Below are 65,696 nucleotides of genomic sequence, written 5' to 3' on the forward strand. Positions count from 1 at the left end.
AGCACCCAATATGACTGTTATTTATTTATATATCATCTTGTTCTTGAGGAATTCTGCGTCGTTCTTTTGGGAAGACCGGATTATAGTCCATGACAGAGCTATTAGAATGCTGTGGTGCAGAAAGGGGACGCTCTCTGCAGACGCTTAGGCTGCGAGCTGTCAGAGCAATCAGAGGCCCTTGTTAGGATCCCCTGCAGGATAGAGATGGCTCCGTGCGGAGAGGTGCTGCCACCACACCTGGATTCCTGAATCTCATCCCAGGAGTTCACATGGTGAAGAACCAACTTCTGCCATTTGTCCTGACTTCTTCATATGTGCTATATGGAATTCACTTGTGCCTATATAGAAATAAATGTAGCTGAGTGGTGGTGGCTCATGCCTTTAATATCTGGCTGATCTCTGCGAGTTCAAGGCCAGCCTGATCTACGTGAGCTAGTTCCAGGACAGCTAGGGCTGTAACACAGAAGCCCTGTCTCAAAAAAAACAATAAATAAATAAGATAAATGAAATAAATATATATATGTAAAAAAATTTTAAAAGGCACTTTATATGCCAAAATCAAGAGTTTACATTTTCATAGTTAGGGGGCAGCTGAGGCTGGGCTAGAGAACCACGGGCAGCGCTGACAGCTGGCCATGGGTAAAGGCTCGGAAAGCCTGTGAAGGGCTGTACTTTGTTGCCCCCAGGATGCGTGTCTTAAGCGATAATTTCCACTAGAGTGGATCTCCCCATGCATAGGTCTGCAGGTGTGGCCTCGCTCCCACAGACCTGTGACTGCAGATCCTTATTTTGGTTGGTAGGATTTTTCCAGAAGACCAGAATTTCTTCAGCCCCGGGGAGTCTGTGTGGCTAGGGCTAGGGCGTGTACCACTAGACTGTCTAGTGTTTCAACCTCCTCAGACTCACAGAGGGGGCACCTCGCCCGGGTGCGCAGAGACCAGGGCACAGGCCAGTGTCCTGGAATTATCTTTGTCTCACTTTTGAAATGCCTTCATCCTTACCCTCTGGCCAGGAGAGAGAGAGGGAGGGAGGGAGGGAGGGAGGGAGGGAGGGAGGGAGGGAGGGAGGGAGGGAGGGAGGGAGGGAGGGGAGAGGAGAGAGAGGTACCATGACTTTTGTTTGTCTAAACTAGTTGAAACTTTTTTTAGAATTAGTAAGGAATATGGACTCTATGCTTTATTTAAGATAGCTACAGGAGATTTTACATTTAGATTTGACAATTGGCCAAAGGGCAATAAAGATGGATAGTTCATATGACTAGATTTTTTTAGGAAGCCTAGACTAGAATATAGCACAGCACAGACAAGTAAAGAGTTGTAGACAGCAGAATAGCCAACACTGTGGAAATGGTTAAAGAAATGATAGTTAGCCGGGCGATGGAGGCGGAGGCAGGCGGATCTCTGTGAGTTCGAGACCAGCCTGGTCTGCAAGAGCTAGTTCCAGGACAGGAACCAAAAGCTACGGAGAAACCCTGTCTCGAAAATTTAAAAAAAAAAGAGAAAAGAAAAGAAATGATAGTTATTTTTACATGCAGCCGATAAAATGATAGTTGTGATGACCTAGAAAGATCATGATTAAAAATACACTAGGGGCTGAGAGTAGTGACACACCTGTAATCCCAGCACTCTGGGAAACAGGCAGATCTTCTCTGAGTTTCAGGACACCCAGGATTACATACTGAGCCATGATCTCTAACAAACAAAAATCAACAAACAAAGCAATCTACTAGGATTGGGCATAGTATGCATGCTGGATTTTCCAGCATTGAGAGAAGCTGAGGCAGGAGGATCACAAGTTTGGAACCAGCATGGGCTATGTGATGAGACACTAGTTATGGGGAATGAAAAGGGGCTGGGGTTTGTCACTCAGCTGGTAGACTACTTGCTTAGCATCTACAAAGTCCTGGGCTCAATCCCCAGTATCAAGTGTAATCTTGGGATTATGGAGGCAGGAGGATGAGAAAGTCATAGACCAGGGTGGCCTACGTGAAACCCTATCTCCAAAAACAAGACAGAATGAACAATCTAGAAGGTCGAAGTTTTTTAGTCCTTCCTACCTCTCTGCCAAAGTGTGATAAGAAATTAATTAATAAAGAAATAAATTAAAAAAAAAAGTGTGATAAGAAAGCAGTTTCAGTAAATTCAGCGTATTTAGAGGAGCCGTTCACATTAACTTGCAGCCCCAACAAACTGAAATGCTACTTTTGGTAAAGACTTTAGAAATTGAAAAACAAATTCTCTTGCTAGAAGCTACACTAAGTTCTGTTCTCTCCTGTTCCAGGGCATCTGTTATGCACCTTAAGCCATACTGGAAACTCCAGAAAAGAGAGCACCCTCTCGATGTCATCAAGGACCCCCTGAGAAGAGCTGCGAGCCACCAAAATGCTGTCAGTGATGAGAAAGACAAAGCTAACTACATGAAACCAGCTGTCTTTCCTTCAGCCTCCCCTGTCAAAGCAACATCTAGAAAACCTTTTGGGATCCTTTCTCCAAATGTTCTGTGCAGTATGAGTGGGAAGAGTCCTGTGGAGAACAGCTTGAATGTGAAAGCCAAAAAGAATGTGCCGTCTGCAACAGTACACCAGAGTGAAGAAGAGGGGCTGCCTGGGAGCTGGGCTATTGTCAAACCTGGAAACACAAAGGAGAAAATTGCATTCTTTGCAGCCCACCAGTGTAGCAATAGGATAGGATCTATGAAAATAAAAAGCTCCTGGGATATCGATGGGAGAGCCACTAAAAGAAGGAAAAAATCAGGAGATCTTAAGAAAGCCAAGGTGCAGTTAGAAAGGATGAGAGAGATCAACAGCCAGTGCTGCCAGCCCGAGCCATTTGCCTGTGGCATCGAGCACTGCTCTGTGCATTATGTGGGTGACAGTGGGGATGGTGTCTACAGTGGGAGGCCTCTGTCGGTGATACAGATGGTTGCCTTCCTTGAGCAGAGAGCCAGTGCTCTGCTAGCTAGCTGTGCAAAGAACTGCACAAATTCTCCTGCCATTGTGAAGATTACTGGCCAGTCCCGAGGTTTGCCTCCTGCACCTGAGCCCTTCTCTGCTCCGGGAACTTGTGAAGAACCCACGGAAAGAGGAAATCCTGAGGCTGGCAGATCACAGAGTGAACCAGTCCGTGTCCTTGACATGGTAGCCAGGCTAGAGTCTGAGTGCCTGAAGCACCAGGGCCAGAGAGAACCTGGGACTCTGTCACGGAATAACAGCTTCCGTCGAAATGTAGGCAGGGTGCTGCTCACTAACGGTGCTCAGGCCAATGACAAGGACGACAAAAGCACCACAGATGCACCTGACACCCAGGCTCACCCCATGCAGTTGGTGTCTGTGGGTGAAGGACCCTCCACAGCTGACCACTGTTCTGTGGGTGACCAGGCCTGGGATGGAATGTCTCAGGGCTGTCCCTCATTGCCAGCAGTTGTGAGCTTCCAGACGGACAGTACAGAATTCGAACCAGGTCAGCAAACAGCTGTGAGAAACTGCAGCCGGCATGACATAGAAATGACTGGCGCACTTGATGAGCCGCCCTTCCCTTCTCACACCTGCCTCCAAGCCGCCGAGGTGCCCTCAGATGCCGTCCGCTGTCACACCTGCCTCCAAGCCGCCGAGGTGCCCTCAGATGCCGTCCGCTGTATGAGCCGAGCCCTGGGACCACTCACAAAGCCCAGTCCTGCCCAGAGAAAGGAAACTGTGTGCATGAGCATCACCGTGTGCACAGTGGAGACAGCCCAGCCTTCTGCTGTAGACGCCCGTGAAGAGCCTCTCCCGGGGATGCTGTTTTTCCTGTCACCTGGACGGGACCAGCCAGAGTGCTCCCAGTTGAAAGAACACACAGCACAAGAGGCTTCAGAGGCCAATAACCCTCAAGATGCTGCTGAGGGCAACAGCGTATGTGAAGAGAAGGATGCTTCTGTGGAGCCATTTGTCCGAGCAGCCTCTACGGGGGAAAGTACATTTCCAGTGCTAGAGGCATCCAGTTGGAAGAAGCAGGTGTCTCAGGACTTCCTGGAGACCAGGTTTAAAATCCAGCAGCTTCTGGAGCCACAGCAGTACATGGTGTGCCTGCCTCACCACATCATGGTGAAAATCTTCAGGCTACTCCCTACCAGAAGTCTTGCAGTTCTTAAATGTACCTGCCGCTATTTCAAGTTCATCATCGAATACTACAACATCAGGCCAGCAGATTCTCGGTGGGTTCGAGACCCACGCTATAGAGAAGACCCTTGCAAACAGTGCAAGAAAAAGTATGTGAAAGGGGATGTGTCCCTGTGCCGTTGGCACCCCAAACCCTACTGCCAGGCCCTGCCTTACGGACCTGGGTACTGGATGTGCTGCCACCGCTCCCAGAAGGCCTTTCCTGGCTGTAAGCTGGGCCTTCATGACAATCACTGGCTGCCTGCCTGCCACAGCTTTAACCGGGCAATCCATAAGAAATCAAGAGGGAGCGAAACGGAAGAGGAGTGCTGAAGTCCACGCCAGAGGCAGGGACTGTGAAACACCTGGTCAGCCCCTAGGCATGCGACCTCACCCTCGCCCTTTGAGAGTCTCTGCTCAGATCAGACTGCCGTGGCTCAGGCAGTTTTTAACTCTGAATTTACCAACGTACATGAGATTCGTTCCATGGTTTTGTATAGTAGTGCCTCGCATTAACCCTTTCAGCTGTGCAGAACTGCCTGTTTTCCTCCACCAAGGACATTCCGAGGTCACCAAGCAGTCTGCACCAGGGTCCTGAGTGTTCCAGTACCGACTGTATTTGAAGTGAGTGGAGAAGAAAGCAAACCTCGGAGAATTCTGCCTAACCCCGAAAACTGGGCACCTTCCCCTCTACCTTGTATGCTTGATCCTGTGAGAATGAGGCCTGCGGATGGAGTCTGTGCCCTGTGCTGTTTACAGTGTATATATGGTTGTGTTTGCATGGGGCTGTGGAAGTGCACATTAAACCTGAGCGCCTTTACCTGGGATGAGTGCTTTGGCCCCTCTGTAAATGACAGATTCAACCCAATATTGTATATTACGGACAGTTGACCACAGAATAAGACAGTGTCATATAATAGTCAGATCAAAACATTGTCCATCCTCTTGTCTGGTTTCAATTCTTTTTCTTGAAACTTCAATAAAAATGCACACTTTAAATGGGGTCTGAGTTTACAGAGATTTGGGGGGTATAAGATATAATCTCTTTAGATTTTATGTGTGAATGTGAGTGGTGTTGGACCCCCTGAAACTGTGCTGGGAACCAAACCTGGGTCCTCTGCAAGAGCAAAAAAGTTATTTTAACTGCCGAGGCATTGCAGGCCAAAGATTTATTTTCTGTGTGCCTGTGCTTGCTTTGAGTGCGAGCACCCTCGGAGGACAGAGGTGGCAGGCCCTCCACCGTGGAGGACAGAGGTGGCAGGCCCTCCACTGTGGAGCTTGACTCACAGGCAGTGTGACTCACCCAGTGAACCGAACCCACTTCTGCCGAAGTCATCTCTCCATCTCTGGCATGGGAGGTTTTTAAAGGTTCTTAGGAATTGAGTTGTAATTTAAAAAACAAACTTTGATGTATGCTTCCCAGGTGCCTGAAGAGGCCTAGAGAGGGCATCAGACCCAAGAACTGGAGTTAGAATGGGTTTTGAGCCCTTGTGCCGTTGCTAAGAATCCGGGTCCTCTGGAAGAACAGCCAGTGTTCCTGGTGCAATCTCTCCAGCCCTGTTAAGGACTTTCTAAAGTTTTGTTTTGAAGCCATTTGTGGTGGCTTATGCCAGAAATCACAGAACTCTGGGGGCAAGGCAAGCATTGCTGAGCTTAAAGCGTCGCTGGGTTAAAAATTTCAATCACACCCTAAAAAAATTTTTCAAAGGGAGATAGCACCAAAAGTTGGTGCTATAAAAAAAATAATCCAAAAGCTAGGTCAGTCTGAAATTAAGCACACACGTTCAGGACGCACGCCCAGGGTCACACACCTTGTTATTGTAGCTGTAAGCAGGGAGGACAGATGACAAATGTGGGCGAGCAATGGGAAGGAGAGAGCAGTGGTTCTCTTTTAAGGAGGATACAAACTTGGCCAGGACTCGCAGGGAGCAGAGGTCAGGACGACAGCTAGGTAGAGCTGGCTTGACCTATATTGAGCAAAGTGGCTTCCAAACTGGAATTTAGTTGTTTTGAGTTTTGATTTTAAAGTGTGTGTGTGTACATGCATGAGTAAGCCAGGTGTCAGGTCCGCTGCACATGGGATTACAAGTTATGATGTGAGTCTTGGGAGCCAGACTTGGGTCAGCTCCTAACAGCTGAACCATCTCTCTGGTTTGGGTTTTCTTTTATTCTCAACCATCACTGCTGAGGGCAGGCTGAAACTGCAGTGACCCTGCCAGGGAGGCCACCCCTGACAAAGGCCATGCTCTGATGGCCTGCAGACTCAGGCTGAGAACAGCTCGTCTTCAAGACATCTGCTGTTGATTTGTGCGGACTGGCAGTCAGCATCCAGGAAGTTTGTGCTGTCAGATCCCTCCTAAGGTGAGGTTAAAGGAGAAACCCACAGGACGGAAACTGTGGCGTGCCTCATGCACTGTGCTCAACTGTTGCTGGCCATGGTTCTCCCATGGGTGCACAGGATAAATAACTGGGTTTTCATGAGTCAGCATTCCTGACCTGGTTATCACATGCTAGACAGCTGTGTGGGGCTGGGCTGGCTGAGCCGGGCCACAGGATGGCCCCATGCCACTTGGCATTACCTAAGAAATAGATGGCCCGATTTGACTGTGGCAGGACAGGGTTCCCGGTGCTAAATAGAGGCTTGCTGGTTGGATCAGAAAGCACCCATGCTGGTCCCTACTGCCAGATGTAATGCTGTTTTTTGAGAAAGACTGTGTGGCCCCCTAGTGTCGAATGTAGAAATAGCCCATTCTTTGATTTTGGTTTTAAGATTTTACATGAAGATGTTTTTGCCTGCATGTATGTGTGCCGCATGCATGCAGTCCTGTGGAAGCCGAAACGGCATCATTCCCCTACAACTGGAGTTGCAGTTGAGCTCTGTCCTGTAGGTGCTGGGAACCGAACCACAGTGCTCTGGAAGAGCCGCCAGTGTTAAGCATGTCTCTGAAGCCCCCTGGAGAACATAGTGCTCCCTTCCTGTATCGCTAAAGGACCGTGACAAACATTCCAGGGCCCTCCCCTCCCTAGCAGCCAAAGAACACCTGCAATTTCAGCTCCTCCAGCTTCACCTACTCATGCTTGCAAAAATCAAAACAAGGCCCTTGAACATTTTCACCTTGAAATGATAAGCACATGGGAACAAGGTTCTCAAGTGACCACTGGGGGGAAGTGGCATATGGCCAAATTTACTCTTGAAAATGTGGTGCCTACCACTTAGTCAAAGGCAGCTATTACCAGTACATAGCATGTCATGTCAGCCAGGTAAGGCTAGCTGATGTGGCTGTGCTGAGCAGTATGCAGACACAGGACTCGGGAAGAGGCAAACAGCACGGGTGTTCAATCGGCTGTGCCTTTCAGTGACCTCCCTCCCTCCCTCTTCTGCACACACTGAACCACAAAATCAAAGCACCAAGTCTAAGACCTGATAATGGGCTCCATTGTGGAGTATGTTCATGGTTTGGTTTTGTTTTTTTAATCAGTGGCCAGATACAATCAGAAAAGTGGAAAGTTGCATTTAATCCAATTTGTCCCTGCTACATTGTGGTATCACATGACCCGTCTGCATAGCTGTGTTTGGTAGGAGTCAAGCCAAGCTTGGCTTGCCCAACCTTTCTTATCCTGGGACCAAGCTGCTGGTCTTCGCTGTCCTTCATCTCCAGTCCTTCATCTCCAGTGGCTGCAAGGAGTATAGTCGCTGGCTCACTTTGCCTTATTTTCCCTCCCAGACAGGAGGCTGGCTGTCCCGGGGTTCACACTGGGACCTGTGGCATGACTTTTTCCATGGCCAGCAGTCTTGGCCCTGGCCTTCTTGAACCTGCTAAGCGGACTCTGAAGAACAAATGACTACAGAGAAAATGAGCAAGTTCATGTACTTATAAGGGTGTGATTATAGGAGTGTGCCATCCCCAATATTTGCCAAGCCCAGGGCAAAGACAGAAAACCCACCTTCATCCCATCCTCCACTTTCCCACCTCTGCCCCCTTGCTGTCCCCTGCACAGACGCACACCTTCACACAGCAGGGCTTGTTGAGACTCACTAGGAGCCCTGGCTATCCTGGGAGCTTACTATGTAGACCTGGTGTCTTAGGGTTTCTATTGTGGTGAAGAGACACCATGACCACAGGAACTCTTAAAGGAAAAACATCTAATTAGGGTGGCTGACATTTTCAGAGGTTCAGTCCAGTACCACCATGGTGACAGTGACATGCAGAAAGATGGCGCTGGAGAAGTAGCTGCATGTCCTACACCATGTTTGTAGGCAACAGGAATCGGTCTGTCCCAATGGGAGTAGCTTGAGCATGTGAGATCTCAAAGCCAACCTCCATAGTAACACACTTCCTCTAGCATGGCCACACCTAATTGTGGCACTCCCTTTGGGGATCATTTTCTTCAAGCCATCACACCAGACTAACTTCCAACTCAAGAAACACCTACCTCTGCCTCCCACCTAACCAAACACTTAAAGGCTCTTCTCTCTGTGGAGGACAAAGCTCAAGGTTCACCCTTAAACTATAGAATCAACTTCTGGAAGTGGGAGTCCAAGGTGGCGGCTTCGCCTATAGTGAGGTCTGAGCGCTCATTGGGCCTGGGAAGGACGGGATGAAACAGGAAGGCATCAAAAGTTGATGCAGCCCACTGAGCAGGAAGTAGTGAATCTGGAGGGGCAATGGGAGATAACCCAAGAAAGCCCTGTGTAGAATACATGAAGCAAGAATGCAGTCACTGTGTCAGACTTTCCCCATGTACAGCCCCCAAAGGCTGCTTCAGAATATCCCCCCTCTGTGCTTGGAAACCTATTGCCTAAGTCTTCAGGCTCTTCCAGAGGCCCTTAGTACTCAGATATTCCAATTTCAGATTGATTAATTAATTAGTGAGACCATGAGCAAATCTCTACATAAGTTCTATTATTGCTGGTGGCACTTGGGAGGCAGAGGCAGGCGGATCTCTGAGTTCAAGGCCAGCCTGGTCTACAGAGTGAGTTCTATCACAGCCAGGGCTGCTATATAGAGAACCCTGCTATATAGAAAAAAAAAATTCTATTATTTCCCCTTGACTGTGTAGCTCTACTCCAATGATCTTAGTACTAAGAGGTGTAGAAAGGTTGTGATTTAACAGGAACGAGTGCCCAGATGCAGAATTTCTAGCAAGTTCCCAAGCTGATACTGATTTTGCAGTTATAGGCTCACACCAGTAGAAAGCGAGCAATGTTGGAGCAAGCCTCTTGGGCATGCCCAGTGCAGCGGAAGCTTGCAGCTCTTGGGGTCAGCGGGGGCACCCACAGACAGCCTACTTCCCTGTCAATGCTAGACCTCCTCCTGCTCGGCTGCTGCTCAGATCGTCTGCCTGTCACTGCTGCGGCCTTCTGGCTACTGCTGCCAAACCATCTAGCAACTATCCAAACTGAGAGCTATGCATGTATTTGTTTATACCCTCAGAAATGTCTTCAGAATTTTTAAAGTTAGGAAAATGCACTAGTAAACAAGTGTAGGAAAGTATTTCCCTCAACATCTGGGTGGCCTTGGAAGTCAGTAAATGCTAAAACACATACTCAAAGGTGAGGGTACAGGGTAATGGTGTGGGTTCTGGGGTATCCAGAGTCTTCACCCAGGAGCTCTCTCTCAAGTGGCCCACCCATTCTCACCACTGACCTTGATCCCCCAATCAATTTCTTGGCTTTTGAAAAAAGATTTCTAGCTTGGGAACAGATACCTTTAGTCCCAGCACTCACGAGGCAGGGGCAAGTAGATCTCTGTGAGTCTAACATTAGCCTGGACAACAGAGCAAGTTTCAGGCCAGACAGAGCTTCATAGAAAAAAAAAATCTGTTAAGACTTCTTTGTCTCAAGAAAAAAAAAATCTGTTAAGACTTCTTTGTGTGAATGAATGCTTTGCCTGCATATAAGTATTTACAGCACATGCAGCCCATGAAACCCAGAGGCGTTGGGTGCCCTGGAATAACCGTGTGGGTGCTGGGAATTGAATCAAGGTCCTCTGCAAGAGCAGCCAGCACTCTTAACCTCTAAGGCATCTCTCCAGCCTCAATCTCTTACATTTTAAGTACATTACTTTCCATCAGACCCCTCTCACATCCCAGTCCCTTGTACTCGCAGCCAAGTCTGCAGCCCTGAGTCTAACCCCTGGACACGGAGAATGAGAACTCACACTAGTTCTAACCCCTGGACACGGGGAATGAGAACTCACACGAGTTCTAACCCCTGGACAGGGAAATGAGAACTCACACGAGTTCTAACCCCTGGACACGGAGAATGAGAAGACAAGTTCTCATTTGGCATCCACGTGTATGTGCACAAAATAATTTTTAAAATTGAGTTTTCCACCCTGGTGGTTTGGGGTGTTTACAGAGACTTCATCTATTTAACTCTGAGTAAGACCCCCCCCTTTTCAGGCTATTTTCTCACCAGATGTTTGAATGGGGGTGATGGCTTCATAGCTGAGGTGCTTAGATGTCTCACCCAAGCCTAGGCTCAAGCATCCTGTAACACTTTACAGAAGCGCTTCCACCTACTAGAAGTTCCCTTTCCTGCCCACCTGCCTCACTTCCTGCATCAAAGGTAACTGTGGATGAGAAACCTCCCCTTTCCTTTGTACACTATGCGGAAACTTGCTGACTGCTACCTACGAAAATGGAAGGGCAGGAACTGTGAAGCCCAAACTCTCTTAAGAACCTCCTGTCCGAAGCAAACATGAACGGGCATGAGAAAGCCTTCAGTGTCCTTCCTGGGGGCCCAAACAGTTCAGTCGTCACTCATACCCTCCACTCATTCACACTACCCGGAAGCTGAAGTGCCTGTCTGAGATTAATTACAGAAAGGATTTCCCAATGCTAGCAGACTCCACTCGGCTTGAGAAGGCCCTCTGACATTTTCTGTTGACCCCAAGAGTGAGCAGGTTCCATGTGGGCATCTCAGAGGCCCACTCCTTTCCCAGGTCAAGCCTCAAGGTTATGGCTATCAAAGAAAAACACTGAAATGTAACTGATAAACATATTTTGTTTGCCAAAGACAGGCCATCATTATTAAAGACACCATAACCGGTGACTTTAAAAACAAACTTCTTACCTAGCAGAATAATCTTTCACGGCTACTCTTTTAATCTCTCTGAAGCACTCAGGTTAGCTTGCACTCTCATTAACCTGAGTGGAGTGGCAGAAATGAACGGTAACCAGGAAAAGGCACACACAGAAAAGTAATGTTAAAGGATTTATTGCAGGAATACAATAAAAGCTTAGAAAACGTCTGTGTGGCTCACCCTGACGCGGAAGTCTCAGGTGCAGAGAGGGGGCTCCAACACTGCAACCCTTCCCCAAAGCACGCCCGACTCCTCACCACGGCGTCCACCATACCGCGGGGACTGCCTGTCTCTCCATTAAGTTACACTCTTGGTTCTTTTCTTACATCAAATGCCTTTTATAAGACCATTAAAGCAGCCTATGCGGTGCCTCTGAGTTTCTAGCAGTTTACCTTGTTTCACTAAATCATTTTAAAATGGAAAACACGGCCAACTTCTATGGCTTTTGGTTTACAAAAATACCAGCTCCATTGTTTCTGAAAGCTGTTACATACAGATGGTCCTGGCACCTGCATCAAAGGTTTCAATGAGCAGCAAAGAGTACGGGGCGGGGGGGGGGGGGGGGGAGGGGGGACAACAGTGGTTGAAATGTGTATTTAATATTTACAACAGGTGGATCCAGTGCAAAATCATGAGCCTCGAGTATTTCAGCAGCCTAGGCGGTCATCGACGGTGACATAAAGTGACAGAAGTGCCTCTACTTTACACTAAGACCAAATACCCATCAGGCCTCACTCCCGCATCTGTTCTAGCTGCTGTGGGCACGAGTCTGTGACGTCTGTACTCTGTGCGGCTCAAGCTCACGGGTCCTTTCCCAGTTGGTATCTGCTCATTCCAGACTCAGCCTACAGATTCCAACAGTGATGGAGCCAAGCATGGAACAGACGTCAGTCAGTGACGCCTGCAGGAGGGAAGCGGTCTCCTCGCCAGGGAGTATCTAGAGCGGGACCATGGGGCTCCTTGCTTCCTACAGGTCTACAACAGCAAATGCTCACTAGCACCTCAGTCTGCAGAGTAACAACCATAAGGACGACATGAACAGAAGCCAGGGCGCGGCAAACTGCTGAAGGACTTGCCTGAGGTGTCACCACACCAGTTCAGTTGGGAAGGTATGGCACTGCCGCAGGGGAGGGGCGGTTTCCAAAAGGTTTCTGTGGTCTGTTACATAGAACTTCTTTTTTGAAGTTATTAAAAATAAAAAAGGGCTATTCCCAAGTTTTACTATAATGCCTCTCGTTATAACTTTCTGTAAGATTGTCATTAAAATGGTCTCTTGGAGGAAATTCCTCTAGCACTTCCTGGGACAGCTGCACGTGCTCTGCCAAGTGCAGCCTCTGGAGCCACGGAGACCCCAACGACAAGCAGGGGGTTCCCCAGAACACCTGCTACTGGCTAGCCCCCCCCTCCAAGAAATTGCAGCAAGAAAACGAACACTTAATCAGTGTTCAAGCTGCCCGGGCAGCATTTAGCTCATACGGGGATAGTTCTGAAAAGTCCACTTTAAATGCGTGTAGCACAGACATCGTCAATGACTTAAACAAGAGCACAAGAAAACTGTCCCGACATCTCTAAATGTGGCAGCTATGACTCCCCACTCGTGGAAGAAAGGCTGTGGTTTCTTTGGTGTGGCAGAGAATCAGGAATGTGATACATGACGACAGCGAGAGCAGAGTCCCCACCTGCCCTCCAGGTGCCACCACCACCTGATTCCAGCCTCCCCCGGAAGACCAAAGCTGCGGCAGATGACAGAAAAACAAACTCGGCTTTTGTCTTTCATCCCTCACTACCAAGAAACACTTCCTTGTGACCTGACAGAGTCTAGAACTTACATCAGGAAGAGTCTAGGCATCCCAGCAGCATGCTGTGGGGTCTAAGGTCTAGGACCGGGGCCGAGGAGGCCCTGAGCATGGTCCCCATCACAGGCCACCTGAGAGGCACAAGTGCTTGTCCTCACACTAGTTAGCCCTCTGGTGACTACACACACAAGGTTATTAGAGTGCAGTGGAAAAGATCTTGCGTGTTCTGGTGGACGCTCATTAGCGGTGTCCAGTATAAGCTTTAAACCAGGAGGTCACCGAGGCTGCAGCCGAGGAGATCATCCCACCCGCACTGCTGCTGGCAATGGGTGGGGAGGCCTGGGTACTCTGGCTCTGGGAAACTTCCACTGGCTGGGAAGGGATGTCACAGAATCGGGGGCTCGGCAGGTTCTCCCAGTCTGTGCCCAGGTCAGTCTCCTCATCGCTTACATGCTCGTCTCCACTCACGTCTGATTCTCCGGCAACTCCAGGGTCCACAAATTCCATGGATTCCTCAAGGTCTGCCCGCACTTCAAAGGGTCCTGACCTGTGTGCACACAGAGGGGCTGCATAAGCACCATTCTCCCACCCCAAGATCATGTGAGCTGGGTAAGAGAGGAGAGAGCCCCGCCCCGCTGCACTCCTTTGTTCCCTGTGAGACAGACAGGAGCACAGGGAGCAGGCACAGTACAACGTGTGCACAGGGAGCAGGCACAGTACAATGTGTGCACAGGGAGCAGGCACAGTACAACGTGTGCACAGGGAGCAGGCACAGTACAAAGTGTGCACAGGGAGCAGGCACAGTACAAAGTGTGCACAGGGAGCAGGCACAGTACAAAGTGTGCACAGGGAGCAGGCACAGTACAAAGTGTGCACAGGGAGCAGGCACAGTACAAAGTGTGCACAGGGAGCAGGCACAGTACAAAGTGTGCACAGGGAGCAGGCACAGTACAACGTGTGCACAGGGAGCAGGCACAGTACAACGTGTGCACAGGGAGCAGGCACAGTAGTACAATGTGTGCACAGGGGAGCAGGCACAGTACAATGCCCAGGAATGACTCCGCTCCTGCTTTTCTTTTAGAACGTGGACACACCAGGCAAGGTGGTTCTCCTGTCTGGGCCTCCCGTCACAGAGTACAGATGTGTGCTACCTCATCCAGCTGACTTTCTTCATGGGCTCACTGCTTGTACAGCAAGCACTTTAACTACGAGTGAACCATCCCCCCTAGCCCATATCTTTACTCTTCATTGAGGATGAGTTTTTTAATTGAATTCCAGGCAAGCAATTTGCATCCTCTGTCTACCTTCCTACTAGGTTACTTTCCCTTGCCAATTGAAAGACTGACCTCCTCTAGATTTTGATTTGTGCTCTAGTATAGACGTTACAAACCTCTGGGCCAGTTCCTACATAGCAATGTGTGTGGCGCCTTTCATTTAATGGGTTTTGAGGTGTTGGCTTGGTTAAAGTTTCTCTCATTACTCATGAGTATAGACCAATCTTTTCTCTTAGGTCTTTTATATATCACTTAAAAACAGGATCTTTTATTTCTGAAACTTGTCTTTATATATAAAATATGATAAAAAAATAAACCCTACCCATCCCTCACTTAATGCCAACTAGCCCAACTGTATTGACTGTGATCATCTAATTCAGCAGGCAGCCAAAACAGTCCTGTAGGTGCACGATCTGTTTCAAGATGGAGTTCTCTTTTCTAACTACTAGACATACTATTAGATGCTTATAGCTTCTTTCTTAATGGGCGGGGAGGAGTATTTAAGATAAGAGTATTTAAGATAAGATCTCACTATGTAGCCAGGCTAGCCTCAAAGTCACAGTCATTCTCCCTCAGTTTCACAGAAACTGAGATTAAGCAAACTTCTTTATTTTGTTTGTTTGTATTGCTGGGGGTGGGGGGTTGCCATAGCAAGCATGTGGACACCATCTCTCTCCTTCCACCATGTGGGGCGTGGAAATTAAGTTAGCTGAAGGACCTTTACCCCTTTATCCACTGAGCTGTCTCCCTGGCCCCACCCCCCCGAACACCTTTTTAAAAATTAACTTTATATACCCTGTTTGGAAAGGGGCCAGACCATATTATTCTCACTCTGCCCTTACTGCCAATGGTTTGGGGTGAAGTCAGTCTGTCCACTCTGAAATACCTGCTGTACTTTTCACCAGTCTCCCTTATGGGAAGAAGGGGCACATCTTTAGCTGAGAAAATGGAGGATTTCACTACCTCAGACTTGCTTCATCCAGACAACTCCTTATCCAGTTCCAAAAGCCATTCAAGAAGTTGTACCAAATAAAACCTCACTGTTTTCTTTCCACAGATGCTCCCCAACTGGAGAGCTGAAAATATAATGAGTCGCCTTCACCACTTAGCACGCCCCCGCCCGCTCCTTTAGCCAAGACCTTAACTAAGTTGCTTAGGCTGGCCTTAATTTTGTGGTCCTCTTACCTCAGCTCCTGAGTGGCTAGATTATAGGCATTTGCCAATTTAGCCAGCTCAAAAACTCTAATATACCATAGTGAGAAACAGCAACATTTAGTATAGTCTAACTTAAACAGAGTGTTCACATTAGCCTACAGTTTGAGCAGAATCACCAAATAAAACCCCATTTTCCATAGTGTAGACACATCTGCTGCCTCCCATCTACCAAAATGATGTGCATACTGATGAGAGCAAGAACGATGGGAAGAGCCTAGACCAGGGTACAAAAGATGAGCCGCTCTTTGGGGCTGAGTGACTGACAAGTTATCTAGAGCAAACCATGGACCAGCGTGGTGTTCATTGTTACTGATTTCTTTTCTTTTCTTTCTTTCTTCTTTTTTTTTTTTTCCCTTGTGATAGGGCTTCTCTGTGTAACAGTCCTGCCTGTCCTGGAACTCGCTTTGTAGACCAGGCTGGCCTCGAACTCACAAAGGTCCACCTGTCTCTGCCTCTCAAGTGCTGGGATTAAAGATGTGCACCACTACATCTGGCTGATTTCTGTTTTAAGCAGATGAATTTCAAGTGAGCTCAGTCTATAAACTTCCAATAGTTCTAAGAAATGGTGAGCAGACAGAGGATATGCAAGCACAAAGGAAAGCGGACAAAGACAGCACAGCTGCAGGGGCCAGTTAGAAAAGAAATGAGCAGGGTCAAGAGAAGCACAAGGTGGTGGGCAGGGCATCGGGACTCCTCTACTTCATGTCACATGCTAAACGTACTGTATTGCAACTTTCTCTCAAGTGACTGCAACACGCTCGTAGAAGACCACGCGATCAACTGCTTCCTTCTGCAGAGTATGTACAACTTTTGTCCTTGCCAGAGAATCGGGGACTTGGGAACACTAGATACTACACCAGCGTGCATCCTGGTTCTACTTTAAACCAGCCACAGAGAAACAGTGCTTAGAGAAAAGCTACACACACAACTTACCTGCCTAGGTGCTCCGAGTGTGGGCTGACCAGGTGCATTAGGTTTCTGAGTGTATGCAGTGGTTGTAGCTGATCTAAATTCACATGCTAGAAGAAGCAAAGGCTTGGTTACTACTTTCAAACACACAGCAAATTAATAAAGAGTGCAAAGCCCAGGCTCGTACCTGCGAGGAACAAAGGTAAAGGATGTTTGTGTTCAGTTTCCTCACCGCCCGCGTCAGTTTCTGCTTGCTGAGGTTTTCTCCACAGAACTCACTGTAAGACAAGGGTAGGACTTCTAAGTCTGTTACAATGTTCCTTTTGAAGGCTATGTCTTAACTGCAGTTCCGCCAGCACAGCACACCCTCTTCCCCCATAGTAAACGGCTGGGAACAGACACTTCCTAAGTACTGAACTATGCCCTTATGGGGAGCAGTTCCCGTCATCGACAGAAACTACAAATGCATGTCCCTGGGTGTGAGCAACTCTGCCAGAGGAGCTCGTGTCACACAAACAGGGATGCTATGAACTGATACACAGGGTAGCACATTCTATGAAGGATCAACAGGGGACTGTGGGTAAGAAAAATTCAACCACCAGCCGCTCTGTGGAGAATGACAGCTGCAAACTTTTTACTAGGGTCCAATGGGACAAATCTCTGCTGACTCCCATCTCCCAGAACTTTGCGCCTTCTCTGCCTGCAGCTTTCTTCCTTAGCATCCCCATCCATGGCTTGTTCTCTTTGTGCCTTGAGCTAAGGAAGAGCATTTGCTCATCTGGGTTCAATTCCCTAATACATGAAAAAACAAAAACAGGAGAAAAAAACCACCCACGCCTCCTGCTTTCAATGCACGGATCACCCTTGGAGGGGATCACCCTCGGAGAGGCTACGCTTAGTTTACTTGAGCACATGCCTAAAAGCCCAGCAATCAGAATACTGAGGCAGGAGGAGCCTTCAGGCCATACCAGAATTGAATTCCATAATTCCATGACACCCAGAGCTGTTACATACAGAAACAAAGTCTCAAAAAAAAAAAAAAAAAAAAAGCTGGGCAATGGTGGCACACTCCTTTGACCCCAGAACTTGGGAGGCAGAGCAGGTGGATCTCTGTGAATTGAGGCCAGCCTGCTCTACAGAGAATTCCAGGACAGCCAGGGCTACAGAGAAAATCGGTCTGGAAAAAAAAATAATAATGCAAACATGCAAGCTTCATAAGAACGAAAGAGCCCTCCCCACCCCTGTCCTCTCTCGTTCCCTTGGCTCCAGTGCACGGGTCTGCAGCATCCTCCTGCATACCCTGGTCCTTCCTTTGGTTATTTCCAAGAACCAGATGGATTCTCTGTGGACTCCTCAGATTTCACGCACAACTGTAACACAATCAAACTGTCGACATCTTCTGAAACAATCTTAATATTTCTATTTGTCAAGCCTTCTCTTAGCTAGTGTAAGGGCACACCAGGAACACGAGAAATCAATGAAGACGGGATTGTCACTTGAGTTACTTGCCTGTTGCACAGCTTTTTGGGAAGATTGATATCAAGTATGTGAGACACAATGTTGACGAGCTGAGTTGCGTAGCACAGCGCGGCACTGATAGTGTAGGCAGGGTTGTTGTGCTCCATGTCTGAGAACGGACACAAAAGGCACAAAGGACCTCCACGTCAGTACACATACCAAGATTTTCACTTGTAGTTTTATAGTTTCACTCTTCCTGCGTGGTCAGACGCAAACAGTCCTTGATTGAGCCTGGCAATGTATTTCCTAACAGTGACCAGATTAGCCCACTGTGGTGACTCCTATTAATGTCAACATTGGGAGGCTGAGGCAGGAAAATCAGAAGTCTGAGGCCATCTTGAGCTACATGAGACCCTTCCTCAAAACCAGGGCCTAGGGAGGGATAATGGGGCTGGAGAGGTGGCTCAGCAGTTCAGTGCTTGATGCTCTTCCAGAGGCCCAGAGTCCAGTTCCCCACACCAGTGCTGAGTGGCTGACAAGTGTATGGAACTCCAGCTCCAAGGTGATCCGAAACCCTCTACCGACTTCCACACTTGTGTACACTCACACAGACACACAGGTACACATAGTTAACATCTGGACTCAGCCTTCCAAATGTTAGGGTAAACAGGCATGAATCGTCTAAGGATGTCTTTTTCATGAATTAAGTCATATTAACCACAAAGGTGAAACATCGTCGGGCTAGCAAGTGTTGAAAATATAAAATGTGGTATATGCAAACAATGGAACACTAGTCAGCCACTTAACGCAATGGAATTCTAACATATGCCATGGTATGAACTTTGTAAAAGAAGGCTAAATCAAGAAAGCAGACCAAAAAAATGCACACACTGCATGCTTTCACTCCCGAGTTGTCTAGGATAGACTGCCTTTTGCTAGAAGAGCTGAAGAGGGGAAGAGAACACTCTCACAGCATGCGGCCTGAGATGAGGAAATGGTTTTCAGAACTAGGAAGAATTCAGGCTCTCAGACTGCTGTGCTGCGGGCAACCCAGCTGTCACCCCTGCCCTGTTCACTCTGGCATGAAGATTTTACCTCACAAAATACAATACATTTTCAGAGAATGTTTTGCTGCTCACCAGGCCCTTGGGTTGTTTTCTTCTCTTCTACCCAATTGTAGTAGGCAGAGTAGTCCCCGTTGTTTGGGAGGCTAATCCAAGGGCCTGTAATGCTAATGCTGGTGTCACCGTTGTGGTCATCACAGACCCATCTTCCAGAGAGGTAGGTTGTCCTCCGGGCCTCAGCAAGTTTGCTCACCATGCTAGATGTCATGGCGCTGTCACTCTCTGAAGACACGTCTGCAGGATCTCTGCAAACAGGCAAGATTACAAAGGAACTCCAAAGCCTCCTGAGCTTTTAAAAAAGCAACAGTGTATCTACTATAGGCTAAGAAAAGGTTACTGACTGGCAACAACAAAGAAGGCAAGCTGTTCCTCATGTCTTGTGCAGCCTACAAATGTGTCCACAGTCAAGAGAAACACTCAAGTGTGGCACTGGGAAGAGCAGAGGACCTCGTGCAAATGAAGACCACATCACTAAGTGGTCTTGTTAACCCAAAGTCATTATGAGCCACATAACTCCATGTGTACATGTTTTCTTTGTTAAAAAAAAAAAAAGTTCAACCTTATTGAAAATTGCAAAAGTTTTAAAGTTTTACCCAAGTTACCAATTATGGAAAATGTAACAATCAAAATTAGGAAGCCTAAATTCAATTCCCATACTGAAAAACAAGCAAAATACAGTAAGGAAGGAATTAGTTTGGTATCTTTTTGTTTGTTTGTTTGTTTTTTAAGACAGAGTCTCATGGGTCCTAGACCGGTCTTGAACTCCTAAAGTGTGTGACTAGCTACTGTGGTATAGAAATTGAGTCATTTACACCACAGTGCTATCAACTCTTCTACAGACCTGATCCAACTCTGGAGTTGTTAAGATCCTCATTTGCAGTCCAGAAGGGAAACCCAGAATCATGCCTGGTGATGGGTTCCTGCTGATCCACCAGGATGGAATGCTGGCACAGGCTTCTGTTCCACCAGCACCCTCTAAGGCCTGACCAGTGGTGTTTATGCAAACTTTAGTAATTTAACTTTTCTTCACTGCTCCGAAACACTTAGCAACTTTGTATCTCAATTTTGTATAAGGCCTTTCTAACAGCGCTCAGAGATTGAACCTAGGACTTCTTGCTAGCTGCCTAAGGGCTCTACCTTTCAGCTATATCCCTGAAAAAGGGTCTCCTTAAGTTGCTCAGGTTAGCCTTAATGTACAGTCTACCTAATAAAACTCTCAAGTATCTGGTATCACACGGGTCTCTGGCACTGAGAAATGGAGGAGGAGGCTGGAGTGTGCACGCTCATCTACACAATTCTGAGACAGAGGGGAGGGAGGAGTGTGCACACTCATCTACACAATTCTGGGACATGGAGGGGAGGGAGGAGTGTGCACTCCAAGAGCTGAGTCACAGCCCAGCCTTCTCTTTAAGCTGAGACAGGATCTCAGTTAAATTCCCCAGCTTGCAGTCCTCCTGGCTTACCACCCAAGTCCCTAGGATTACGGGTGTCAGGCACTAGGCCCTGGTGAGCTTTGTCAAAAGCACCAGGCATGCCTGTGATGAACGGCAAGGCGAGGAGTCCCTCTGCACTAAAATCACCGTGCTGTCTCAGCCGTGCAGAATGAACTACCAGGAAAGGCTAAGTCAGCACAAGGAAAGGCTGAGTCTAGGCACAAGGTATGTTCTTCCTTTCCATACAAGGTCATTTAACAGAGATCAGGTTCGTGGGTTCAAGGCTGTGTCTCCTCCTGGCTAGCACTGGGTTGGCATGCCAGGGTGAGTCAGCATGTAACCTGGGCGCTTTGTGACGTCACGGCTGCCCCACCCCCTGCCCTGGCAGCCTCCCTGGCTTACTGTTTGCTGAGGACGATAAGAATCAAATTTCATACCAGGAAAACAAGGATCCTAGAACAAGGCCCAGTAAGTGCTGAAATACGGAAAACAGCCCCCAGTATCTGGTCCCCCACACCAAAGCCTTCTCACTTCATGTACCTCACAGAAGTCTTCACTTCGTCCATTGGGAAGATGACGGAGGTGAGCTCTAGGATGCGGGACCTTCGCAAACACGCCAGCCGCTCGTAGTGACTCTTCAAGTCAATGGTTTTCTTCTCCACCAGGTCCCCAAGCTTGCGGTTGTGCCGCTGAATCTTCTCCTTTTTCTCTTGGTGCCGCTGGGCTCGGCTGTAAAGCTTCTGGTTCTTCTCCTTGTTTTTGAGAAGGCCTTCAGACTCTAACAACACATCACATGCCTCATGAGCCCTGCAGGCCACTGTACAGCACTGCTTCTCTTCCCACTGTACACTCAGTGGTAAAGCCCAAGAATACTTTTCACTAAGGGTTTCCTGGAGAGAGCCTGTGGGCTATGAAGTCTGGGGCTTGCTAGGATCATTATACTCAAGTTAAGCTTCAACTGAGTCACAAAACCAAACTGCACTCTAAGACAGACATCTAGGAACCACAATCTCAAGTTCAAAACCAAGCTCAGAGCCTTCCAGGAGCACCAGCTCTGAACACGTGTGAAGCCCTTCCGTCTCCCCTGCTGTGGTTCTATTAGCTAGTCTACAACCTATCAATGCCTTTCTTTCCACTCTCACTGCGGTTGCTAATTAACCCGCACTTAAATGCTGCCCATCTCCAGGGTGGCTCAACTCCAACCTATCTGCCCCATCCCTCTCCCTGGGCGCGTGCATGCGTGCGTGCATGTGCTCCTCTTGCCTTGGCCTGCTGAGATTACAGGAAGTGTCACCATGCATGGCCTTGCACAATCTTTATAAACTACAGCCAATGACTGACAGTTCTCGAACACAAACCAAACTTTTAACTTCCAAACTGGCATAGCCACGGTTCCCTTTTGCCCCGCGTTCAGTGCTTCCATCCGGCAGGTCCTCTTCTCAGGAGCCCTAATGGCAGTGAGTGGACGAATGAACACGAGGAATTTCCGTCCTGCGAGGCTCACCCCGCACTGCCATTCAAATCCTACCTGTGGGGACTCCTACTTTCCCCCTTTCCGTTGTTCGTGTTGTTATTTACTACGTTCCCACTGTTCCCCTCCTTGGCAAGGTTCTGCCCATTATTGGTGCCCCCAGACCTGTTCCTCACAATCTGGACCCCGTGTTAGCCTTCTAAAGCATACAGCTCTCAGTTCTTCACACCAGGGCCCACTGAAGCCTTGCTGCCTCCTACCAGGCTGTAACAGGCACCTGTGGACACGAGCCGCTCCTCTCAGGACTAAGCTCGTGGTTTAGCACAAGCATGAACTTTCTTAGTCTTCCATTTCCTCGCAGAAACACCTCTTCCCAAGCCAGCTCCCGTCTTGGCAAAACATTCTGGGTCTTAGCCTCATATAAGCTTGCTTTGACTTACTTTTCTCTCCTCACGTCCATGATTTCTACTGCCCCTCAAAGTACTCATGAGAACCTGTCTAGCTACAGTCCTGAGAGAGTACCTTCCCCCACCACAGGTGACAGGATGTTCAGGCACCCCACCTGCAGCCAGTGCTGATGGACTCAGGGCTCCCTTATCCCCATGTCTCCCATAAAACATCAAAGCACTTGATGCTATTTCTAATAGGTGTACAGCCAGATCAAGCCCATCTTCAAATGCACATAACCAGCTCTCCTGGCCATGCGGTTCAATGTGATTGCATCATTCTGCACTGTGACCCTTAAAGGCTTGGAGAAGTCATCTACGAGGCTCTACGGCCGCCCCTTCCTGGACACAGGGGGTATATTCCAACAACACAGCATAAAGAGAAAGGATACTGGGTAGCCACCTCTCCGTCTGTGAGCTTAGGCTTCTCAATACTTCTAGAATCTGTGAACTCCTTTAAAACAGCCCACACACAGTGCGAGGCTCTAGAGGCAGGCACCAAGGCTGTAGCCACCTTCTAGTAAGCAATAGTTTAACTCGGGGGTCATCTGAGCCACCTACAGCAGCCCAAAGTGAGGTTCGTGGACTGGAGCTGACAGCAGTGTGGAAGTCTGCAGTGAGCATGTACAAAAGCTTTTCACAGCAGAGCAATATGAAGTGGCTGTACACCTGGGTGGACTTCTCAGCCACTGTATTCCCAGTCATGATGTCACTCCCATAGTGCACTGCAGTCCTTGTTTTGAAGTTTAGAGAGCTGTCAGAATGGGTTGATGAAAAGTTTATGCATGGACAAGTTCAGCATACTGTGCAGAATCAAAAGGCTGGGACACACGCCTGAGCATCACGGGAAGTTGGTGGGGGATGGCGAGCCATGGTGTAGCCACAGAACCCAAGTCCTGGAGAATACCAGCAAAAGTCTGGGGTCCCTTCTCCCTGATGATCCACATCTCTATCATGCTGCCTTGCTGCTCTAGCTGTCCAGCCCACCCAATACCATGCAAGCACCTCATAAGAGTGAGGACCTTCCAAGGAAGCTCTGATACCATCACACACCACTATAAAGTGAGAAGGGCTTCATAGACATGATGGGGACTCTAAACTTTGTAGAGCAGTTATGGTAGCTTTGATGAGAATGGCCCCATACACTCATTATGTTTGAAAATTTGGTCTCTAGTTAGTAGAAATGTTTAGGAAGAATTGGAGAGTGTGGCTCGGGGGTTGGCTTTGAGGTTTAAAAGTGTCCTGCCATTCCCACTGAACTCTCTGCTTCCTGCTTTGAAGCAGGTTCGAAAGGTAGCTCCCCCTACCATGCCTCTGCACGAGCGCGCGCGCACACACACACACACAAGCACAAATTTCAAATTTGAAATACAAAATACTTGTAAAGGCATTTCAGATTAAAGATTTGATATTTTTAACCCATAGTAAACTCTTCAAAGTCACTGATAGTCTGTGATGGTCAATATTGCCAAGTCAACAGGACCAGGTATCGCTAGAGACAAACCCTGGGCGTGCCTGTCAGGGACCGAGAGAAAGCACACTAAGTGTCAGCACTCACCTCTCTTCTTCCTGCCTGGATGCATGTGCCCACTGCCTCAGGCCCCTGCAGCCATGACTTCCCTGGCAGGAGGGACCATAGCCTCCAACTGTGAGCCAGATAAATCCTTCCTTCTTTAAAGAAGGTGCTTTGTGCCAAAGCAATGAGAAAACAGATGACTTCCTGTCCCGACCCTGCCTCTCACTGTCCCTCCAGCTCATAACCCATGCAACTCACTCAGGCCCATCACTGGGCCAGCAGGGAGGGAAAATTACTTACTTTTCCTCGTTTCTTCATTTCCTTTACATATTGTTTGTTTCAGCTGCTCAATCCTCATCTTGCATGCCATTATTTTCCATCTCTTAAAAAAATGTCACAAATGTTAGTCTCACGGATTATCCACCTGGAATTACTGCTTATTCTCAGGTCTACCGTAGGAGACGGCGAGGAAACAGCTGTCACAACTGCATTTGCCACAACTGTCTGCATCTGAGGTGAATTACAAGGAAAAGCACTTTCCTGGCTCAATACAGTAGCTGCTGGGAAATGAACAAGAAAGAATGCACTCAGTTCCTCCCCATGGGTTAGAGCAGAGAAAAATGCTTCTAAACTTTCCCTACCAAGTACACAGCCTGCCTAAGCTGGCGTGCTGGTTTACAGAGAAAACTAGTGCTTGGGAGGCGATTTCAAGACCAACCACCCTGAGCTACATAAGGCCCAGTTTCAAAGCCATCAAAATACAAATACATGGAATAAAGATTCACTTTCTCTACTATCCACACGTCATGGCTAAAGGCTATCGCACAATCAGCGATTCAGAGAATTTGTGTCATCAGAAACAGACTGAGTTCCACTCTGTGCTGGCTACTGAGGCACAATGCAAATACAGTTTTCTAAGATGACTTGGAAATTACATGAACCGAAGCCGTCTCTTTACATTAGCAGGAACATAGAGTTTCTCCCATAGTCAGGATCCATGACTTCATGAATTAAGGAGTAGAAAAAGGAATGGTTCTACTCTTGCTCCTAGTGACCAAGTTTTGCTTCCTGTTCTTGTTTTGGTTCCAGACAGGGGAGTGCTCCTGCCAGGAGAGGCAACAAACATTCCACTGAACTGGAAGCTCAAACTTGCTCCTGGTCACTTTGGGTTTCTGTGCCCTTGAGCGATCAAAGGAAATCTGTGTTGCTTCTCAGCAGATCCTTTAGGATGGAATGCAGGGGATCCTATCTTTGTACTATTGTATCCTGTGATTAAAGTCAATGGAAAACTACAATTCAATCCAGGTAAAGTAACAGAGGTCACAGGCCCTCAGGAATGAAGATGTGGGTAACTCTTCAAGAACTGCTGAGGGGCTTGCTGAGGGTGGAAGAAACAGAATGGGCAGTACAGGAAGGCAGTCATAAATACCAGCTAAGGCCATGTGACTAGCTGCAATAATATAGGTTATAACAGACATGAGTGTTTCTGTTGTATTTTGTCAAGAATGTGCTTCTATAGGCATTCTTCCTTTCCTTGGTTTCTTTATCATGTAATGTAACATCAATTGAGATATATCAATGCTCATCATATTTACGTTATGAAATACTAAAAAAAAGTCCCAAGTGACACTGCCACCTCTTCTAAATGTTTGTAGTTGTATGTGGGATATTTATATCATGTTAGGTATAAACATGACCTGGTTACTGTTTTCATTTGGAAATTACTATGACATAAGCAAATACAATTGTCCAGATGACAAGATGTGGTGGACTTATGATGGCTATTCTTGATGATCAACTTGACTCCATCTGGAATTAACTAAAACCCCAAGCAGCTGGGATATTTAGTTAATTGGATCAGTTGAGGTTGGAAGACCCATCCTGATATGGGCCACACCTCATGGCAGCTTAGACGAAGTACAGAAAATGCTTTTGCGCTCTTGCCCTCAGTCTTGCAAAAACTTGTGCCCTCCCACTGATGCGGACTCTCTGGAATTCCAACACACACCACAGCCTCGGGCACTGAGTACTGAAGACCCTGACACACCCAGCCTCAGGCACTGAGCTACTAACAGATTCTTGGACCTCCAGTGGGGAGACAGCCACTGTTGGATTAGCTGGACCACAGGCTGTAAACCACTCTAGTAAGTCCCCTTCTACATATAAATTCCTTCTATCATTTCTGCTCCTTTACAGAACCTTAATGCACCTGCCCCTATTTTATAGTCCAGCCTGACCTTGAACTCATGATCCTCCTGCCTTAGCCTCTCTGATGCATATCCCTAAGTCAGGATTCTACAGATAAGTGTGTATGTTAGAAAGAGTTCTAAAGAATTTTACTCAAACATCTTAATTATAATAGTCACAGCATGAGTTGCTTCTATTATAAATATTCTTTAAGTGTCATGAAAAATTATACAAGATGCCTCCTATAAAACCATTAGAGACTGCAGGAAGGAGATATGGCTGTTGTACGGAGTCTGTCCTCTACGGGGGTAAGTTTCTTCTTCATATGGCTGAAGCAGCTTGAGCCTTGTGAGCACTCAGCACCCAGTCCTCTGCTGGGCCACCCCAGTGCACCATGTACCATTTTTAGAGCAGAGTTAACATACACACAGAGGGAATGGCATTCCCTTATTTTTTTTTCATTAAAAATTTTCTCAGACATAGTTTCTTTTGGATATATGTATGCTAACCATGTATGCTAACATCAATACCAAAGCAGCTCCACAGGCCATGGGTCCTTCTAAGCTCCTGAACCTAGAACACACTACAGTTAGCTGGCTATCCATGATCTCTCTATCTGTGTGCAGTTCTTAGGAGGAACCTGCTGTGCACACACGTGCTCTGTAAGCACCCCAGACTACCCAAGTCAAGTGTGTCTCTGGGATGCTGCCTACAGGATTAGGTGTCAGAGTCCTGTCAAAGTCCCTAATTTACACATTTCTACTCCTTTTCTCAGCTTAGCGGTTAGACTTGTTTAATGTACAGACTTATAAATTAGTTTACTGTGCCAAATACTTTCTTCTGAGGCCTCTAAAGGTCCTACCAACACCAAACTAGATAAATCCACTACTATATTTTTTTGTTCTACTCTGGCATCTCACGTAGCCCAGCTGGCTTCACATCCCAAGCCTCCTTCAGCTCCAAGGGCACATCAGTAACCTCCCTGCACATGTGTTTGTTGTAGTTTCTGTCTGGTTCTGTATTACTATGCAAAGAGCGGTCCTGTCTAATTATCCTTACATAACAAGCCTATCTATCCCATTTGGTTCATCTCCATGTAACAGTTTAGAAGGCCACACACAAACACCAAATGTGGTGAAAAACTAAGTTAAAGAATTATTCCTTTAAGCTCTATCAACTTAAAAACATATAGCCTCATGTATGAAGAATATTAGCTTAAATACTTCTTGGAACTTACCAACTGATCTGTTAGCTGTTTTCCTTCCATAGCTTTTAGTACTCTGTATGGGAAAAAGATTGAAGTTCTTAATAAAAATCTTATAAGGCTCAAAAGAGATAAATCAATGTTTAAAATATTATTTTGCCTATGGGTGTTTTGCCTACATGTGTATGCCTGGTACCTGAGGAAGCCAGAAGAGGACATCAGCTCAATCCCCTAAAACCGGAGTTACAGACGGTTGTGAGCTGCCATCCAGGTGCTGGGAATGAAATCAGAGGCCTCGGGAAGAACAGCCAGTGCTCCCGAAAGCTGAGCCATCTCTCCAGCCCTTCCTTTCCCTTTCATTTTCAGTACTGCCTGATGCTATGTGCCCAGTGAGTCTTGAACGCAGCCTTCAGATTATAGGTGCATACTGCCTGGTTAATGATCAACTTTTAAGGTAGGTGTTTGGAAAAACTTGGAAATGCCAAAGTGGGTCTAAAAATTATTTTCAAAATTCTTTATTCCTTACAATTTCTCATTTCTTCCTTTACTACCTATAATAATAACTTCCAGTCCTCAGACATAATCAGTAATTTCTATGAGTCATAATCAATAATAATAGCCACAAAATAATTCATAATCTTAAAACACAAAAGATTTGTTCTCAGAGAAAGGGCAAAGACAGTGCCTCTCCATATTCATCCTAGGAATGAACTACTCTGGGGAAAAAGATTCCGGGATGGATACACTGCTGGGTCCAATACACCAGGCAGGTTTTTATGAAGCATGTTTTTTAAGAGGATTTTCTTCTGCACACGAATGTGTTTAAGGAGTCCATTGTGAAAATCGCTGTACACAGATGCCAGCTGTCTTCACCAGTAAAGACATGTCCATATTGGTCTGGTTTGGGAAGTATTGGCAGAGGGCCTCAAGTGATGGGCAGACATGCAGGAGAAGGGAAGCCCTTTAAGGGTGAGCATCTCTCCAGCCCTTTATCTTTTTTTTTTTTGTTTTGTTTATTGGTTTGTTTTCAATATTGGCTCTTGCTGTGTGCCCAGGCTCGTCTGAACTCAGCCTTTTGGTTGTAGGTGCATACTGCCAACCCTGGCTAAGATCAGTTTTTAGTAAGAGTTCAATGCCAGCAGGCACCACAGGATAGCTACCAGGTCAGTTTAGGCAGAGGTTCTACAGAAAAATCTACACGGTAAGGGAGTCACAGGGTGCTGGTTAACAACTCAGAGTCGTGGGCCTCACTTGGACTTACTTCATCAGAATGTCTGAGGTTCAAGGATCTGCATCCGAAAACCTCTCAGCACAGACACCTGGGACTCTACTGCCCTACACTGATGACCACCATCCTATGGGACCCACTTCTGTGAACACTAACTTGGCTCTCATAAAACCTGCTGCTGTAGGCCCATCTGCCACCATCAGTGAGCGGGGCCAAGGGTGACTTCTCTGTCCAAACACAGATCACTTCTGTGAGAAAGACTTCAGGTCTTGGGCCAGGGTTTTCTATTCTGGGCTTCACTTCTCCCAGACAACTCTCCCTCCTTCCCCCATACTTTAAAGGTCTGGTGCTCTGCCCACTGAGTTGTTAGGGTGTGCTCCAACATTTAAAAAGATAGTCTGCTAAATGAGCTGGCAATTCCCATATCTGCACAGCACAGCAAGACTAAACTAAGTAGTTGGCTAGAGACCTCTACAGATTAAAAATAAAAACTTACTCCTTCTGAAACTCCTCTTGCTTGCTCTTAAGCTGGTTCAGCCTTTCCTTCTTGTCAATAAACCTGTAAGAAAGGACCTTGGTTTATTTACACATCCTCCCGGACCCCACCAAGTTTAAAGAGACTCTTACCAATCATGAGCTAATAATCACTCTGCAAACGCCTGCTAAACACCCATATCCTGAAAGCAAAAACTTTCTCAATAGGGTACAATAGCTGGGTTTGTTTGTTTGTGACATGGTGTCTCTGTGTAGCAACCCTGGCTGTCCTCAAACTCAGAGATCCACCTGCCTCTGCCTCCTGAGTGCTGGGATTAAAGGTGTGCGGCACCACCACCACAGTTACTGTTTTTTAAAATCAAGTTAGAATTATCAACTTTAAAGCTCATTCCTGGCTTTATAATAATATATGTTTGTAGACTCTATTTTGTACCTTAACACTGTTTTCCAAAGCAAACATCAGAATACTAACATGAACTTTTGTTTTTGAAACAGGGTCTCACTGTATACCCCTGGCTGATCTGGAACTCCCTATGATACCAGGCTAGTCTTGAACCCTCAGCAATCTGCCTGCCTCCGCCTCCCAAATGAGATTAAAGAAACGCATGGCTATGTACAGCACCACTAATATGGATCTGAATGCAAGGAAATTCAGAGTTTCATTACAAAAGGAATAAAGTTGCCAAACTTCATTTAACCCTGCTTTCCTCTACAAATTGAGTCCTTATAGCTTCTAAATAGAATTGATTTCATTAATTTGTGAGTCACTGGATGCTTACAAGCTAGTGAAGGAAGGCGTGCACACTACTCAGTTCCTAGGCTTCTTTGTCGCCTACTGCTATCATTTTTATTTCCTTCTAGCGACTTCACTTTGTTTTGTTTCTATTTTTTAGTTTAAAGAGGTAACTTAGAATAATTTACCCCCTCAATTTAAAATCTGACACATTAAATATTAAAAATCAAGCCAGGCAGTGGTGGTGCACACTTTTAATCCCAGTACTATGGAGGCTGAGGCAGGTGGATCTCTGTAAGTTCGAGGCCAGCCTGGTCTTCAATGCTACAGAGTAACCCTGTCTCAAAAAAACCAAATAAAATAAAATTACAAATCAAGGCTGGCTCAGTGGTTAAGAGCACTTGTTCTTGAAGTGCCCAGGTTTGATTCCCAGCACCCACATGGCAACTCACAACCATGTGTTACTCCAGTTCTAGGTGACCCAATGTCCTCTTCTAACCTACATACACTCACCAGGCACAAACATAAATACATGCGGGCAAAACATTCATATACATAAAACAATAATCTAAAAACATTTTATTTTAAAACTTACCAGTTGATGTGTTTATACATAAGTGGATTGTGTAATGTTTGCACCTGATTAAGCATTATCAATCTCCTCAGATATTTGTCGTGTCTTTATGGTACAGATAAATTCTTTCAAGATTTTTTAAATCTCACACAATTATCTACAGTCAATTCTACTGCATACCAGGAGGCCCAGCTCTTTCCTAACCATAACTGCTCTAGCTTTTGGCTCACTCCCTCCTTCCCAGCCTCTGTAAGTGTCAGACTCTCAACCAAGACCAACTCTCTTAGATCATACATGCAAGTAAGAGTGTAAGGTACTTATCACCTCTAATTCTAACCATCTTGTTGAGAATACTCCCCTCTTTTTTTTTTTTCTTTGGTTTTTCGAGACAGGGTTTCTCTGTGGTTTTGGAGCCTGTCCTGGAACTAGCTCTGTAGACCAGGCTGGCCTCGACTCACAGAGATCCACCTGCCTCTGCCTCCAAGTGCTGAAATTAAAGGCGTGCGTCACCACCGGCCAGCCTGCCCTGCATTCTTGCAGGACAATTTTTCTCTCATTCTTTCTTAGTAATACCTGCTTGCCCAGCACCTTTACTGGGTTGAGATATCCTTAGCTAGCTCCTAGGTCTCTTGAACTTCAATGGACAGGACCTCATAGGACACCTGCCTTCCCCAAGGAAGAGATGCCTGGCATCTCCAGAATGACAGTACACAGGATGCCTTTCCAGCTACACCTCTCGCTGAGCATGGACCCTCCTACACCCAGCTCTCCCCTTCCCCACATCACCACATGCCCGGAGGAAGTAGCCAGATCTCTGAGTCAACGCCCCTTTTTCCTAAGAGAGCCTAAATGATAATCAAAATATCACCTCAGCTTCCTATCACCCTTTATACAGTCTGTAATGTAAGTCCCCATCTCTGGCCTCCCATCTTTGCAGGCCCCATCCCTGTGCCAGCCAAACCTTGACCCCTCCCTGGAGCAGGGATGAGGCAGCCTGCCAAAATTTTGATCACTCCCCCAGTCTATTTAAACTGCTCCCCGGAAAGCCCCTTCGTGGTCTCTTCTCCCCCTTCCCCCCAGGGTTCACGTTTGTAGCTTCCTGGTTTCCTTGGGGGGAGGGGGTGTTACCCGAGAGTGCAGGAATCCCATTAAACCTGAATGAAACTCCTTTAATTAGGCTTACTGTGACTTGGCTTCATTGGGATTTTTGCATCGGCAGAGAGCTCATGTTAGGAATATTTCTAACAACTACCATAACAGGACAGATGCACACCACAGTGCACTCTTTACACACTTTTTATTTTCTGAGAAATTCTTTTCTTTTTTTGTCTTTTATTTTATTGATATTTATCGAGCTCTACATTTTTCTCTCTGAGAAATTCTTACAAATGGGACAAGCCGCTGGTCAAAGACTACTCATATTCAAAACTTCCTCTAGAACATTCACACATGTCACCTCCTCAAGAGTGGGTAACAGGACCATTCTGACTCCCCAGTCCTGAACAAGTGTCTCTGCAATCCTCTTGGCTTATTTACCTGCCTGTACTTCACTGTCAAGCCAGCCGGCGCCGTGTTCTGCCATTCGCTCAACACCCTTCACCCATTCTCTACATCTTTTTCCTTTAAAGTTTACCACCGAAATTAGCTATTTTACTTTCATTCAGTGAAATCCTGATTTTCTTGCTGCTTGTGAAAATTCTGCCTCCCTCTATTGCTGTTGTTTAAAGACTCTAGCTGTGCTGTTTCCGAAAATCCATCTGCCAGAAAACTTTGTTTTCCCTCCCAAGTTAAAAATGACTATTTTTCCAGAACAGCTAGTGTTGTTACAAAGAAAAACCCTGTCTTGAAAAACAAAACAAGCCCCAACAAACAAAAAAGCCTGTTTTTTGAAAGAAGGTCTTACTAAATTAAATAGCCTTGACTTGAACTTACTATGTGTGTGGTCCAACCCTGAACTCAGAGAACTCCATCTGTCTCCTGAGTGCTGGGATTAAAGGTGTGGACTACAGTACTGGAGTTAAATGCCTCTAAAGTCAAGTGTGGTGGCACAGGCCAATATTCTCAGATCGAGATAGTTATTACAGTCCTCATTACTTACACCTTTTTCGAGACAGGGTTTCTCTGTGGCTTTGGAACTTGCCAGCCCGGAACTAGCTCTGGTAGACCAGGCTGGCCTTGAACTCACAGAGATCTGCCTGCATCTGTCTCCTCGGGATTAAAAGCGTGCGCCACCACCGCCCAGCCTGTTGGGATAAACATGTGCCCACCACTCTATGACCTTACTTACATTTTTAGCATATATTCCTTTTTTTAAAAATTATTTCTTAAATTATTCCACAATTTTGTGACTTTTTCCCATTAAAAAGTACTTCTGTGTCCTATTTCTGCAAAGAGACACCATGACCAAGGCAACTCCTAAAAGAAAGCATTTAATTAGGGATGTGCTTACAGTTTCAGAAGCTTTGTCCATGAACAACATGATGGGGACCACGGTGGCACACAAGTAGGTTTGATGCTAGAGAAGTAGCTGAGTTACGCCCTGATTCTCAGGTAGCAGACAGAGAGACACTGGACCTGGCTGGCATGGGCTTCTAACACTTTAAAGCCTAGTTTTAGTGACACCTCCTGATCCCACCCTGACTGCTGGGAACTCAGCGTGCAAATACAAGAGCATATGGGCCAATCTCATTCAGACCACCACAGCAGTCTTTCCAATCAACTGTCAAGTGGGAGAGGGTGTTCACACAGAACTCAGTGTGGCCTGTGGAAACAGCTCAGAACTCCAGGATCTTCCTGAGAATTCAACGCCCGTCTACACTGAAGCGTGAGGATGACAAAATAGCAGGCCTTACAGGCCTTACAGCTAGCTATGACAGGACTATGAATGTCAAAAAGGGCAGTGATGCAGAAAATCTCCTAACTGCACTGATTCCACACACAGTCACAGCCGTGGGCAACTGAGCAGATCTACCCGCATGGCAGACCAGTCACAGAAATCTGCCCAGGTTTCTAAAAAACCACAGGCTCCATGATCTACCTGCTCTGATTTGGTGCGGGGGTAATTAGCAATGAGCAATAGTTAAGAGCAATAGTTAAGAGCACCTACTGAGCACTTCCCGTGTCCTAGGCAAAGAACCCTAGTGAGATGACAATCTGCCTGAGTCCTGGCCCTCATCTCAGAGCTAAGCTTAGACTCTAGGATTGCCACAACAGAAGTCTGAGATACACACTCATGAACTTTAATTTTCTCCCCAGAGGGGCAAAAAACTGTAACCTTCTGAATAAGAAATCGATACTGTGAAAAATATTCAACCCTCTCAACCAGCTAATTTAGTTCAAGAAACCAAGGAACCAAACTAGACATGAGTTCAGATTTACATCTGAAGATTCAACTACAGTCACAGTAGCCAAATGTTAGTGTTTAAAATATTCAATAGGAAAGTTAAATGATACCACTCTGCCATAATATTAAAACAGTTTATAGTCAGAGCTGGGTGGTGGCACATGTCTTTAATCCCAGAACTCAGGAGGCAGAGGCAGGTGGCTTTCTGTGAGTTCGAGACCAGCCTGACCTACAAGAGCTAGTTTCAGGACAGGCTCCAAAGCTAGAGAAACCATGTTTTTAATAACAAAACAAAAAAATTGCTGGGCGGTGGTGGTGTCTGCCTTTAATTCCAGCCTTCAGGAGGCAGAGGCAGTCGGATCTCTGTGAGTTTGAGGCCAGCCTGGTCTACAAGAATTAGAGAAAAGTTGCAGCAAACACAGACTCCTTGCTGGCAGTCAATCATCTGATACCCCAGGAAGTGAGTCCAGAGGACAGCGATGAACAACCAAGAAGACACTGGAAGAAGAGCAGAGGAAGCTAAATGCATTTTGGCCATGCCTTTCCCTTGACATCTATGGTAACAGCTAAACCTTTCCTGACTTTAATCCAGATCAATTTGGGTAGTCCCTGTATTTCTGCCTGGTATATTTCTAAGTCACGGGTGAAGGTAAGACAGCGCCATTCCTAAACGTGTACTTCTAAACATGGCTTCACCATATGGCCTTTCTCTCTACTCTCACTAGAAGACCCCCAATGCCAGATCACGTTCCCACTCCCACCCCATCTTCCACCTACTGAGACCTCATCACCAAGTGCTCCCAGATGAGGAAACGATTACTCAAACTGTCAGTCTTCTATTGCACAACAGTGCTATCTGGGAAGTTTGATAAGCGCAGATTCCAGGAAAATCAGACTCCCGGTAAGAAGCATAAACATCCAGCAGCACAAGATGCAGAGAAGACCTTGCTGGGAGAAGGTAATGCCTCACATCACAGGAGTGGTAGAGGAACACACGTTCCTGTGCGAGTCAAAGGCAGAAGTAGACAAGACAGGCGAGACCAACAGAATCCTGAATAAAAAATGTTTCCATGTCTGTCAAACTCAGGCCATCTCTAATAGACATTAGTTAGGTTGATGGTCAATGCCTATGACCTCAGAATCTCAGCACTTGGCAAACTAAGACAGGGAGATTACATAAAATCAGGAATAGCCTAGGCTACATAATTCCAGGTCCGCTCCCCCAAATCAAAACAATATGACACATATTTCTTTCAAAAGACCTAATTATTGTGAGATTTACAACTTTATTATCTAATTTTCCCTAACTGCCAAACTATTCAACTCCACATATTCAGCTGGTCCAGGTTAAATGAGGGCTTAACTGTACCGAGTTTCATTCCAAGTGGCTCCACAGTCAGAGGTTTTCATGAAGCGAAAAGGAAAAGGACTCTAAAGGCAGGCACAGAATACAAAATTATTCCCAGATAACAAAGACAGTAGCACAAGCAACCTTTGCTCTCTAGGTTTGAGGCCTGCTAGAATCAGTCAAATCCTTGAGAGCAAACCAGCCTTTATCCTCAGCAACTTGTAGCTGATACAGGCCTTACAAGCACCTGGCTATCAGGACAGTGGTTCTGGTCTCCTGAGAGTCTTTCATCCTATAAGACACCAGGGAATGTTCTGGAACAAAGGAAGACTGACAGACTGTACCTGAAGGCACACACAGCTCAAGAAAGGGAAGGATGTGAATGAGGGAGCTGCCCAGAAGATAACTGTGGTGACCTGCGCAGTCTAAAGGAGTGGCACACTTGCTCATTTTCCTGCTTAATTGGGAAAGGAAATCCACTATAGACCCGTCCCTCTTCAGAAAGGCTGGCCTTGAACTCCCAGGGATTGCCTGTTCCTCCTTAGCGCTGGGATTAAAGGCACTGGGATTAAAGGCGTGCACCAACAACAACAGGCTCCAGAAAACTAATCTTAATGCTCAGAGTTGGAAAACAAAACAAAACGAAGTCTAAGTAGTTGGGTGGTGGTGGAGCACGCCTTTAGCGCACTTGGGAGGCAGAGGCAGGTGGATCTCTGAGTTCAAGGCCAGGCTGGTCAATGAAACAAGTTCCAGAACAGCCAGAGCTGTTACACTGAGAAATCCTGTCTCAAAAAACAACCAACCCCTCCCCTCCAAAAAGGAAGCTATGCCCTCATGGAAAGTTATTTTCAGTTGCTGGCATTATACTCAAATAATATTGCATATAAAAGGGGCATCACTCACCACAAAATACACAAGTGATGTGATGGCAAATGAGATGATGGAAGTGAGAGCCTTGCAGGAGGAGCAGGATGTGACGCTGAACTTCAGGTGTCCACCAAGAGATAATGAAAACACAGTACACATACACAGTGAGATTTTATCTGGTCATATATAAAAATTATCAGGAAAATGGATGGAATACAGTAGTGAACAAGGTAACACTGTCACAGAAAGACAAACAGTGCACGAGCTCACTCATATGCAGATCCTAGCTGCTGGGGTGTGTGTGCGCACCCAACTGTGGGCTCAGGCCAGAAAACTAGAAAGGAGCTCATGGAGGGGAGAGGGGAAAAGAGGCTTTAGGAAATGTAGTGGAGGGTGATTGTAGGAGACAAAGAACAGCAGAAGGTCAAGTGGGAGGGAGCAGGAATACGGGACGGGAGGAGAAACAGATGTTACCTGTGAAAATGCTGTGAGAGGGATGGGCATGATGGTGCACACCTTTAGTACGGAGCCTGGGAGACAGAAGCAGGCAGATCTCTGAGTTCACCATCAGCCTGGTCTACATGGTGAATTCCAGACCAGCTAAGGGCTATGTAGTGAGACCCTGTCTAAAATAAAGAAAATTCAGAAGGAAACTGATTGCTTTGTATGCTAATTCTAAAAATTCAGAGGCAAAAGATAAAGTGCCTATTAACAGGAAAAAATGTTCAAAATGGGGAAGAAAGGGCTATGCTCAGTTGTGGAATTGAGGACTGAGGATGGGCTCATAACTATGGAGCAATCATGGCCTGAGTCTGTTTTTAGTACCTATTTATTACATGCTAGACGTTACACTAGATTCTTTAAAAGCATGCTCTAAAAATCACTCCCAGAAACCTATGAAGTATGTGATACAACTATTTTCAAAATGAAATAAGTTTCAAAGAAATGTGCTCAAAATCAGAAAGCAAGTTGTGGAATTTGGATTCCATTCAAGGCAGCATGCATCCTCAGCACATCTTTTTTAACTCAACCTTACAAAGTTAGAGAAATGCACAGTATCCAGATCACAAGGGGATTCACATGCCAAAGCAACAGATTAATTTTAAATGCAGTGGAAAGCAAGAGAAGGGTTTAAGCAACAGACTGACATGGATCTTGCTTCCTTTTTAGGTGAAAAGCAGGGGTGGTCATGACGGCATAAGGAAAGGACTACATGACTACACAGACCTGGTGATGACCTGGATTGTAGGCAGACAGATTCAAGGTATACTTTGGTGTTGGGGAGAATTAGACTGGCTGCTGGTTAGTGACTTAAGATGCTAGGAATAAGAGAAAAAAAGCAAAGTCCAGGAAAAAATGATTTGCCTTTAGTAACCAGTGATCATGAGACATTGATACAGAAGTGGTCAGTAGGAATAGGAAACAGACGGAAATAGGGCTAGAGTCCCTGAATTCTTAAATCTGCTATGTGAGGATACAATCGTGTACAAAAAAATACTGTCACCCTCAGAGTCTACACCCTAAGGGGATCAGACTATCAGTAAGTAATCAAATGGTGATGACAATGAAGCACATGAAGTAGGATTGAGGTCATTAGTTGAAGGGTCCAAAAGAGTCTTAAATGTATTAGCAGAGGTCTGAAGGGAACAGGGGGCAGCCATGAAGATTACTGCAAAAGCTCTTGGCAGTCTGTGTGTAACTGCAAAGGCTTTGAGGGAGGAGTGTGCTTCGACCATCACGGAAGCCAAAAGGTATAACTTAATAGGTAAGGGAGAAGATAACAAGGATTATGTCAGAGGAATTATATGCAGGACTTTGGTTCAAGATTTCAGCTTTCACTTTGAATAAAAAAAAAGATTTGAACAGAAGAATGGAGCGGCATTATTTCTGCTTATAAAAAGCACAGCAACAAGAAGGGTACAGGAAAGCAACAATCCTCCAGCGGGTTAGACTATGTAATGATCAAAGCTGCAGGTTGAGAATGGGCTTTGCAGAGACAGAATTTGTTGATGGATTAGACATGGTACCTTTCTGAAGACCGGAGGGGTTTTGGAGAACTGAATACAGGAAGGGTGGTATTACAATTCACTGTATTAAGATGTGAAAAACCTCAGAGAAACCCTGTCTCAAAAAACCTAAATAAATAAATAAATATTTAGAGCTATCACTTAGGACAGCAGTCCATGGTCTAAAACCATCAAGCTCATCCATAAAACACAGCAGTAAACTAAAAGGATTTTGTTAGACCAATACCTTCAGACGAAAAAGAAATGAGCCCCACCTATGATCACAGGAATACTGGGAACTGAAAACATCCCCAAATCTACATATTGTATAGTTAAGCAGTTAAATGCACAGGTATACAGATACAGACAAGATGCTTGGATTTTAATTCTGTGTGACCTCAGGACAAGAAAATTACAAGTCTCCTCAGTAGCCAGTTAAGGATAACTTGTGTGGTTGCTGTAAAGGAATAAATTCAACCTTAATTCTTAAAAAAAAAATATCTTTTTCAGGCATAGTGGCACATGACTTTTTTTGTTTGGTTGGTTGGTTAGTTTTGGTTTTTCGAGACCAGGTTTCTGTGTCACTTTGGAGCCTATCCTGGCACTAGCTCTGTAGACCAGGCTGGCCTTGAACTCACAGCGCCCAGCCTGCCTTTTGGCACTTGGGAGGCGAAGGCAGGTGGATAGCTGTGAGCTAGGCCAACCTGGTCTACATAGAAGTTCCAGAAGAGCCAAAGCTACTTCGTGAGACATTCTTGAAAAAAAAACAAACAACAAACTAGCCAAACAAAAATTACATGCTTTACTATCACTGAAGCTCATTGTTGAAACAAAAGTTAGGAGACAAAGACTTCGGCTAAGCATTTATTTTTTAATTATTTTTTTGTTTGGTTGGTTTGGGTTTTTGGTTTTTCAAGATAGGGTTTCTCTCTTGCTTTGAAGCCCATCCTGGAACTCACTTTGCAGACCAGAACTAACCAGTCTCTGCCTCCTGAGTGCTGGGATTAAAGACATGCACCACCGCCGCCGCCAAGGCGTTATTTTTCAATTATCTTAATTCAAACGATAAGACAAAATGTTGTACTAAACTCAAGGCTTGCAACTCAAAACATATTCCCAATTCCCCAGTGACAAAAAATCACCTTTGGGGTTACAGTAGATGAGGCAACCTCCGAGTCCTTGTTCACACAATAGAGCTAGCTGACAAGGTCCACCTGTGACACAGGCGCCCAGGACTCAATCCCTCCTAATCTATTAAATTTTCGACTCGTGCCTTTGTAGTATAGACGTCTGAAGACGGGAAAAGGTTAAGCCAAGTTTCTGAGTGGGAGCAGAGCAAAGAACTAGTACTCCTCTACACACGGCTGCACAGACTTCTCCAGCAGGACACTATTTCCTGTTCCTTATTACCCAAGTGGGCCGTGGAGAAACTCTCTGGTGGGTGGTGGAAGACAGCGACCTTCGCTCACCTGGTTCCCACCCCCACCCTACTCGGCGGCAACAAAGCGCCGGCGCAGAACAGCCACTTTCTCTGTCCACAGTCGCCGGGCTCCAGGGCCAGGACTGGGGTGTCCAGGCTCCAGACTCTGGTCGCTAGAGCAAAGAAAACAGACAGGCAGAAACAATAGGGCCGTGGCGGCCGCCGTACCTCTCCTTGTCGCGGCCGTCGAAATAGACGAAATCACCGCTCTGGATGCACTTGGCACAAGTCAGCCGCCGGCGAGTGGTGTTGCACAGCGGACACCGCTCGACCGCCACGTACAGCCCCTCGGCGTCGTCCACCGAGTCCACCAGGTCTCGAGCTAGCGCGCGCGGCCCGAAGCCAGGAGCCTCGGGCGTCCAGGATCCCTTCCCACTGGGAGACGCCATGATGGTCTGAGCGCAGGGCCAGTCACGTGGGATTTTGTTTTCGTCCAGGTGCATCCTGGGCCCGGAGGCGGGGCTTGGAGGCCGGGGCGGAGGGTGGGGGCGTGGCTCAGAGATCCGGGGCGGGACCCGGAGGCCGACGGTCGTGGGGTGCGGGCTCCCAGGGTCTTCTTCCCCGGCGTCCCCCCCACACCCCGAGGCGGCTGCGCAGTTCGGCACACCGACTGGAGCTGTGCAATTCCAGAACGTCAGGCAAAGTACTGCAATGGATGCCCCAAGCCTTCTCTGTGAAAGGCGCGGGAACACAACAAGGGAATTCATTTCATGAAAGTGGTTACTTTTAGTTGTTTTTTTTTGTTGTTGTTGTTTTTTTTTTTTATTTGGTTTTTCGAGACAGGGTTTCTCTGTGGCTTTGGAGCCTGTCCTGGCACTAGCTCTGTAGACCAGGCTGGTCTCGAACTCACAGAGATCCGCCTGCCTCTGCCTCCCGAGTGCTGGGATTAAAGGCTTGCGCCACCATCGCCCGGCTTACTTTTAGGTTTTTGACTAAAACTGCAACAAGCAAATTTGGGAGAGCGTTGGATCTGGGAACAAGATGAAGTTTGACTCACCTTCCTCCTTAATAGCTGTGGCATTTGAAGAAAATCCTTTAACACCTCTGCCTGACTTGGTCGGGGTTCGTGGATATAATTGCTATACATCCATAACCCCGGAGGGTTAATCAAAAACCTCCATAGCAGCCTAACACTTTACATGTCAATTAAAACCAAACGGAAGGTGCAAATCAAAGTTGTATATTTTTGAAAACTGCCTTCTTTAGCCTCCACTTGCCTGGAGTCCCCATCCTCCCGTGGAAGGGCCCTGAGTGAGGGAATTACAGGCATGTACCAGCAGCACAAACAGAAAAACTGAATTCTAATGGCTCTTGTCCTTCCCTGCCCCCTGGGTCATGGCCTCAGAGAATCAAAGCTCATTTGTTAGGATGTCCTCCAAGTTTCTTCAGAGGGCAGAGGTTTTTATCAGAGTGTTGGATGTGCCTCTAAACCGGAGGGGAACAGAGAAGCGAGGCTGTAGGTCCAGCTGGACCAGGCATTCTCAAAGATGCTTCAGTAGCTCTGACTGCTCTCCAGCTGGGCTTTCTCCCCCACATCACACATCCCAGCACTCAGAGCTACCTCCTGGGTACCAGGTTATGTTTTCCACATACTCCAGTTTGGGGCTGAAGTCTGCCTGGAGCCTGAATCACACAAGTCCCTTACCTGCAAGCTTCCCATGCTGGCCGTCAAATGTCAGCGAGATCTCTCGTCTGAACTCTTTGCCCCTTCTCCAGGGTCTGTTTAAATGCATTCAGGTAGGTTTGGAAGTAATTTTTGAAAACCAAATTCCCTGTATCGTTTTCTAAATAGCCTTCCCTACGCTTGAGTGGTTCCTGAAAGTTTAAGAATTTAAAATAAACAATTTTATGTCATTTCAAACCACAATTTTTTTTTTTTTTTGGTTTGTCGTGACAGGGTTTCTCTGTGGCTTTGGAGCCTGTCCTGGCACTAGCTCTGTAGACCAGGCTGGTCTCAAACTCACAGAGATCCGCCTGCCTCTGCCTCCCGAGTGCTGGGATTAAAGGCATACGCCACCATCGCCTGGCTCAAACCACAATATTAAGGGTTGGGATGTTTCTGTTGGCTCTCCCAAGAGGACTTTACAATATGTGTTACTAAAGGGTCGGCATACTGTCTCTTCTGTACTTTAGAAGGCAAAATATTATACATGATTTCTACTGATAGCTGTGATATTACAGACAGTTCCCAAATATGCAGTTTTCTGTATTGCTGTCTTCAGAGAACACTTTTTAATGCATTACATGTTTAAAAGTAAAGTGTTGATTTAACTCCTCAGTCTTGAAAGGCCTGGAATAGTTCAAATTCTAAAATAAGTTTATTCTTTTTTAATTAAATAACTCATGAGTCATTTTGAGCAAGAAATTGCCATTTCTTCTGTATGGTCACACAGAACTAGATAAGTGCGCTTTGAGCTACACAGCAGACCTTGTTTCTAAAACAAGGCACACACAAAACAAACAAACAAAAACCACAATCCTCTTAGCATACTAATAGAAAATAACAATCTCTGGTGACCAAGAGAAAACATGGGAGACGACTACAAAAATGTGTGGAGAAAGCCCACACTGTCTGCTGTGCGCCTGTTCAAACCACCACGAGTCGAGCAGCCCGAGGATTTGCTCAAGTTTGCCTAAACCTTTTTAGAATAAGCACAGGTTTCAAATGCTTGTAGATTTCAGAACCATCTTTGGCACCTATAAAGAAATTCAAGAAATCTTTAACATAAGAACAGTGCCAACATTTTCTTAATGCCAAAATAGAGTGTAATGTTTAACTATCAGGGCCGTTTGTTTTGGAAATGGTCAAGCTAAGGAGCCCGGGGCAGACACAGTCCAGATGCATCTGTGTCAGCCTCCCCAATGCTGGGATTCCAAGCATGTGACACTGTTCCCAGTTTTCTTTTGTTGTTTTGGGTTTTGTTTGTTTGTTTGTTTCTAGACAGGACTGGGTAGCTTTGGAGCAGCTCTTGTGTAGGCAGGCTGGCCTTGAACTCAGAGTTCCACCTGCTTCTGTCCCCCGCCCCCCCCCACCCCGCTGGGGTTAAAGGCGTGTGCCACCACCACCCAGCTCCACGCCCAGTTTTCTGATAGTTTCCATATGACATCTCTTTAGCTGTCCCTGATAACTGGCCTTTCTTTCCAGTGAAGAAAATAATTGAGGGGGACACTATAGTCACAGTCTCCACAGTCTCCCCAAACCTGTGCCTGAGAGCAGACATTCCTTTGGTAGTCCCACCCTGTGGGTTGCATCTTCAGTCACACAGGGCTCAGTAGAAATATGAGTGGAATGTTAGTCAAGTGTGTTGCCACAAGCCTGAGGGAGCTGTTGTCAACACTGGTAAGCACAGCTATCAGCAAAAACAACTTCTTTGGATCCACCCATTGCTGGTTAATGTCTTCTTTCCCTAGGTTTAAACAAGGTACGGCTGTTTTAAGAGTTTCTAATATTTTTCTCTTTTTTTTAAATTTATTTATTTATTATGTATACAGTGTTCTGTCTGCATGTATGCCTTCAGGCCAGAGGAGGGCACCGGATTTCATTAAGATGATAGTGAACCACCACGTGGATGCTGGGAATTGAACTCAGGACTTCTGGAAGAGCAGTCCGTGCTCTTAACCTCTGAGCCATCTGAGCCCTGAGTTTTTCTTTTTGTGTGTGTGTTTTGTTGTTCTTTTTTGATTTTCGAGACAGTGCAGTGCTACAGGATTTATGTAGAGCAGTGGAAAAGTTTCAGAACTGGAGTAGGGTCACAGTCACACTTCAGAGCACTGAAAGTACTAATGCCCAAACACTGTGTAGCTGTCCTGGAACTCTCTCTGTAACCGGGCTGGCCTTGAACTCACAGAGATCCACCCGCCTCTGCCTCTTGAGTGCTGGGATTAAAGGCACGCACCACTGCCCAGCAGCTCAGTTCCCTCTTAAGTGATTAAGTTTGTTATTTGAACCCTATTTTAAAAATTCTTGAATAATGAGGGAGTCCTTGTAAGTCTAATGTATTTACTTTTTTTTTTTTTTTTTTTTTTTTTTTTTGCCTGCTAAAAGAAAGATAGTATTTATTCCTGGCTAGGGAGTTTTGTTTGTAGATCTCCATCCTGAAAGATGGCAGTGGCAAGGAAGATAAATTACTAAGAGATAAGAGAAACTCTGTGCCTTTGAGCAGACCCTCCCTCCCCCCCCCAGTCTCTGAGTTTAGAGTATTAAAGTTTTCCTCTCCAAAGAGAGCAGTTTTATTTCAACCAAAGAGTGAGAGAGGGGTACTGTAAGTACAAGGCTACAACAAGGAATTTGCCTCTAGCTTTGTGTGTGTTTATCTGGAGCAGGCTTCTCCCTATTAGAGAACTTGTGACCAGCTTGCACACCAAAGCTAACCCCAGGGCAAGACACTCCTTTACAGTTCCCGGAGGAACAGGGCATCCAGGAGGAACACAGAAACTTCTTACAACGGAGGGATAAGTTGTCTTCAGTCGCCTGTGTGAATGGGAGTCCCAGCAGTGGCTGCTCTTCCAGAGGACCTGAGTTTAATTCCTAGAAAGCACATGGTGGCTCACAACCATCTGTAATGAGATCTGGTGCCCTCTACTGGCCTGCGCACACACACATGCAGGCAGAACACAGTATACATAATGACTAAATCTTTAAAAAAGAAAGAAAATAATCCTTAAAAACCTGAAAAAGGATGAGAAAAAAACAAAATGCATCTGGATCTATTCTCCCTACGTTAGCAAAGATTATAATTCTAAAATGTGTTTTACAGCTATTTTTAAAGGAACAGTTAAAATTAGAGTGCCCTTTGTTCCAGGTCCAAAGCTAAGAACGTTCCAGGTTTTCTCTCATTTATACTCATCACAAGACTAACAGGTTCACTGTGGTCATTAAGAAATTAAGAATTTAACCTCTAACATTATCAGAACCTAGTAAAGACAGACTATAAACCACTGCAAGTTAGCTTTACATCGGTATGCTTCCTTTCTCTCTCACAAAATCCTTTAAAAATAGGAGTGACCAGAGTTGAAGAGACAAGGATGTAACTTTGTTAGTAACGTGTTTGCCTAGCACACATGAAGTCCTGGGTTCAATTCCTAGAACAGAATAAATCAGACTTGGTGGTGCACACCTGTAATCCCAGAACTCTGGAGGTAGAGACAGGAAAATGAAACTTCAAGGTCATCCTTGGCTGCACATAAAGTTGGAAGCCAGTTTGGAATACATGAGAGCCCATCTCAAAACAAAAATATGAGTCTGACGTCATGCATGCATATATATACTCCCAGCACTTGGAAGACTGAGGCAGTAGGATTCCAAGTTTAAGAACAGTCTAAGATATGTATATATATATGTATATATATACATATATATGTACATATATATACTATTTTAATACAAAATCATAAACCCATCATAGAGAAGAACAGTATGTTATTATGTAGGCTATTGCCAAGGTTCTAGCATGTATCAAGCCACCTAAAATATAAAAAACAGTATATGTAATAGCAGAGATGCTGAAGATGAAGGAAAAAACTGTTTCATCAAGTCCCTGCCTTCACAGTCCTTCTCAATGTGTGGTCCCAGGCCAGCTCATTGGTCAGAGATGCTAAGCCACTTGAGATCAGCCAGCCCATCACATTGATATGACATTAAATGGCTTATTCCTCCCATTGGATGTACTCTCTTCCCCTCATTAAGCTGGTAATGAAGTTGGAGAGGGTCCCATGCAAGACAACCTCTTGTGGGAGAGGGCTACTCCAAAAGGTCATGGATCAATCCAAGCTCAGACAAGCAATTGCAATTTAAAATGTTAACACTGAAGAACCCTGAGTCACCACCACCGAGTCGATAAATCCTCATTAATGCTTTTCATATGCACACTAAAATGTATCACCTTCACCTGGTATTCATTAAAGTGCACGTGTGTGTGTGTGTGTGTGTGTGTGTGTGTGTGAACTATATTCACTACAAGATCCAGACAGACTCAGAATCCTACCCCTGCCTCTTGAGTGCTGGGATTAGAGGTGAATACACCACCAAATTTGTTTTCTTTGTTTTTTTTTTTTCATTTTGTTTTGAGACATTCTATTGCTTTTTAATTTGTTTTATTTTAAAACCCACTCTATCACCCTGGCTGGCTTACAGTTCTCACCCTGGTTGGCCTTGGCCTTGAACTCACAGAGATCCACCTGCCTCTGCTTCCCAAGCCTTAGGATTAAAGGCCTGTACCACCATGCCCGTCACTTTTGTTACTTTATTATTATACCAATTTTGTTTAATTTTTACAGCTATGATGACAATTCAAGAAAGCCAGTGTTCTGCTGGGCTGAAAATAGGTATCGTGAAAATATTTCTGAATGACAAGGAAAAATCTAGTTTTAGGGTTGTTCAGTTATTGCTTTATTCAGGACTGAGAATGAATGTTTTTATAACTTCAAAATGAAAAATGAGGTATTTAAGCCAGGTGGTGGCGGCACACGCCTTTAATCCCAGCACTTGGGAGGAAGAGGCAGGTAGATTGTTGTGAGTTTGTGGTCTATAAGAACTAGTTCCAGGACAGGCTCCAAAGCTACAGAGAAACCCTGTCTTGAAAAACAAAACAAAAAAACAAATCACTTCTGAGTTACCAATGCTTTAAGACTGAGGATTGTTATAGGACGTCTTTCCGTACATTGTATGTGTTGAGCATTGTTATAGAATGTACACAGTGAGTATGTGTTGCTTTTGTTGGTTGATAAATAAAGCTGGTTTGGTCTATGGCAAGGCAGGATAAAACCAGGCTGAAAATCCAAGCAGAGATACAGGAGAAGAAAGACAGAGTCTGGGAGATGCCAGCTCACCACCGAGGAAGCAAGACATAAAAACAAAACAAAACAAAAGACATAAGAGAACAAGCCATGAACCACATAGCAAAGCATGGATAAAAATATGGGATAATTTACATGTAAGAGCTAGCTAATAACAATAAGCCCGAGCCACGGGCCAAGCATTTATAAGTAATATTAAGCTTCTGAGTGATTATTTTAAAAGCAGCTGCAGGTGCTGTCAGGATAGAAAACCTCCATGAGCAGAGGATGGAAAGGTTGAAACGGTCACTGAGGGTCTTACCTCTGGGTCATAATCTGTTCCTGGCATTCAGAGCTGTTTTCCTCAGATCCAGTTTGCAGGCCAGATTTGTAGTGGATACTATTTGAACAAACATGCTAACCAAGGAAGTTATAACACCATAAATAAATTCAACACCAATTTATAGATGTATTTCATAAGCTTTGCCTTAGCCACTTGCTAGGGGGAGGCTTTTCCTTGTGAAATATAAAGTAATATGGTCCCTAGTAACTGTAAACTTCACTGTGCTAAAACACTTTCTAACATTTCATAACTAAAGTTAAGTTTTAAAATATAAAAACTCTGTCTCAAAACAAAACTCCAAAGGAGTTTGCAAATCAAACCTATTTTTATATCTTTGTGTTTACCGGTCCTAAGTACTGTTTTATAAACAACACAAAATCCTTCAAGAATGTGTCTTCCTCTTAGGGGACCAATAACTGGTGCTTCCTTTTATAGGTAACCATACCATCATTAGTTATAATCCATTAAGAACATAAAAAGAATATGGCAATTTGAAATCCTCCTCTCTATATCATTATCTGAAATCGTCAAGTTTAAAACATAAGCTACATACCCCGAAGTGTCCCTCACTTTAAAAACAAGCGCGCTTACTGTAGTTGAGGCACAATTCCAGAATATTGTGAAACACGGTTCCTTGGTGTCACAGGACAAGGACGAGGAGCTTTGGTGGATCCCACCACGTGCAGAGAGTGAAGGCCATTTATCCAGCACAGGCAGCGTGACAAGACAGGGCCGGCCACCAGTCTGAAGAGCCAGCAGGAGTGCAGCGACCGCACAAGGAGACAGAAACCAACAGGATGTGCAGTGAGAAAGACTGCGCGTTCTCTCCCGGGTTCCTTTTCCTTTTCTTTTCTCCCTTCCTTTCTCTTTTTGTTTCTTCCCCTGCCTTTTTTTCTCTTCTCATGTGCTAGAATCAGACGGCTCTAAGCACCACCGTTTCTAATCAGGATAAAGGGAGTCTTTTGACAAAGCTGGCATTTTATATAAGGGTGTGTGATTTAATTTAATAGTGTATGTGAAATGAGACAGCCTACTGCGTGGCAGGCTCAGTAGCAGCCTGGGAGATCAGTAATTGTTGTGCTCATAATTGCACTTAAGCTGCTTGGCCCCCAAAGGTCACAGGTGCAAGCTCCAATTCAATATATCTGGTGTCATCATAAGAATAGCAAGCTAAAGCCGGGCTGTGGTGGCGCAGGCCTTTAATCCCAGCACTCGGGAGGTAGAGGCAGGCGGATCTCTGTGAGTTTGAGGCCAGCCTGGTCTACAGAGCGAGTTCCAGGACAGGTTCCAAAGCTACAGAGAAACCCTGTTTCGAAAAAACAAACAAAAAGAATAGCAGCTTAGGACACCAGAATTGTGCAGATGCAAAAAAAAAAAAAAAACCCAAACCCTGAGAAGAGCAGCAAGAGGGCAGCCATCTGCAAGGAAGGAGTGAGAGCAGCCTCAGCAGAGACCAAGCCTGCATATTTCTGGATCTTGGACTTCCAGCCTCCAGAAGTAGGAAGCAGGAAATGTCTGTTGTTTAAACTGCCCAGTTTGTGGTATTTTATCATGGCATCCCAAACTAACTAAAACAGATTGCATTTATTCTATTGTTTCTATCCTGCCCGTTTTGTGTGTGCTTGCATGCATGCCTGGCTGTGCCTGGGCCTGTGGGTGCCTGAGGAGTCCAGAAGAGGGTATCAGATCCTTGGATCTGAAATTGCATGTGGTTGTTAAAAGCTCCCATATGGGTTCTGGAAAGAGACCCCTATCCTCTGAAAGAGCATCAAGCACTCTGAGCTCCTGAACTATCTCTCCAGCTCTAAAACAGTTCTGTAACCACATCTCATCATACATGACAAGCAGAATGCTGAGAGGCATCCCAAATTCTTGTCCCAGCCAACCAAATGTTCACACATCTCCCGCTTATCCAGACCCGAATCCAGGTACTCTGGGTGTTGCAGATGTGATTACAATTCCAAGTCCATAGCTAGGAAAGAGTATTCTGGCTAAGGCTGGCCTTACCTGCTGAGCTGCTCTGAGGAACCAGCTGCTCTTTGGGAGAGATTTCAGAGTGTGAAGTGACCTTGCCATGGGGAAGATTCTTCACTGCTGGCTTTGAAGATACCTGGGGCCTTGGTACAGGAAATCTCAGTAACTTCTACGGCCTGAGATTGGACTACATTTGATTGCTGCTAAGGAAATGGGCATCTCTGCTCTATGCTTATAAGAAATTAAATTTGTCCATCAATAAGGGATGATCTTTGAAGTGGCTTCTTCATAGAGCTTCCAGAAAGATCAATATCTAATCTCTCTGTGTTATTGTCTAGCCCACATTAACTGTACAAAATTCTGGGTTTCTGTGGTGGTTTAGATAAGAATGGCCCCAGAGCCTCGTAGATTTGAATGCTTAGGGGGCATTACTATTTGGAAGGATTAGGAGGCGTGGCCTTGTTGGAGGAAGAGTGTCACTGGGAGTGGGCTTTGAGGGTTCAGAAGCTCGTGCCAGGTCTAGTAGCTTCTCTTCCTGCTGCCTGTGGATATAGCTGTAGAACTCAGTTCCTTCCCCAGCATTAGGCCTGCCTACACGCCGCCACACTGCACACCATGATAATGGACTGAACTTCTGAACTACAAGCCAGTCCCAATTAAATGCTTTCCTCTATAAGAGCTGCCGTGGTCATTGTGTCTCTTCACAGCTAGGACACTAAGTTTCATTAAGACTCTTGGTATATATATGGTATTCTTGGATTGCATAGCACCTTCACATGCCCCCTCCCCATCTGCTTTCCTCTCTGGGCATCCCCTTCTTCTTTCCTGTCAGTTCTGTCTTTCCGAGGCCCCACTAACCCCAGTAAATGTATTGGTTCACAAACGTGGACATTTCCCCTTGCAGAGACGCTAATGAGTCCGAACTCCTGCCAGTCACATGTGGCTCTTTTGGCCTATCAGTGCCTTCCGGTTTGATAGAGATTTAAAAAAAAATTTATTTATTTATTTATTTATTTATTTATCTATTATGTATACAATATTTTGTCTGTGTCTATGCCTGCAGGCCAGAGGAGGTCACCAGACCCCATCACAGATGGTTGTGAGTCACCATATGGTTTCTGGGAATTGAACTCAGGACCTTTGGTAGAGCAGGAAATGCTTTGAGCCATCTCTCCAGCCCTTGATAGAGATTTTTGCAACTCATTTGTTACACTGAATATTAGTTCTCCAGTTCTGTTTATAACATGATTTTGCTCTTCTTTGTAGCCAAAGGATGCCGTGTGTGTGTGTGTGCTTTTTTCTTTTTTTTTTTTTTTTTTTTCTTCGAGACAGGGTTTCTCTGTGGTTTTGGAGCCTATCCTGGAACTAGCTCTTGTAGACCAGGCTGGTCTCGAACTCACAAAGATCCACCTGCCTCTGCCTCCCAAGTGCTGGGATTATTCATCACTGACAGGCAACTAGGCTGTTTTAGTTAGGATGCTGTGAAGAGACACCATGACCATGGAAACTCTTATCAAGGAAAACATTTCACTGGGGCTGGCTTACAGTTCAGAGGTTTAGTCCTTTATCATCATGGCAGGACATGATGGCATGCAGGCAGACATGGTGCTGGAGAAGGAGCTGAGCATTTTACATCTGGATCCACAGGCAGCAGAAGCAGCTGTGTACTGCACAGAACATAGTTTTTTTTTTTTCACATTACATAGGTTGAGCAAAGGAGACCTCAAAGCCTGCCCTTGCAGTGGCGCACTTCCTCCAACAAGGCCACACGTACTCCAGCAGGGCCTTACTTCCTAATAGGGACTCCCTATTGTGGCCACTTTCTTTCAGACCACCTCATAGGTCAATGCTATAACCTGGCTGCTGTGAATACTGCGTGGATATGCAGGTATTTCTGTCATTGGTGCCTCTGTTTCTTCAGCACAGGAATGCTATAGCTGGATCGTATGTGAATTCTATTTTTAATATGAGGACTCCATACTGATATCATACTGACTCCATACTGATTTCATAGTGACTCCATACTGGGTTAATTTAGCAACAATATATAACCCACACCCAAGAACCCATAGCAGCGTTTGTTGCTTGTTTTTTCTAATTATAACCATTCTGACTAGGGTGAGGCGAAATCTCAAGCTACTTGGGGTTTTGTTGGTCTGTCAATTTGAGACAGGGTCATAGTACATAGCTATGACTCACTTGGAACTTGATACATAGACTAGGCGGACCTGGAACTCACAGCGATCCACCTCTCACTGCTGACGTTAAAGGCATAGGACACCATACCTCACTCAGTGTGCTTTAGATTTGTGTTTCCCTGGTGCTGAGGTCATTGAACATTTCCTTCTGTGATTAGAAAGGCCCAGCTTTGATTTTTTTGTTTTGTTTTTCGAGACAAGGTTTCTCTGTGTAACAGCCCTAGCTGTCCCGGAACTAGATCTGTAGACCAGGCTGGCCTCAAATTCACAGAGATTAACATGCCTCTGCCTCCCGAGTGCTGGGACTAAAGACTTGCACCACCACAGCCAGACTTCGGCTTTACCTTTAGCAGAGATCCTAGTTACTTTGTCTTAAACCTGGGCTCTATAAAAGTGAGAGCCTAGGAGTTGACAGTGTTGTAAATTGATAAATGTGTGGTAATTTGTTGCTGAGCAACGGAAAATTAGTAAATCATGAGTCATGAATAATATAGGCATTGTGGCCCATGCCTTCAATCTCAGTACTTGGCAAGAGACAAGAGGATCAATTCAAGGCAAGCCTCAGCTTCCTAGTAAATTCAAGCCAGCCTGGGCTACATGATACCCAGTCTCAAAACCCTGAAACAAAATTCAGTTACCAGTAGTAAGCAGAGACCAATTTGTAGTGCTCTGTAGCTCAAGTGACAAAGCAAAGGGATACCATGTTATTGTTAAGCAAATTTGGGTAAAAACTTAGTGAATGCTCCTTCTACTTTGATCTTTGTAGCTTTCTCTAAGTTTGAAACCATTTCAAGTGAAAGTTTCAAAAGAAAAGGTTAGTGACTGTCTTTGTGAGTGGTTTGGGGTCTTTGGTTTTTTTAATGGGTGTCTTTCAGTTGTTTTGGTGAACATCAGTTTACCTAACACCTTAAGTTGCTTGTCGCTAGGGATGAAAGATTGCCATGGTTCCATGGAATAAGAGCTAATTGCTAGCATCCTTAGTACTGCGCCACATGTCTGGACTCACGGAAGTGTCACAGAGAAGCTGGGTGTAAGTACCTCCCCATCCTCTCAGTGCTGTGGCCTCGTGCATGCTGGGTAAGTGTTCTGTCACTGAGCTACACCCCAAGCTGGTCAGCATTCTTGTTATCCTCACTCAGTAACCGAGCACCCTGAGCCTGTCCCAGGTGATAGACCCTACTCAAAGCATCTGGTACTAGACCATTTCACATTGATATTATGCCGCTTAGCTGCTTTGAATCTGGCTTCTGTTTGTGTGGGAATTTATAATATTCTGCTGGCCTCCATTTTCACTTTGCCAAAAAAGAAAAAGAGGAAAAAAGCAGAAAAAATAACAAACAATAGGGAAAATAGCAAACAGTAGGGAACTCCAAGAAATAAGTCACTTTATTTTCATCTCTTTTTTTTGGTTAACTTATTAATAAATTTTGTTCCTTGACAGTTTCATCTATGCTGTGTGTGTTCTGGTTCTTCTTCCACTTCTCCCAGTCCTTATTCCCACCTGTGGGTGCCTGCCGACTCCCCTCTCCAGCCCCTCTCTCCAGCTCCCCTCTCTGGCTCCCCTCTCCAGCCCCTCTCTCCAGCTCCCCTCTTCCCTACAGGCCTCTTTCTTACATGCACTAGTTTTATTTAAGTCCCAGAGAGCTTAAGCAGGGCCTGTGTCACCCTGAGTTTGGAACTAAATATCACAGGCTCACTGGTGGGCACACAAGTGGCTACTATGCCTCCCCTTCTACTTAAATCTGCTAGTCGGCAGCGGTAGGGCCTGTGAGCCCCTCCCCTCTCCCACAACCTGACTGTTAGGAAGACCAGACTTATGTGGGCCCAGTGCTAGTGGGCACAGCTGCTATGAGTACCTTGTCATGTTATGCTTAGAAGATGGTGTTTTCAACCCTTCTCCCTATCCGGGGGCTCTTGTCTTTCCACCTCCTCTTCCACAATGTCCCTTGAGCTATGAGGAGGTGATGTAAATGTCTTGTTGAGGGATGAACCCTTGATTATCCTTTACCCACAGAGAGATCCCGCCTCAAACAACAACAACAAAACAAAACAAAGAACAAACACAAGTGTGAGGACTTGAACTCAATTCCCAGCACTAACGTAAAAGCCAGGAATGCCCCTGTTGTCCCAGCACAAGGGAGGTGGAATCAGGAGAGTTGCTGGGTTTTGCTGGCCAGGCTAGCTGAGTCTGGGAGCTCCCGGCTATGGAGAGACCATGTCTCAAAATGCACAGCGAAGGGCAACAGAGGAAAACACTAACATCCACCTGTGGCCTCCTCATGCATGTACATATACATACCTGCACCAGCACCTCCGCATGAACACACACGTGCATGCACACACCATGCAAATAAAAATTCTAGAACGAGTAAAGGTTTTTTTTGTGTGTGTTTTGTTTGTTTGTTTGTTTGCAGCTCCTAAACAATAGCTTAAACCTCTAGGTCCTGGGCCCCAGGCCTCGCCTCTCAAGTACAGTCATGCTACCTTTAGGCCTGGACTCTGGCAAGAAAAATAGAGATGGCTGATCAACAAGATCAGAAGGAATTTTATATTATATATACACATATATATGTATATATATATACATACATACACACACATATATAAACTAAATATCACAGGCTCACCGGTGGGCACACAAGTGGCTACTATGCCTCCCCTTCTACTTAAATCTGCTAGTTGGCAGTGGTAGGGCCCCATGAGCCCCTACCCTCTCCCACAGCTTGGCTGTTAGGAGGACCAGACTTATGTGGACCCAGTGCTAGTGGGCACAGCTGCTGTAAGTACCTTGTCATGTTATGGTACAGATAAGGTTTCTCTGTAGCTTTGGAGCCTGTCCTGGAACTAGTTCTTGTAGACCAGGCTTGCCTTGAACTCACAAAGATCTGCCTGCCTCTGCCTCCTGAGTTCTGGGATTAAAGGCGTGCGCCCCCACTGCCCAGCCTAGTTCTATTATTTTACTGTACCCTAGGGTAACTATAGTTGATAACCATGGATATTTCAAAATTCTAGAAGACTGTAAATGTTTCACCAAAAATAAATGATGAATGTTTGAGGTGACAGCTGTGTTCAGTGCAATTATTTTATTATTATACAATATATACATGTATCAGAATATCATATGATTCTCCATAAATCTGAAGAAACAGTTACCAGAAATTAACAAAAGAGCTATAGACAGAACTGCTGTTGAAGGAATGTTAGGAAAGGCTGTTTCACTAGGGGGCGCTCCTTCCTCTTCATGAAAGGAGGAGCTGGTTTGGGGCTCAGAGCAGGGGGTGTAAGTGCTAGTATTCAGACATCTGTACTGGCCTGCCCCTGGGTTCCTGACAGGAGAAGTCCTCAGCAGCAGCAGCAGCAGCCACTAAGAGCACCTCCTGTGCACATACACTGTGTTCCCTATTAACACATCTCTCCCTCTCTATTTCTTTCTCTCTTCCTCCCTCCCTCCTTCCTTCCTCTTTCTTTCTCTCCCACCACTCTTGTCCCTGGGTACCAGTCTCTACCCCCCTCTCTGCCCTCTTCTCTGTCTCCTTTTCTGTCCCTTCTCTCTCCTCTTCCAATAAACCTCCCATGTGAGCCTTGTTGTATGATTTGACTTCTCTCCATGGTGTTTTAAAATAAATTACAATAGTAAGTACATACCTGGGATGCAGAAGACCAGAGGATGCTTCTTCAAGTATACTGGATTAGTTCCTGTGTTGGTTAATGGCAGATGTGTGTGCATTTTACCCCAACAGATTCAGCTTACAGCAGCTGTCTAGAAGTGCTTGCAGAGGGGTCCATGACTGCTGAATGCTGGAGGCAGGTTTTTGACGTAGGAAATACCTGAAAACCAAGGGTCTGCATGAATGTGAGGAGGCCTCCAAGGCCATGTTAGGACAGGACAGCTTTTTTTTGTTTTCCCAATTTTTTATTCATCTATTTATTTACATCCTGGCCAAAGCCTTCCCTCCTCTGCCCTCCACTTCCAGTACTTTCCCCCCAATCTTCCTTCCCACCCTCCAATCCCCTCCTCTTCCATCCCCATCCAGGAAAGGCCAGGTCTCCCATGAGTATCAACCAAACATAGCATATTAAGTTGCAATAAGACTGAGCATCTCACATGTATTATGGCTGGGCAAAGTGACCCAGTTTGAGGAGTAGGATCAAACAATCAACTAACCTGAGCTCATAGGGATGGCAGAGATCGGGAAGCTTTTGATTCGGTGGCAATTTTGCTTGGTGCAGCCTTGTACTTTCCCTGAGTGCCCACGACATGGTTTTGATTAAGTCTGCCCTGGGTTGCCAGTTTCCAGACAGGGATTTTTACAACAAGAATATGGAGGTAGGTAGGTTTACACATTGCTTGAAGGTTTTTTTGAGATCAAAAATTCACCAAATTCTTGTTCACTCAGTAATTGTTTAAGCTCAACTTCCCTGCTGAATTGGAATTTCCCCAGGAAAATGGTTTGATTTCACATAAAACTTAAGGCAAGAGTTAAAATTTCACAAGTCCCACTTTTTCTTTGGACTATCACTATGGTTTTCCATCTGTGTGAACATCTCCTGTCAGAGAGTTGCTCCAATGAAGAATGCCTTGTTTTGAAAGTGTATTGTAACCGGGAAGCACTATTTATCAGCATAGTGTTGACTGCTGTGGGTGGAGACAGAGCCACATCAATCATCAGAGTCAGGGTAGGAGAGAGCTGCTGGGACATCTCCCACTCTCAGCACATCCAGGGAACTCTCAGGGCGACAACAGCTCTTCCCTGGGCTCTGAGTGAGATCTGACTCCCCAGCATGGTCTCCTCACCCTAGGAATTAGCCTAGAACACTTTAGTTCTGATAGGCTTAAATCACATTTACATCATGACCTGGCTATTAAACGAGCCACCAAGCATAAAAGTAGGATTTGCACAACAGGAATCTATTATCAAATGGAAGTAGTATGTACAGGGTTAGGCCCAAGCAGGTCCTGAACACACAAGCAAGTTACATGAAGTAGCCCAAATACCCTTGCTATAGAGATTTGCATTGGTATGGGTCTTGGCTTATTGATACCAACTTAAGGTCAATTTTGTTATATGTATATTTCTGCTCTTGATTAAGGCATTTTGTTTGTCCTGCTCACTTAAAAATGTAATACATAATTAAGAAATATAGGCTAGGGGCTGGAGAGATGGCTCAGCAGTTAAGAGCACTGGCTACTCTTCCAGAGGTCCTGACTTCAATTCCCAGCAACCACATGGTGGCAGTTCACAGCCATCCATAATGAGATCTGTTGCCTTCCTTTGGATTTCAAGCATACATGCAGGCAGAACACTGTATTTGTAATAAATAAATTTGACAAAAGAACTCCACAGTCAAAGAAGCATGGCAGTGGACCAAAAACTATGGAATCCACAGATCTTACCACGTTCCCCACCGTCCTGAAGCAGCTGGCCTGATAGAAAGACAGAATGACCTTCTGAAGAGAGTTACCATGGCAACGACGTGGCCGCAGCATGGAGGGCTGGGGCAGCGTCCTCCAGAAGGTGGCGTTTGCTTTGGTCAGCTTCCAGCATCTGGTATGGTTTCTTTCATAGCCAGGATCTATGGGTCCAGGAACCAAGAAGTGGAAAAGGAAATGGTTTCTCTATCACCAACAGTGACTCACTGGGAAAACTTTTGCTTCCTGTTCCTATGACTTTAAGTTCTGTTGGCCTAGAAGTTTTGATTCCAGAGTGGGAAGTGCTCCTGCCAAGAGACATTGCCACCTGTTCTAAAATTTATAATGTGTTCGTAGTTGTATGAGGGATAGTTATGTCATGTTAGGTGTAATTATGACCTGGTTAAATATAAAAGCATTTGCAATTGTACTTGCAATAGTTATAGCATGTTAGACATAAATATGACTTGGTTGTTGTTTTCATTTGGACATTAAGCATGGCATAAAGAAATATGGTCATGTGTCAAATTGACAAGGTGTGGACTTGTGATAGCTATTCTTGGCTGTCACCTTGACTACCTCTGGAATTAACCAAAAAACAGGCTGCTGAGTACACCTGGGGGGGATTTTTCTTAATTAAATCATTTGAAGTGAGAAGACCCACTTTAATCTTGATCTTTAGAGATGGTGTTAAGTATTTTCCTACTGACAAACCTCTCTGCTGACACAATAATCCAAAGTAGATCAAATCAGACAGAATTAGAAAGAGCCCAGATTTAGTGGTGACCTCTGGGAAAACATGGAGTTGGGGGAAGGAGAACCGGAATGACCACCGGAGAGGAAAAAGGGGAGATCACATATTTGTTCTCTCTGGGGCAGTTTAAATAGCCTGTGGGAGTGGTCTTGACCTTCCCCAAGGAGGGGTCACCGTTTGGTGGGCTTTCTTTGAGGTGGTGGAGTTTGGACTGAGGCAACTCCCAGGAGAAGGGGCTTTGAAATGGAATTTTCCACCCAACATTTCAAAATGGATGGCAGGGAGCTGGGGTGAAGCCCCCAAATAAACATTTCAGACTCTTTGTATAAAGGGGTGTTAGGTGATGCTTCCATCCAACCAATGGGAAGATTGACCCCTAATTTGGACCACACCTTTTGATAGTAGCCTACATAAAGGACATGGAAGAAGGAAATAATCTATCTGTTGTCCCTCACTCTCGCTGGCGAGTTCGTTCCTTCACTTCTTTGGGATCTGGGGTACACTGCAGACCAGCTGAGGCATCCAGCCTCAGAGATTCTAGGACGTTCTGTTGGTAGACAGCCATTGTTGGATTAGTTGTACCATAACTGCTAAGCCATTCTAATAAATTCCCTTAATATAAAATCATTCTATCAGTTCTGTTCCGTTCCTCCAGAGTCCCCTCTCTCTCTCTCTCTCTCTCTCTCTCTCTCTCTCTCTCTCTCTCTCTCTCTCTTTCTCTCTCTCTCTCTCTCTCTCTCTCTCACACACACACACACAATTAAAAATAATAAGTCACACAATGCATAGGGCACACGTCTTTAATCCCAGCACTTAGGAGACAGAAGCAAATGAATCTCTGTGAGTTCAAGACCAGCTTGGTCTACAGAGTGAGTTCCAAAACAGCCAGGGCTATATCATGAGGCCCAGTCTTGAACAAAACAAAATAAAAATGAATCTTTTGAAAGAGAATGGGGGCCAGAGAGATGGTTCAGAGGTTAAGAATCCTCTTCCAAAGGATCCAGGTTTGGTTCCAGTGCCCACATGGTGGCTCACAACTATCTGTTCCAGGGATACAACACCTCGTCTGGCCTTCTTGGACACCAGGTATGCATGGGCATACGTGCAGGCAAAATAAATAAATAAAGAGGGGAGCAGACCCATGGAAGTGAAGCAACTCACCCAGAGACAAGCATTGCTGACCCACAATTACACACAGTGAATTCAGCAAAGGGTCTTGGCAGACTCTAGGAAGGAGTGGTGGCTGAGGCTGAATGTCGGGATCCACTTCACAGAGGAGGCAGCACAGAGCCAAGTTCTGAAGCAAAATGCAGTTATGTAAATTGTGATTCTCAATACACGTCCATCCAGAACCCGTGTGACTTCACCCTGTAAAGGTCACTGTGGTGGTTATAATGAGCATGGTCTCCATAGGTTCATATATTTGAATACTTGGTCCACAGTTGGTGGAACCATTTTGGGAAAAGATTCGGGGGTGTGGCCTTGTTGGAGGAAGTGTGTCACTGGGGCTGGGCTCTGAGGTTTCAAAATCCAAAGCCAAGCCCAATCTGACTCTCTCTGCCTCCTGCTTGTGGATCAGGTGTAAGCTCTCAGCTACAGCTCCTGCTCCTGCCTGCTGCAATGCTCCCTGCCATGACTCCCTGAAACTGTAAGTAAACCCCCAGTTAAATGCTTTTTTTATAAACTGCCTTGGTCATCCTGTGTTTTCACAGAATTTTTTTTTTTAAAAAAAATGGCTAAGACAAATAGTATGTATGTAACAATACAACATGCATTAAGTCCAGGATCACACAGGAAGCATGAGGGCAAACCAAACCCAGGCCTGCTGGACAGATAGATTGTCCCTTTAATGTCTGGATGCATTGCTTCTCCGACCCTTCAGTGTATGAATAGGAGTACTAGGTCAGCATGCAAACCCTCCTCAAGAAAATACATCCCTGCTCCACAGTGCAGGTGAGACAGTGAGCTGAATGTGACCCACCATGCCTTTGGGTCTTTCATTGCCTCCTTCATCAGCTCAGCAGCCCTGAGACCTTACAGCACCGACGAATAGATTTTCCCAAAACCATTTCAGTGATTACACTCACAGATTGTATGCTAACCACTGCCTAGAGCCCCGTGTGAGGAGTCTCTGGGATGTGCTTAATTTTTCAATTACAGCACAAGCTTTTTATTTTGAACTGGCTGGCACACAGTCAATGAGGCAAGCAGAATCCAGCTGATTTCCAGAGAAACAGAAAACTTGAAAATTACAAGTCAGTCATTTGTCCCTTTCCCTTAACGGCATTCTCTTCTGAAGTCTGAGTATTCAGCAGTGGCATGCCATTCTAGTACCTGATCCTTAGAGGACACACTCCAGAAAGGAGAGCCAGGACGTACCCCAGACATTCACTACAGGGGCCATGGTCTGCCCCACCGGCTTTGCTGTTGTTACAAGGTTGCATATCCCAGTTCAGAACAGTGAGGAAGAACACCAGGCCAACATCATGATTGGTATCACCTGACTTTAATATGCTGTAATAGTGTTAATTGTTAACCTGATGGAGTCCACAGTCACCTAGGAGCTAAACCTCTGGGCACCTCCCTGAGGGATATTTAGGTTGAGGTGAACCTCTGACAATGGCTGTGAAGGATTATCTTGGTTATGTGAATTGGTGTGGGAAATCCCTTTTTTTTTTTTTTTTTTTTTTGTTTTTTTTTGGTTTTTNNNNTTTTTTTTTTTTTTTTTTTTTTTTTTTTTTTTTTTGGTTGGTTGGTTGGTTGGTTTCTCGAGACAGGGCTTCTCTGTAGCTTTGGAGCCTGTCCGGGAACTAGCTCTTATAGACCAGGCTGGGGTAAAACCCATCTTAACGTGGGTAGGACCATTCCCTAGATGGGGATGCTCGACTGTATATAGTAGACATAGAACATGCCGGAACTAGAAAGTCATCCTTGTCTGCTTCCTGACTGTGGATGTCATGTGACCAGCCATGACAAGCTCCTGTTGCCTTGACTCCTTTGCCATGGTGGACTGTTCCCCTTGAACAGACGAAATAAACCCTTTCTCTTGAATTGCTTTCTGTTGGGGTGTTTTCTCACAGCCCAGGAGAGTGACCTGAGACACATGACTCAATACCACTTTACCTCAGCATGCTACTCTTTCCGGGTGTTTGGTGTCATAGTAAGCGTGGGTGTGAGCAATCACTATGTGCTAGCGATCATGCTGAACGTTGTATAGCTCTTAGCATTTCTACTCACAGCAGCCCTCTGGGAGAAGTTCTGCTCTGATGTGCATTCTACAGGTGGGGAGCTCCCACGAAGTTCCTTCGTTCACGCAACTACAGAGCCAAAGAGAGAGGGTCCAAATCCAGGTCTGTTTGCATCAATTGCGTGCACCTCTGTTATAAAAGTAAAAGAACAATTTATTCTGATAGATGAAGAAAAATAGTCCCAGGATTCTATTAGTCTGAATGATGTAGAAGGGCTGTTTCCGTAAGTCAAAGTAATAAATATTGGCAATTTCCTAGAGTCACAACTAAGAAACTAATAAATTTTATTTTTCTTACCTAGGCATGGTAATGGGACTGATCTAGACACAATTCTAAACTGCCATTAAGTTCTCACACCATCCTGAGAACAAAGAGTGTCCCTAGGGAGAAAGTATAGACATCCACTCTCTGTTGGCCACAGGTACACCATGCTTGTCATACTGCCTTATCTGTGACAAGATATTCTGGGTTTTTAGTGCCTCTTCTCTAAAGAGTAAGAATTTGAGAGCCACTGAGATGCCTCAGAAGGTAAAGTTCCTGCTGCCAAGCCTGATGACCTGAATTTGGAGGATTGATCTGACTCCAGCAAGTTGTCCTCTGAACACGAACACACACACACACACACACACACACACACACACACACCTTCCTATTTTTTAATAGTAAGTTTCTGGGTTGTGGAGGTGGGGGGTGGAGGGACATGGACTCACCCTAAGCCTGGCCTGTTTGGGGGATGGATCAGGATGCAGAGAGTTCAAGGAGACTATTTACCAGGAGCCATTCTGCCAGGGGATGGGAAAGGCCTGGCAAAGTCACCTGGCCTGGGACAAGGGGAGAATTCAGCCTGGCTAATGGCTCACAGCACATGAGGTCCCTGCAAGGCCTGGGTTTGAGGTTTGGGCTCAGATCTGAAAGAAGAATAAGACAGATGAAAGGGGGCTAAAAGAAGATGGCCCTGGCGGTATAGGAGGATCTTCTGCTTGTGTGTTGCTTTCATTGGTTGAATAAAGACACTGTCTTGGTCTTTTGATAGGGCAGCCCTTAGGTGGGAGGAGTAGACAGAACAGGATGCTGGGAAGAAGGGCAGTGTGGCAGACGCCATGGTTCTCCTGCCCGAGAAGGACGCTGGTTAGATTCATGCCAGTAAGCCATAGTCAAGTGGCGATACACATTAATGGAGATGGGTTAATCAAGATGTGAGACTTAGCCAATGAGAGGCTACAGCTAATGGGCCAGACAGTAATTTAATACAATTTCTGTGTGGTTATTTTGGGGGTCAAGCTAGCCGGGCAGGACAGAACAAAGGGGCCCCTTGCTTCTATTACAGATTGGCACTCCAACAGGATGGACTAAATCCACTTAAAAACCTGAAAGGGCTTATAAAGGAGAAAGAGAGAGTTTAACATAGCTTTTTGCTGTTTGCTGGTGGGACGCCACAGAGAAATTTTCCTGACTCAGCAGCCACAGCAGGAAAAAACTGCACCATTTTAAAACACAGCTTCCTGGGCTGTGCTGCCAGTGCAAACTCCGGCTATGGAGAATTTGTAGGCCCAGATGATTGTGTGCCCACTCGGGGTTGGGAACAAAGTACCTGAGACCATCCTGTGACTCAGCGCTCCCAGGATCGGGTTTACTAGGCGTGCACAAGCAGGAGAGCATGGTGGGGCCGCCATACAAAGAGATGATTCCAAGCTGCTCAGTGCTCTGCATGGCAGATTTGGCTGTATGTGCTGCACGCTCATTCTCAAAGTTAAAGTGCTGAGTGAAGCTTCTGCCTGACAGCCCCAGAGCTAGCAGAAACGGTATGTCCACCATTTTAAATTGGAGAGAGGTGGAGCCAACATCCAGAGCAGCTGCAGCCAAGCTGCTTAACATTTTAAAAGCTCTTCAAGAGAGTAGAGAATTACAGACAATGCAATAAGGACAGATTCAGACATAAAAGACCTGTAAATGGGTCACAATGTTGAATAAATGTACATAGGCCTGGAAGAGAAAAGATAAAGAGTATAGAGACTCATAAAACAAAGTTAATGCTTAAAAAAAAATGGGTAGTATTTAAAGAGACAGAGTAAAATAATAGAGTAAAAAAAAAAATAAGCCATGTAGCCGGGCGGTGGTGGCGCATGCCTTTAATCCCAGCACTTGGGAGGCAGAGGCAGGCGGATCTCTGAGTTCAAGACCACCCTGGTCCACAAGAGCTAGTTCCAGGACAGGCTCCAAAGCGACAGAGAAACCCTGTCTCGAAAAATGAAAAAAAAAAAAGCCATGTAAAAATGGAAAATTCACAGAGAATCTGAATTCTATGTATTATTGTGTTTTCTTTGAGTTTTTTGACTATGAAGGAGCTAAATGCAGAGAGACATTTTATTGCTAAGCTAATCCAGCATGTATATCATAAAGGTATCTTGACTTCAGAAGTTGGGTCTAAGGATATGATGCTTTGGAAAAGAGGTTCTTCTTTTGTTTCCACAGAGGATGAGACCCTGTGGATTGCTTCTAGACCAGTATGGTATGATAGACCGTGCCCTCCTGAAAGATTGCCGTGAACACCCTCAAAAACTTACATTGCTCAACTGCCAACTGAGATGAATCTGCTACACAGGATACACCATAAAAGAATTGATTAACAGTGCCCCCATACAGCACAAAGCAGTTTGGAGAGAAAAAAACTGTGTCTATATTCCAAAATATTGTTTATAAATGTTCTTTTACATTTAAAGGCGGACATGATATAGATATGAATAATTTGCATTGATATGAATCTTGGTTTATTGATACAAATTTAAGGTCAATCTTGTGATATATATATATATATATATATATTTCTGTGGTTATTTCAGGGGTTAAGCTAGCCGGGCAGGACAGAACAAAGGCCCCCCTCCCCCCGCTTCTACTACAGCCCTGGTATCCCAATCTGCACCTCGAGTCCAGGCACGGGACCTTCTATGTCAGAAGCACTATCTACTAGTGGATGTCACCCTTCTGATTTCAGAAACTGCACCATTGATTTTAGTGAGATTAGAGGTATGTTATGCCTCATTGAGATGCTAAGTCCACAAGGTAGCTGGAAGAACCAGAAACACTTGTACTGTTAAGCAAACCCTTTCTCAGGCCACCACTTAGTGCAAAATAAATTCTTTTAGCACTATTTCTAGACAGCCTTGCACAAACCCCTACCAACTCTGAGAAATCAAACTGCTGTAGCAAAATTTTGACAGAAAAACAAAAACAGTTGCATTTTTCTGTGGCAACATAATACTATTTGTGACAAAGTATGAATTTATTCTTATAGTTTTTAGTACTGGGGATCATGACAGGTGAGTGTTCCACCACTGTGCTCCACTCCAACCTTCTTCATTCTCCCCTCACCACCTTGTTCCTTTCTCCTCTCCCCTACCCTTCTTCCCTCCCTCTCTCCTCTCCTCCTTTAACCTTTCCCTCCACCTAGCTCTTGTATCAGAGCGTCCTGGGGAACATCCATCCATTCACTCAGCATTTATTATTAAAATGTACCTTTTCTATTCCTGGCCCTGTGCTGGTGATGAGCTTGTGAATTAGATGTGGTCTGAGCCTTAGAATACTTTCGGCTAGTAGAGGGAAAAAGCCGAGTAAGAAATAGCTGACAACAGAAAGAAGTCATGCAAATAAGATCCTTTTAAAACACTTTTGTTTATTTTGAGAGTGTGTGCCTGCTTATCTATATGGGCATCACAGGCATGCAGCACCTGTGGAGGCCAGAAGACCGACCACTCTGGAGCCTCTGGAACTGGAGTTACAGGTGGTGGCTCTGAAGCACCTGACATGGCTTCTCAGTTCTTCTGGGAACTGAATCAGGGTCTCTTGTGCAAGCAGCAAGTGCTCCTAACCACGGAACTGTCTCTCTGCACCTGTGAGAAATCCTTCAGTAGATAAATGAATAATAGCTAATAATTATTGTAGAAGGAAAATTTAGTAGAGTCACTGTAACTAGGGTAAACACTAGTTGTTGGAGGGCTTAGACTTTGAAGAAAACAGTGGTTTATTTAGTGGTTTTCTGAAGGAGTTTTCCATCCTTTGCATGACTTTGGTTACAAGACAATCCTGGCATATCTAGAGTGTCTTGATTTTTGGATACTGAAAATAGTACACAACAAAGACTAACTGTTATCATTCATAAAGAGGTAAATAACCCAAGGCTGGACCCACGAGGGGCAGCAGCAGATCACCCAAGACCAGGGAGAGACAGCTGTAAGGGAGACAGTGGTGGGTGAGAGACAGACAGATACAACATGCAGAGACTGCGGGGGTAGAGTTTATTTAGTGGGTTATGGAAGAGGAAAGGAAAGGGGAAGAGGGAGGAGGGGAGAAGTGGGGGAGGAGAGGTGGAAGCTGCTTTTCAAGAACCTATCTCTCTGCTATGAAAAGTCTCTTAATAATTAAACATAGAACTGCCATATTCCCCAGACCTCTGAGCACTTGAGGGCTGTTTATCAGGTATAGATAAGTTATAACTACAGTACAGAATCTGCCCGGAGGGTTGAGTCCAAGCTCAGAAGAAGGACAGAGAGAGAGAGAGAGAGAGAGAGAGAGAGAGAGAGAGAGAGAGAGAGCACAAGAGCTAGCAAGCAGCAAGCAGGCAGGAGAGAAGGAGAGAAGGTGGACAGAAGGGGGGGAGGTTGGGAGCGGGTGGAGCTTGTCTCTTAAAGGGACAGGGCACCCAAGTGACCCACCAGGCCATCAGATTACAACATTAGCATCTTTTTTTAATATAAAAAGGCAGGGGGGCCGGGTGGTGGTGGCGCATGCCTTTACTCCCAGCACTCAGGAGGCAGAGGCAGGCGGATCTCTGTGAATTCGAGACCAGCCTGGTCTACAAGAGCTAGTTCCAGGACAGGCTCCAAAGCCACAGAGAAACCCTGTCTTGAAAAACCAAAAAAAAAAAGATCTAGTTCCAGGACAGGCTCCAAAAGTGTCCTCCAGGCTGAGAGTATTTGCACCATTTCATCCAGATGTGCACATTCCTGAGCACATCTGGCTCCTCTGCTGCCTGTAGAGACCTAGTGATGAAGAACACCAAGGTGACCTGCATGGTCCCCATCACTGCTCTGACAGTGGAAAGGCACCAGCTGCTTTTCCCACAACTGTTTTTACAACACAGAGACAAATCATTTGCTTTAATATGAGATCTAGGACTGAGGGGATAGCCCAGCCGGTGAAGTAACCATATGAGCATGAGGATGGGGAGTCTGGATCCCAGCACCCACTGAAAGTGGTCGTGTGGCCCACCTGAAATCCCAGCGCTAGGGGTGAAGACAGGCGGTTGCCAGAGCAAGCCTGCTGGCCAGGCTGTCTGAGCTCAGTTGTTCAGTGGGATACCCTGCCTCAAAGTATGAGGTGGAGTCGGGAGCACTTTCGTCCCAGCACTTGGGAGGCAGTTGCAGGCCTCTGTGAGTCTGAGGCCAGGCAGGTCTCCACAGTAAGTTCCAGGCCACCTGAGGCTACATAATAAAACTGCTTAAAACCTGCTGGGTGGTGATGATGCACGCCTTTTAATCCCAGCAGAGGCTGGCACAGCTCTGTGAGTTCAAGGCCAGCCAGGTCTACAGATTGAGTTCCAGGGCAGGTTCCAAAGCTACAGAGAAACCCTGTCTCTAAAAACCAAAAAAAAAAAAAAAAAAAAGGAAGA

The 65,696-nt window shown here is 45.6% G+C and overlaps 2 protein-coding genes across 6 annotated transcripts in view; one reads left to right on the forward strand and one right to left on the reverse strand.

Annotated features, from left to right (window-relative positions):
• Fbxo34 (F-box protein 34) overlaps positions 1 to 5,138 on the forward strand; it is a 71,667-nt gene extending 66,529 nt beyond the window's left edge. For all 4 annotated transcript variants that reach the window (XM_050162390.1, XM_050162391.1, XM_050162392.1 and 1 more), the window contains one exon: positions 2,281 to 5,138. In XM_050162390.1, the coding sequence (XP_050018347.1) occupies positions 2,281 to 4,468 (2,188 nt within the window). In that variant the 3' untranslated portion in view covers positions 4,469 to 5,138. The remainder of the gene's footprint in view (positions 1 to 2,280) is intronic.
• Positions 5,139 to 11,341: 6,203 nt separating this feature from the next.
• Atg14 (autophagy related 14) lies at positions 11,342 to 40,541 on the reverse strand. Of its 2 annotated transcripts, XM_050162398.1 has the most exons (12): positions 40,328 to 40,541; positions 39,499 to 40,001; positions 35,881 to 35,961; positions 28,981 to 29,043; positions 27,290 to 27,332; positions 24,166 to 24,247; positions 20,973 to 21,210; positions 19,015 to 19,244; positions 17,927 to 18,044; positions 16,605 to 16,695; positions 16,442 to 16,527; positions 11,342 to 13,566 (listed from the first exon to the last, which is right to left on the reverse strand). In XM_050162398.1, the coding sequence occupies exons 1-12, from the start codon at positions 40,415 to 40,417 to the stop codon at positions 13,260 to 13,262; spliced, it is 1,932 nt and encodes a 643-aa protein (XP_050018355.1). In that variant the 5' UTR covers positions 40,418 to 40,541; the 3' UTR covers positions 11,342 to 13,259. The 2 variants fall into 2 exon arrangements, with proteins under 2 accessions (XP_050018355.1, XP_050018356.1); XM_050162399.1 differs by lacking the exon at positions 35,881 to 35,961 and having other exon boundaries at positions 40,328 to 40,532.
• Between the last annotated feature and the right edge of the window lie 25,155 nt (positions 40,542 to 65,696).

Source organism: Alexandromys fortis, unplaced genomic scaffold, assembly GCF_014885135.2.
Source record: "Alexandromys fortis isolate MF-2015 unplaced genomic scaffold, M_Fortis_MF-2015_v1.1 scaffold_130, whole genome shotgun sequence".
Taxonomy (NCBI): domain Eukaryota; kingdom Metazoa; phylum Chordata; class Mammalia; order Rodentia; family Cricetidae; genus Alexandromys; species Alexandromys fortis.

Coding starts and splice junctions, on each gene's coding strand:
- Atg14 (XM_050162398.1), bottom strand. CDS start 40,417: ATGTATAGCAATTATATCCACGAACCCCGACCAAGTCAGGCAGAGGTG. Junction 35,962..39,498: donor GACGGCCGCGACAAGGAGAG/GTACGGCGGCCG, acceptor GGACACCTGAAG/TTCAGCGTCACATCCTGCTC. Junction 18,045..19,014: donor GAAAACAACCCAAGGGCCTG/GTGAGCAGCAAA, acceptor GTCCGTTCTCAG/ACATGGAGCACAACAACCCT.